The 61,678-nt window shown below is 40.5% G+C and overlaps 1 protein-coding gene across 3 annotated transcripts; it reads right to left on the reverse strand.

The window, feature by feature from the left end:
* Positions 1-8,874: 8,874 nt before the first annotated feature.
* LOC134860155 (polycomb group RING finger protein 3) lies at positions 8,875-59,319 on the reverse strand. Of its 3 annotated transcripts, XR_010165196.1 has the most exons (11): positions 59,210-59,319; positions 36,110-36,222; positions 31,237-31,354; positions 28,906-29,002; positions 25,877-25,932; positions 25,640-25,747; positions 19,869-19,957; positions 14,842-14,979; positions 12,343-12,423; positions 11,767-11,929; positions 8,875-11,551 (listed from the first exon to the last, which is right to left on the reverse strand). XR_010165196.1 is itself a non-coding variant. In XM_063877000.1 (10 exons), exons 2-10 carry the CDS (start codon positions 36,122-36,124, stop codon positions 11,882-11,884), a joined length of 750 nt encoding a protein of 249 aa, XP_063733070.1. In that variant the 5' UTR covers positions 36,125-36,222; positions 59,210-59,319; the 3' UTR covers positions 8,875-11,881. The 3 variants fall into 3 exon arrangements, 2 of the variants coding, with proteins under 2 accessions (XP_063733070.1, XP_063733071.1); XM_063877000.1 differs by having other exon boundaries at positions 8,875-11,929; XM_063877001.1 differs by lacking the exons at positions 36,110-36,222; positions 59,210-59,319 and adding an exon at positions 32,482-32,610 and having other exon boundaries at positions 8,875-11,929.
* Positions 59,320-61,678: the final 2,359 nt, after the last annotated feature.

The raw sequence follows: 61,678 nt of genomic DNA on the forward strand, positions 1-61,678 counted from the left end.
TGTGTGTGTGTGTGTGAGGAAGGTGGAGGTTGACAACTGTTGCCATGGGGACAGTTAACCCCGGGGCTCTGGGAGATGCTCCTCTGAGTGTCATGTCTCCGAGGTCATGACACCACCTGTGGTCTCAATCACACACGACACGCGTCACATTTTCTCATTGGCAGTTTTTAAATCGACACACACTCACATGTTTTCGAATTAAGTAACTTATGAGGCTTAAGCCAAACGTCTCTATTCATGGAGATGTGTCTCGGCCAATCAGAAAGCTGAGAAATGAATCCAGCGCAGAGGAGCCAAAAGCTGAGACTCGAGGACGGTTCTTATTGTGACTCAGTCTCCATAGACCTCCATGTGAGAGAGCCAAACTTTACAGCAGAAATAAACTTGTTAACAGCCTGGAACAAGACAAAATGGAACCAGTTTGCCATCTCTACTCAGTTTTTATGTTTAAAGAGGACATATCCTGCTCATTTTCAGGTTCATATTTGTAGTTAGTGCCGCTATGACATGTCTCCGTGCTTTAATGTTCAAAAAGCTCTTTATTTTTCTCATACTCTGGATCATAGGGCCTCTTTAATACAGGATTTATTTCTCCCCATTCTGTTCATTTGTTCTGTAATTGTGATGTTCTGATGTTTATCTGGGGAAAGGGAGACCTCTAGTGACTCCTAACCTAATGCTGATCTTATGCTATCAGTCTTGCCGTAGTTTGATGATGCGTGGTGAAGCAAATGGTCACATATTTTTCTCTTTTGACTTTGGTTGGCCAGAAAACATGTTTGCCAGTGAGTACGACTCATACAGTTATCTTCACATTGAGTATAAAGAGTACCAGTAATGAAAACCTTTATGAAAGTTCGTTCGAGATGTGTACTTTGATCGTATATGCTAAAGGCTAGCATCGTAATGGAATTTCCATATAAGCAATAAACGCATTTGTTGCTTTACGTTTTAAAGAGTCAATGCAACAATATTGTTCTTGAAGGACGTCTGTAACCGAATGAAATGCTGAGAGATGTATTCTTTAATCTGTTAGTTTTACAGTGCTTCCTGAGTAACGTTTGGAAAGGACACAAGCTGTTCAATCTTTCTTTGACTTGGGGAAACTGTTAGCTATCTGCCGAGATACAGCCTACACACACACACACACACACACACACACACACACACACACACACACACACACACTGAAGCGGGGACATAACAGCCATTTTACATTCACATGTGTGGCAGAAGAAAGTGATGTAATATGTGTGTTTTCCTCAGAAATCACATGGTTTACAACATTTTGAAAGTGGAATCACACACAGCTATCTTGTCATCCATGATAGAAGTGGATCAAAAACCTGGGAAGATGTTGACATATTTTCTAGTGTTTTTTTGTTGGTAATAAAAGCAAAGAAAATCAGGCTTTTGTTGAAAAGACAGCCTGAAAAAAACATGTATTTTAAACAGATAAAGGAATAAACATCAAGATATGAGATGAAATCAAATTTAAAGCATACCTTCAACGATTCAAACAACTAGGCTGACTGTCCTAATGCACTCAAAAGCTCCAATGACAGGTATAGTGTATTTATTATTCCACATGTGTTTTTTTGTACTACTTTGAAATAGCTTTGGGTAATTATTCTGCTGACTTTTTGCGTGCATTTGTCCTGAGCTTTAGGTGAATACTTAAATGGATTTACACATAAAAAATACGTTGTTTCTCTGCATCCAAAAGTCTCTTTCTCTTCTGGAGCTTTTTGTGTGTTGCCACCTCTGTGTCTGGGTTGATGAATTATTGACCTTTCCTTCCTGCCCTGCGCCACGCAGAGCAGCAATAACCCGGAGCCACAATATTGCCAAATCCATAAAGGGAAAGAATTGGGAGTAAATGAAAAGAGTTAAACAAGAAATACAGAATACTTTATTACAGACAGGAAGGTAGAACACCTCTGTGGTGCAATCTGTTCAACTCTAAAGGGTTAATGTTGTATCTAAATGCAATTTGAACTTAATTCCTGTCACAGGTTTCTCAATAACAGACATGCTAATTGTTAAAAACCCACCTGTTTGTACGCATGAACAATTATATGCATTTAAAAAAGCACTAATTGATGTTTTTCAAGAGGACATATTATGCTAAATTTCATATTACGCTCATTTTCCAATTGGTAAACTGGCCGGCTCTGTTGTGATTGGTCAACCACTTAGAGATGTCCCGCCCCTTAGCCTATCACGAACAATGTGTTGGAGTGCCAGCCAATAGAAGCGCGAGTTTTGCATTGTGATGTTCCGGAAGCAAAAGGAGTCCAATGGAGGCGTTTCAGGCAGGGGGGGGGGGGAATTTGAGCGTATTTTAGCCGTAGCAGACCATTTACATGCAATAAAGTCTATATGACACACTACAGGAAAGGGAAAACCACCAAAAAGCAGAATAGGGCCTTTTTATCTCGCTCTAGCAGTAGCCAGACACTTACACACACACACACACACACACACACACACACACACACACACACACACACACACACACACACACACACACACACACACACACACACACACACACACACACACACACACACACACACACACACACACACACACACACACACACACACACACACACTGTCAGAATCCGCTCTGAGGGTATCGTGCAGCACGGGCCGCTCGCGCTGTCAATCCGCCAAGAACTGTCGACACACATCAGGAAGATTGGGCGATGGAGGATGGAGCTCGTTTGATTCCTCCACTTACCTCCTGCTGGCATCCGACCGTCCGGGGAGTCACCCCGTACGAGAGGAAGCTCCTCATGCATGGTGCTGCTCCCGCTTCCCTTCAGCCGTCTGGATTTGGAGGGTGATTCTAAAGACAGTTGTGCCAATTAGTTTCACCCTAAAAAATATGGATCTGCACAGCGCTGTCTGCTTTTGTAGGTTTTAAAAGTTGTGCAAGGCTTCAGATCCAGGGTCACAAGTCAAATACTGCTTTTAAAAGTCCTCCAAGATCAGTCCTTTTAAGGGTTTATAATAAAAAGTGAAATTTGCTACAATATCTACCTAATATTGACACCTACAACTTTTCTTTGACTTGTGTCAATATTTGTATTCCCCTATATTTTATTTTATTGGATATTGTTGTTATTTTTGCATATTTTTACTTTAACTTATATTTTTATGAATATTTTGTATTTATTCATCTTTTTATTGCACTTTTTATTATAATTCTGATGTTTATATAAGTATTTCTATTCCCCTTTATTTTTTAAAACTTCTTATTGCACATTTGTGCTTTAACTTCTTATGATTTCATATATTTATTTTCTCTTTTTATTGTAGAGTTTTAATTTAAATGCTTATATTTATATAAATATTTTAGTTTTTTTGACATTTTGACTTTAATTTTTATAATTACTTTCATTTGATTTTATTTGTTTTTTTATTGTATTTTCAAAAGGAGCAACTGTCCCAAAACGTTCCCCCTGTGATCAACAAAGTATTCTGCTTCTGACACTTTTAAAAATAATCAAATCCATATATTTATTTATTACAAACACACGTGAAATATAAAAATATCAATCCTAGGCTGAACGGCAGAACCACAGCAGTCCCATTGCCAAGGCCTCCCCTCTTCTGCTGCTGGCCTGGAGCTTTAAGACCTTCCTTCTCCAGGTGTCTTGCACCTCGTTGCAGAAACGCAGCTCACCTGGGCAGAAGAGGGAACAGGAAACACATACGGTGGCCTCACGTTGTTGCAGATCCTTGACTCTGAATCACGGACTCTGTTAATGAGTCAGTAATATGGTTTCCCTCTTCTCATTTCACACATCTGAGCCCCCCCCGTCCACCATCCCCCCCGCCCACAGACTCTGACGGAAATAGCTGCAATCTAACCATCCTGAGAAAACAAACAGCCTCCTGAGAGTCATTCCTCCGCTAATAAACCCTGCTGCACCACAGGGGGGAGTACTACAGAGAAGTCATGTATCTATCATTCAAATGAAGTGTCCCCGGCACTGTGGAGAAGATGTGTGTGTTTGTTGGATGGTTTTTCATGATGTTGTGTCCCATTTATGTTCCTCCAGCTAATGTCGATGAAGGGAAATCTGTGAACTCCAGCTCGGAGTATGAGACCCTGATAACCGCAGCCTGAACGGTCACACTTGAAACCAGTTATGTGTGAAAATAATCCATTTACTTTAATCTGCTTTGAGCTGCAGATTGGCAGGATTCATCAAATGCAACTGATGTCAAAGAAAAAGCTGAGGGGGGGGTACCTCAAATACATGGAGGAGATATTTAAAGCTATAGAGTCTGAAAAAGTAAATTCAATTTGATGGAAGTGTAGTCAAGTGTTCTGATCACATGCTTCACCCGAGTCAGAAATATAATATATATGTTGTGCGATGCATGTTTTACACCCCAAAAAATGTAATTGTTGCTTAAATTAAAACCAAATTAAGTGCAAATGCCAGTTTTCCAGATTAACTTCAACACTTACTGCACAGCTTGTTCAAAATAACCTTATAGTTTTGAGCTTAATTGCTCTTGTGTATCTTTTATGAATGATAATGGGGGGGTTGTGAAGACCTCAAAAACTCAGAATTTGTCCCAAAAAAAAAGTGTATTGAGTTTGAATGATTGTTAAAATTAGAGACAAAAAACCCCCCCAGAAATGTGTAAAAAATAAAAATGCAAAAGAACATTAGGGTTTAATAATATGGGTCAAATGAGTTGAGAAACTCCCTCTGGAGAGAACAGGGATTTTGGCCTTTGCAGACCATTTACATGCACTAAAACCTCTATAACACACTACAGGAAAGAGAACCCCCTAAAAACCATACACATTCAGGCCCATGACTCACCACAGCTCCAGAGACACTTTTAAAGGCATTTATTGATGAAATACACACTTAGGTTTTGACAAAAGCTTCTGTAGTTTTGTACGTAAGAAATTCCCGCCCCATTCTCTGACCCAAAACTCATTGAATTCAAATGCGGCAATGGAAACCAGTTCATTACATGTGCAATAAATAACAATAATACAAAAAAAGGAGGCAAGGAAAAGGACACCTAAATAAGTGTCCGAGTTCATCTGGAAATAAAAAAACTAAGTCTGAGGAAATCGGGAGGAGGGGGGAGGAAACGAGAGAGAGACGAGTCTAAAATAACATCCAGTCGTTTAGTTTTTCGGGTGCGTTAGTGTCTGTTCTGAGATTCCCTGGTCACCCTCAGGACCAGAAGGCATTTAGTGACCTGAGGAACTGACTGGAAAAGAAACACTGAAGCCTGGAACCATCTGAGAACCGTGTATTGCACATCTGCCTGCAAATACAATAACCACACAGCCAGATCCACACTCTGTACTTTCTGTTGACCTAAAAAATAAAAGATGACAAGGATGCATGTTTGATGCAGAGACACACCTGAAATAATACATAATTCAAGTTGGAAATGTTGTCATTTAAGCCATTTTATGAGTCCAGTATCCACAAAACAAATCTCTTAAAAAACTGCAGAAGCCGTAAATAAATAACAATCAAAAGAAACTGGACAGATTTTTTTGTACGGCATTTGCTATGGCTCAGGGGGAAACGCCACTGCGAGGTTTTGACCAATATCCCAAATCCGAAATCTCAAATCAAGCACTCGTGCACTAAAGTCAAGACTTCAAATTAAAGGACTCTGCCGATCCTTTCGCCAGTAAACAATCTCAGGAAATGGAAACGTCTCAATCACGCCATGATTTGCCTCTTCAAACTGCGACACCTATGAGGACGGGATTCAGTGCACTTCAGAGCTCTTGAAAAACATTTAAGGGGAGTGTGTTTTATTCCATATATCCATCATTGAGCTTCTTGCAGCGTTTTGTTTATGCATGATTAGTTTGGAAACTGTTCACTAATTCATCCCAAATCAGCAGTATCAATCTCATACACTAGAGTCAAGGGGAGTGCCTTCGAAGAAAGGACTTTGCAAATCCTATCGCCTATCTCAGTAATGGGAAATGTCACAATCCTGAAGTGGTAAAACACTCCATAATGTAACCTGTATTTGCTCTAAGAGGACGGGATTCAGTGCATATGAGCTCCTCAGAGCCGAGCATCCTTTGACAATGACGTTGTGCCGATATATCCATTTGTGTTGCTCTCCTCTCCTGAGATTACTGAGCTCTACCAAGGACTTAAAAATAAGGGACAGTGTGAGCCGGGCAACAAAAGAAAGCGATCTCCCGCCAAGAGTGGACACTTATTACAGCCGAGTGAACCGTGAGGAGCCAGGAACGACTCTGCTGCTGCCTCCAGAGAAAGGAGGATCAATTGTTTACTCTTTCTTCCCCATCTAGGTGGAGGTGCACCGGCGTGAAAACCGCCTCGCAATCGAAAGTTCCACCATAACAAACGGGCTGACAGGTGTTCGAGGTCAAAGCGGAGGAGGTTAGACTCTGACAGCCTCCCCCCCACACGAAGACCTTTCTGCAGGAGCTGTATCTGCAGCCTCCTGTAAGCCTCTTAACTCGGCTGTCAGGGCGTAGCGGCACTGATGTCTCAATGCCAGGGCCGATAAAGAAAGCACCAACATCGATCCACTGCCAAGATGCAGCCGTGTTCTCTCTCACACACACACACACACACACACACACACACACACACACACACACACACACACACACACACACACACACACACACACACACACACACACACACACACACACACACACACACACACACACACACACACACACACACACACACACACACACACACACACACACACACACACACACACACACACACACACACACACACACACACACACAGCTGCAGAGAAGGTCGAGATAACTTTGGGAGTATCTAAGCAAGTCTCAGTCTGAATCTGAGGCACGCACAACACATGTGGGTTTCACTTTGAGGCAGGAAATTGCAGCTAGCACACCCGATTTCTCACCATTTTCCTTTTTATTTTTCACAGAATCAGCCACGTCACAGTCCATGTGCAAGCCCAGGCAAGACAGCACCAACAAATCCATGAAAAATAAGGGAATGAAAGAAAGGGAGCACCGATCTGAAACGCAAGAAAAAAAACGACCCAAGGACTCAGTGCAAAAAAAAAAAGGAGGTCTTTGCAAAACAGTGCTTTTGTGTCTCTGTCTCTGAATCTGTTTTGAACATTAGCACCAAAGGAAGCACCAGCGCCAGAGACATGTCTGACCGTCACAGATTTTTCCATCAGGTTCCCCATCACAGATCACAGGAGTCTTTGAACAATACTCAGAAAAAAAAACACCAGGAGGAAGAGAGAGGCTTTGTTCACACTGCAGCGTTTTGTGTAAAAAGAAGGACCTGCAGGCTCTAAAATAGATGTATACTTAACTTAATTTAATCTATATAGAGGCTTCTTATTGCTGTTTTTATTATCCTATGTGCCGATGTCTTATATGCATTGAGAAAAGCCTATGATGATGACATACTGATGTTTTGATGGGATTAAACTGCTGCCAAATAACGAAATGTGGTCAATGACAGACAACATCTGCACATTTAAGTCTTTCAAAAACCTATGTTATCACTGTAATCGTGATGATATCTGCAAATCAGGATAAGAACTTCAAAATATTGAGTAGAAATCCACAACAGCTGCAGCAGTGTGAACACAGCCACCTCAAACACAATATGGGTAAAAATAATGATAACACACACATGTAACCTTTGTTTGAATGCCAGTCCCTCACACAGTGTTTGCTCTGCACAATACAGAAGATGTTAAGGGTTAAAGGACATTTGAGTAGCACCATGTGTTGGGAATAAGCCTCTGCACATTTAAGAAATTTCATCATAAAAGGTGACATGTCGAGGAGATACAGACTGCTAAAACTGATAATTAACACCAGGACAAACTGCATGTTCCCCCCGGTAATACCAGATCACTGTGACTTAGAAATAACCCGTGAGTAAGTCTTTAAAAACACCCAGTCTGCACCTACAGAGACGTCCTGTAGTAAAGCACAGGAGTACGTCGTTTTATGGGGGTGTTGAACACAAAGCTGAGGCTCATTGTTTTTGGTTTCTGAGAGAAAATCTGCTTTATCTCGTTGTTACCCAGGTCAATAAACACATTCAATGTTGTGTCATCAAAAGCTGTTGTGTTTTCCCAGTAGAGAAAAAAAGGGGAGAAATCAAATTCTACTAATCAGATTTTCACCTTCATTCATTTGCATTTCAACCATGATTTTTTTTGTAGTGAATTAAAAACCAAAAACAATGAAGCCTCGACATATGGTACTGGATTCAGTGCCCAGATGAAGTAAAGGTTACTATGGGAGGAGATCACAGACTGCTGGAGGAGTTTTGGTTGAGCTGGTAGAGTTTACAGAACTGTAGGCAAAAAAAAAACCACGTCCTTTTATTTCACGTGTCAAAGGTCCTTATGAGGCAGGGTTCTTACACATGTCTCAGTATTTAAAGGATCCATTATAGCAGATAAACAATGGTGGATCAGATAACCAACGTTGCTGCAAGATCCCGATACAAAGCGGTCTCAATACTGGGAATGATAAGAGGATTTCCGACCAAAGTGTGTCAGACATTTCAAATTTGTTTTCAGATTTTTCCAGACCTTTTCCAGCCTCATGCATAGGAACCCTGCACATGAACACACAGACAACACGGTTTGTAGTGAAACGATGCAAAGGTAAATAAATGTTGTGTAGTTGCAGACAGTGAGGTAATACTACTTGAGGTCCGGCGTTCAGGGATCCAGTTGTGTTAAAAGACAGTTAATCAGTTTGCGACATTTTTTGTAGTTTGACAGAACAGTTGTTTGCTGTGTCACACAGTTACGCTCCTGAGGAACAATCCTCCTCAGGATAAGAAACACACATTAAAAAGCACCAAATGACCCAACGGGAGTCACTTTAATTAAGAATTTCATTATCAAAATGCTCAAAAAACCTCCCTGTGTGAAACCTGAAATTTACGAGTTCTTAAAAACACTCGGAAATGTGTGTGTAGTTGAGAAGTCAACTATATTGAACACTGGCTATCCTGCAGAAACAAAATCCAAGTTGTGAATCGATTCTAAACAATATCTGAAGCTCCGACTGGCAGTGAGAAGAAACTGAAAAATAAAGTCCTTTAAACTCATCATGTGATGCGAGTAATCTACTCATGTGTATCAAACCAGACCGTCTGTGATACTTCACACTCACTTTTCGCCCTCACCTTCTAAACCTTAATAGAGGAGTGCAGGAATGAGTCCTAAAGCCCAGAAATGAGTTAGCATGTTAGCACTTCCAGTCAGCTCGAACTGTGTTTGTTGTCATTGATCTGAAATAAGTCTGTGGTAAACACAAGCTAAAGATACAGCATAAAATACCTCACTGGTGAATTTACAAACAAAGGTTGCTCACAAAAAGGTGTCTAAATGAGACGAATAAGCGTTAGCCGCCTTTAGCTTAGCGGTGGTCGACGTGGAGCCATGTGACCATGCTGATGTTCCTCTGTAGCCCAACGTTAGCCACCTTTAGCTTAGAGGTGGTGGCGTGGAGTTATTTGACCGTGATGTAGTTCCTTTATAGCGTTAGCGTTCTACTTCTGCCGACTGCACTTATTCTTTAACAACTATTAAGTGGTGTTAATATGTGGCGGTTATCCTGCTGAACAAAACATGTGAGTATCATAAACGTTTGTTTGCCACAGATATTATTTCCTGCAGTATTCCAAAAACACCAATGGAAAAACCCCATTGGTTCTTGTCGAGGGAACCAGGAAGATGCTAACCTGGGTCAGAACCTGCGCCAATCTATTCACCTCCTGTGGGCGGAGGAATGTCCATATTTTACTCCAGAATTTGAATTCGGGGGGGGGGGGAGATGCTCTACTCAGCTGCAAGACAAGTGAGACTGCTATGCAAATTGCAAGTCCAAATTAAATGGAGATCTGACAGAAAAATGTAGCAGAATGAGATGCATGTTATAAAGGGTGCAAACATCTGCTGCTCGCTCCTCAAACAAAAGCGGTAAACATGTGGGTGTGTCACTATGAGACTGCAGAGACAGATATTAAAGCCTGCTTTTTGAAATGATTTCCGCCTGAATATTGTATGCTTTATGTCCTGCAGGCTTTTCTGTTTGTTAGTGTAGTGATATTGTTAAACATGTATTGGTCGATAATGACGTTGAAACAACCAAAAGAAAGAAGACGGTGGATGGCCGGTGAGATGAGGGGAAGCGTTCTTCCTAAAGTAATGCTGTGAGATCAATGTAACATACACACACATGGCAGAGGATCTGATATATCTGTTTTGTGTTGTCTTTCTCGGACAACATAGAGAAGCTTCTATATACTTTGATACTGATAGTGAGTCTGTCTTTAAAAATCCTAATTTATCGCCCCCGACATATAGATAGTACGGTGGCTAACGGGTGCTAACGCGCTACAACAAACATTTCCATTAGGACAGACGTGCTGCAGTTTGTAAAGCAATGCAAATATAGAAACACCAACTTGACAACAAATGTGCATAATTTACTTAAATGCTTCTTAAAAAAAAGTTGCAAGAAGCTTCAAAACCCAACAGAAACCAGGGGACACTAAAAAGGGACGCACACAGCTGGGACCGGAGCACTTGGTGGCGTTTTATAAAACTGGCCAACTGTCTCACAGCTGTACGTGTTTTATCAGTATAATTGAAATGAATAGGTTAGCTACATTAGCTAGCTAGCTTACAGCAGATCGACAATGATATCGGTAGGAACCATGTCATCATATCATTAAATAAGACGGTAAAATGTGTATTTAGCTTAGGTACCAGTGACCTTGACAGTTGGCCAACTTTATAATCCCAGAACGTCAACACCTGTCCCAGCTGTGTGCGTCACGTTTTAGTGTCCCCGTTTCCATTGTGTTTTGAGCTTCGTGCAGTTTAGTAAACGCCGCACATGTTTCGTCAGGTTGGGGAAGATGTTTCTTCATGTAGACTAGTGTTTTTATATTTGCATCATTTCTGAAAGTGAAGCGCGTTTCTACTAATGGACGCGCTTTGTGCCGTTAGCACGTTAGCACCCGTTAGCCACCGTAAGATAGCACTTCTGGGATCCACTCTGTTTTCTTCTAACAGTCTAAAGTCTCTCTTACTCTCTTCAGTCTCTCTTTCTCTGTAATGACATTTTATGTACAATATTGGTATATAGAACATAAATTACTACACAATTTTTTAAAGCCTATTCACAATTGACAATCATCAAGAACCCAAAAGCAAAAATTAGACAAAGCCGACGAAATGAGAAAAAAAAAAAAAAAAATCAGAGACAATTTACTTGAAACAGCCTGGTATATAACTCTTTCCATAATCTTTCTGTGCTCCCAAGATGTGTCGAGTGTATTGTTGAAGAAAGAAAGACAAAAAAAACACCTTTTTATATAAAAAAAAGACCCGTCCTCCTCCCGTCTCAGTCTCAGGAGGATGAAATCTGCATGGAGCTCAAAAAAGACGGTGATTCCCCCGACATCTTGTTTGCGTGTAAACAGAGCACCAGTAGTGTCTTGGTTCCATGTGTCTCTTCTGTACAAAAGTATAAATATATGCTTTACTCTCCATTTTGTTCACATATCTAGGATGTAGCGGACAAGAAAACAGGTTGTTTTAGTTCCTAAAAACACACCAGTGTTGCAGTATCTGTGCTGGAGGTTGCCAGTTTTTTTTTTTTGTAGTCGCCCCCACCACCCCCCACCCTATGCCCTTTAAATCCCGATTAGCTGGCTCGTGTTGACTTTTACCGTCGGGTGTTTGCTTGGTGTTGGATGATCGTCTTTGCATAAATTAAAAAGGTTTTCGGCACAGTCCGCGACCACCGGGATAGAAAAGACAAAACAACCGTTGTGTCCGTGTTGGCTACAGCAGATCCATCTTGGGTCTGTAATGGAGCAGGAGGGGGGATTTCTGCAGGGGGGGGAGAGACACAAACACAACCTCAGTGAGAGCTGTTTCAGATAAAACGCTTTATAGATTCTTCTCTAAACGCCTCCAACAAACAGCAGTTTATCAGTCGTATCAAAGCACGCCACGCTGGTCGGGCTCTGTGTTGCTGCTCTTGCTCAATATCTTGAGGGGTTTTTTTAAGCAAAAACCAGACACTTAAAGATATCCCCTTGGATTTTGAGCTAGACAAAACATCACATCATAAATAATGATCCAACTCTCAAGTTCTTGGATCTTCTTTGAAAAGATTTGGGAGAAAACGTGATTTATGAATACTGATTTCAAAGTTTTGGAAATGCCTTTAAACCAAAATACAAATACATGTTCTTAATATATAGACCCTTCACCTCACGTGTCCCTGAAGCACGACTTACCTTAAATCTCCATCTTGTCACAACAACAAATTTCAAAGTGTGGTCCTTTCCCAAAATTTCCTCGTTGCATAAAATGTCCAGCTGGGAAAAGACGGGAAAAAAGGGAAATGATCAAACTATTTGTGAGTGGTTACAACAAGACCAAACTATGCCTAACTCTGGGGGGAGGCCTCTGTAGTAAAACTTCCAGACTTGCAGTCGAAGCTTTTTCTGACAGGGATCAGGCCCCGGGCTCCTGAGCAGCAGCAGTCAGGCTTTTTTGGAGAACAGAGAAATTCAATAGTGAACACGACGCTACTGCTGCTGCCCCCCCCCCCCCACGAGGAAAACATTGATATTCTGCCCATCAATAATGTGGGCGAGCCAACACTGCCACAGCGCCACTTGTTGGCTCTGCCTGCAGGAACCGCAGCCGGGCTTTATCAGCACCAACAGAGCGGGGGAAACGGTCCAGGTCTGAGATCAGGAAGGGACGAAAATAATCCGGAGGACGAGCGGAGATTTCACCTTCAAAGTCAACTAATTTGTGTCAAAATGAAATACATTGAGGGAACACATCTAGGGATGCAGCCTCTTAGTCAACCTGTTATGTAATTGGATTATTTTTGATCAATAAATGTGTCTTTTTATGACTTATTTTCAAGACATCTTTGAGCACATTTTTGATATACACAAGACTGGAAGTGTCTCTTTTGGAGGATTCTTTGTGGCCCTTGAAAACTACAATATGTTATATTTTTGGGGCACTCCCTTATTTCAGCATCGTATATGTCCATATCTGCTGGTTTTGTCTTCTGTAAAGATCTTCACGTTATGACTGTTGTTTTTTTTTAAAGCAGCTAGATGAATAACTTGGGCTTTAAGAAATTACAAGGTGCATTTTTTCAGTGGTTTCTTACACTTTATATTTATTATCCTCATTTATATAAATATTATTTATACAAATTATAATTTTGTATTTATTTATAATTATTAGAGCTTTTTTATTATTTATTTATTTCATGTAAAAAAATTAAGATGTTTTCAGATCTCAGGAATGTCTTTTTAACTTGTTTTTTAGGTAAATTTGTTCCAATCGTCCATTGTGATTGGTCACCTGCTTAGTGATGTCACGTACAACGTGTTGGAGCTAGCCAATAGGAGCATGAGTGTTACATAGTGATGTCAGTATGTTCCTGAAGTAAACAAAGGAGTCCAATGGAGTTAAACTCTCTGAAGGCAGCAAGGATTTTAGCCTCTGCAGACCATTTACATGCACTAAAACGTATATAACACACAACAGGAAAGGGAAAACGCCCAAAAAGCAGAACAGGGCCTCTTTAAGGGTTTGATGGGTCCGGTGTTCCTCCTCTTCATTCATGCTTCACTTCCTGCAGACGTTTAGCTGTGTGACAGGAGGACAGCGGTGGCCTCACAAACACGGGGAATGATAAATAGTTTTCTGTTCTCTGACAAAGCACGGCGCTGTAAAGCTCGACTCGCTGCTGAAAACAACAACAGCTTTTTATAGAGAATAAACGGGACAACAATAGCTGGTGGGGGGGGGCGGGGAGGCCGACGATATGATGGAGGCTACCCACTCATCTCTGTGACAGCCGGGGAGAAACAGACAGGAAATAAAAAATAGACGACACGGAGGCGTTTAGGATAATTATTCACGGCATCTAAAAACCTATCTGTCAAATTATCGCCCACTCGTCCCCCTGCTGCCATGGAAGAGGCGATAAAAACAGAAATTACCACATTTAGATATCATAAGCGCTCATTTCCTGCTGGATATAACAAACACACAAAGGGCCGTGAGCGAGTCAGCGCTGAAAGTATAATTAACTGACCTTTGTGTGATTTCCTTCTGATTAGCTGAACCTAACGCCCAGCTGGTGACCCAAACAAGCCTCAATGAAACAGTAAGAATTAAAACGATTTGTTGTAAAATGTTAAATGAAAGAGATTCAAATAGCGTTGTTTTTTAAGCACAGCAATTAAGAAAATATATCCTTTCCTGCACACGTTAATACAATTAAAACTCATTATGTTCACTCTCAGTCCAAGCTTAGATCTTAAGACTAAAGATACATCAGAATTGGAGTTAATTGATATCTAAGCACTTTTAACTGATGTTTATTTTGCTGACAAAAATAAAATAAAACATTTCAAAAAAGAAAGACATTTTTTCATATATTAACATTTGTTTTATTTGGGGTTTTTTTGGCCGTATAATTTCCCAAAAATAATGAAAATAAAAGAATAATTGTCATATATTTTCTTTGCATTGAGACCTATTTAAGGATTTACTTGAAGGTCAAGGTAAAGGAACATTTAACTGGTGCCACTTATTAGTTTAAAGGTCATTAACATGCAGAGAACTGTAATTTATCAGGAAAAAAACAAACATTTTCTCCCATATTTGTGTCTTTTTCCTGTGATTTTTGTGGTTAAACAGTCACTAAAGCTATAATAAGCAACGACTTCGTGTCTCTTGTGTGTGGTTTTGTGTACCTCATTAAACGATGTCAGGTTGAGCTTTTTGGCGATGAACTTCTTGAGGTGCAGGACGGTCGCTTGTGCCGAGCAGCGGATCCACTTCCTCTTCAGACCTCGCAGTTTGCTGCTGTTGCACTCCAAGCAGATGCTGACCTGAGGGGGAGACACGAGCAGAGAGACACGCTGAGCATAACCCCGAGACCAAAAACACCACAGGGGAGTCAGTGAGAGGCAGGGAACATCCAGAAGACCGTTTACTATATATCAATACTTTACTCTTTGCCTGTGTAGTATTAAAGATCACCGACTGCAGTTGAATATTTCCATCAATTTCATATTTTTGTTTTAGGATATTTGCAGCTTTACACTAGCTTAGCTGTAGATCTTCAGCCTGTTTGACTGAAAATAACTGAAGTAGAGCTAAACATGAGAGATGGTTAGTACATTTCAATGTTAGAAAAGATGAAAAGATGATCAATAGATGCTTCAGTCAATAGGTCCAGCAGTGGCTCAGTCAGTAGGGGCTTGGACTGGGAATCAAATGGTCACCGGTTCAAGTCCCCGAACAGACTTGAAATATGGAAAGTGGACTGCTACTTGGAGAGGTCCCAGTTCACGTCCTAGGCCCTGCTGTGGTGCCCTTGAGCAAGGCACCGGACACTTCCAATCCCCCCTCCCCATTGCTCCCCGGGCGCTGCACGATAGCTGCCCACTGCTCTAGTCCAGCAGTGGCTCAGTCAGTAGGGGCTTGGACTGGGAATCGTAGGGTCGCCGGTTCAAGTCCCCAAACAGACATGAAATATGGAAAGTGGACTGCTACTTGGAGAGGTCCCAGTTCACCTCCTAGGCCCTGCTGTGGTGCCCTTGAGCAAGGCACCGGACACCTCCAATCCCCCCCTCCCCATTGCTCCCCGGGCGCTGCACAATAGCTTTTTTGACGTTATCGCTCAAACACAAAACATCCTCTAACTAAATTGAAATAAAGTTTTTTATACATAAAATCAAATTGCATTATTAAATATAACTCATCTCACCGTGTGAGAGCAGACAAATGTTGGCTTAACATCAGACAATCTTAAATATTTTGATAGATAAAGAGAATCTTTTCTTTTGGGAAAAAAATATTTCTGGACTTTAAAGCTATGGATTTAATGGGATAATTGGAAACAACCGTACGCAGAGACCCCCGGAAACTACTTATAAATACTGGTCTCTATGTTAAGTATATCTAGGATTGAACATTCTTTAAATTAAGAGTAGTGACTCACTCAAAAATGGTTTACATTGCGAACAAAATCATCATTTATGACGTTATTGTCCTTACACAAAACTAAAGACACTTAAAAATGAATTGAACTTATTAAATGAGTTTGTCTTTTTTTATAAAATCAACTTTTATTCCTAAATAATATTAATAACCCGTCAGTGCTTGAATCCCAATTGTGTGCAGCAGTCAGAAAAACAAAGAAATGTTGAAGTTATTTCAGATTTGAACAGGATAAACGCAAACAAATCTGGATTAACGGCAAATATTTTGGTAGATAAAGACTTGTGGTGAATTCAGGATAATAATGTATGTATACCTGATTTTAAAAAAGACTTTTAAAGCTATGGTTTTTGGGGAAACATTTGAAAAAAACGTTTGGATTAAGCTTCACACACTAGTCCACTGTCAAGGAGAGCTGCTCATTACCTCTTAACTTCATTAAAGCAGAGTGAGTTATTATTAAAGCTTAAAACAGCTGGTTAATTCAGCCGGAGAGTCCCGCTGGTCCCCCTGAAGCAGCATTTGTCTCTTTGTGTTTTGCTTTTTGTCTTCTTTCATGCGACCGAGCTTCACTGCTTTCCTCTGGGTTTTGGCAGAGGATGGTTGCAGGAGTCAGAAAGCATTACTGCCTCTGAGCTGCTGCCCACACACACCAGGAGGAGAACACACACACACACTTTGTATGTCTTTATTCAGTCACACACTCTCTCTGTGGAGACGGTAGAGCTAACATGCTCTCCGCTCACATCTCAAATAAACTCTGTAAGCAAAGAGCAGCGCGGCAATCTCTCCGGTGGCCTTCAAGGAGGCTGGTAATGTGAAATAGATGTGGTTTCATTACATTACATTAGTGACGTCTTCACACACGCACAGCACACACACACACACACACACACACAGAGATGATGCAATATGGAGGCCTATCAAGGAAACATCACATGTGCCTTTGTGGTGTCACGCAGAGAAAGAGAAGCACTTCTTCACGTCTCATTACAGAGGCATGAAGGCTGGGAGAGGCATGAGGCAATATGCAGACTAAAGTGTGTGTGTGTGTGTGTGTGTGTGTGTGTGTGTCAAATCGGGCTTTGAGGAATCGAGGATGGATACATAATTTAGAGGAGAGCTGCAATCTCACGTGTATCCAAAGTGGGGTCTTTAAGCACAAAATATCTGGATTCAATTCAGTTTACACCGGTTTTTTTTCATCACTTGGAGTTCTTTAGAGGTTCATAGATCCGGAGAGTGACCCTGATATGATGGGTGATGATCTCTTTACGTGAGAGAAAACATTCACAGGTAGATGACAGTACTGATTTTTGATATCCTAACTCAAGGAACTTTGGGAGTTTAGCCTTTACAGACCATTTACATGCACACAAACTAGTATAACACACAACAGGAAAGACAACCCTCTAAATAGGGCCTCTTTAAGTGTGTTTTGATGAACATCGGTATCATATTTATTGATTATCTATGCAATTACCCAAGATAATCAGAACAAGGCATTATTATATCGTCCCATGCCTTGTCCTGAGACAATAACGACCTCTGAAAGCCGTTTACGTCATGCTTCATGATAACGTAGGGTCTCTCTGATTGATTGTGACTCCACTGTTTCTCTTTTTGTTGTTTATACAGTGCATCACTGCTTTATCAGTTTTCTCTGGCACTGCTTCTCGCCCCAAGGTTAAACACTGAAAGGTCGTCCAGGAGTCAGCGGGGGATTGTTCTGGAGGTCGGCCAGGCGTACCGGTAGCCTTGATGTGCAGCAGGAGGGACTCTGGGACTACTTTCTCTCTCATCTTCATTTGATGGATGATTATTTTGGACCAACTGAAACCATCCTTCTTAATGGAGCATTTCCTCAAGCTCAAAAGACACACTTCTTCCCCAAAAAATAAGACACTGCAACACTAGTTTGGAGATAAAAATGTCAAATGTGAGGAATATGCAGCTGCAAACTATAGAGGCATCTAAAGATATTCCTCCCCTGGTTCCTAGGTGTAGGTTTATATATACGATCCTCTAAACTGATCTGCAAACCCGTATTTTCTTAGACAGACCTTAAAATGAACAACCAAATGTGAGGAGAACAGTGTTTGGTAATCACTTAAAGGGGTCCTTCTATGCTCTTTGGAGTTTCCCCTCTCCTGTAGTGTGTTGTATAGGTTCCTGTGCATGCAAATGGTCTTTAAAGGCTAGAAATAGAAGGGCCCCTTTAAGAATGTCCTTATCTCCATCTTACTGTATCGTGTCCTTTCCCCTCATCCTCCTCTCATATCAGCATCCTCATACTCATCTTTATTCCTCTAACTTTTTAATCCCACCCCATTACCCTGCACCTCCTCTCTCTCAGTCCTCTTACATTCCTCCTCCTCCTCCTCCTCCTCCTCTCGGTGACATTTGACATGCTTGCATTCAGCTCACACAGTCTGCAGCATTACTTATTCTGAACACATTCTGCACCGCTGCAGAATATCCGAAAGGTCGAGATCTCTACCCTCTTTGGGGCGACCCGCTCCCCCCACAGCTGCCGGATCGGAGGCTTGTTTTTTAAATCTGCATGTTGGGTTTCTGTCCTCACAACAACGACTAAAACCAATCTCCTTCAGCATGTAACAACGCAGCCAAGACGTTTAGTGTCTCCGTCTGGCACAATGACTCGCCGCGCATTATTGATATCATGTCTCAGGGTTTGCGAAGGAGCCAGAATACAAATGAATTTCCATTTTGTGTGGCGGAGCCGTACGAATCAAACACACAAAAGACTCCAGTAATTGTAAAAGCGCCCGGTGTCTCGCATAGGGGGCCACTTTTATAAGAAGGCATTAATTGATGTGCAGGCTTTTAAAAAAAGGCAATTGTTCCCACAATTATCAGCATCAGTGTTTTTGTCCTGCGGTGCTTTTGTTCCTGACAGACTGCTTTGTAACCCGCAATTATAACATCCAATTTGCTTCGTCTAATCTGGGCTAAAACACAAACTCACTGCCTGCTTTTATTAATAAATGGTCTATTGTTTGAGGGCTGGTACAAAAGCCTATAAAAACAACATGCTTCCACTTCCTTCTTGTTTTATCCAACCACGCAGATGTTTTTGGTTTCATAAATGTACATTTTTAGATATTGAAATCTGATACTTCTGTCTTTTTACCGTTTAAATTGTGTTTTTCTTCGTGTAAAACATACTATATGTTTTAGTTTGTTAAGGAAATTACAATTACAGGAGACACAGAAGCATCCTGATTAAGATCTATGAACCTTTTCACCAATTATATTATATTACAGTGCAGAAATATTCAATTAAAAAGGTAACATTTTAGTTGGAAACTCCTTCTAATTAGTCCCATAAAAGTGTTTTTATGTTAAAAATAAAGCATTGCATGGCAGAGGATGCAGCGCAGGATCCTTAAGTGGACTTTATTAAATATATATATTGGATATATTCGAGTAAACAGAAAGATAGGTGGTGTTATCTGTAATCCTTTATGTTTTATTATCTGTACTGTGGGTGGAGATGGTGGTTTGGAGGTTTTAAAAAATGACTTAAATTATTCGGGTACAAATATTAGCTCTCTGAACTCTGAGCACTCTGTCATTGTCAACCAGTTATATTAATTTAGGCAAAAGTTCAGCATGTTTCAACTTTATGCAACTTTATGAACAATTTTCTTCGAATTTAGGCAAAACAAGCCTCTAAGGAAGTCCAAAAGTCACTTTGTAAGAGAGGAAATGAGAAGCCAAGATCTCTGAGGATCAGCAGGTGAGGGCGTACCTGCTCGTCGCTCCGGTGATAGTCGTTGTCCTCCTCTGGTTTCTCCTCTCCCGGCTCCTTGTGGACCGTCTCCTCTGTTTTTGTGTCTCCTGCGCAGAAAGGGAGGAAGAGCGTTCAGCTGCCATGTTGTCAATTATAAACACCAATTAATATTTGCTCCTCTTAGAAGGACAGAGTGAGAAATCAACATCCACACGCACATATTAAAGCAGAAACGGATCACACACGTCTTAAATGTTGAGGTCAGTCCTGTGATGGATCAGTGTGTTCCTCTCATTAACGATAGTCACCAGCGTTGAGCTTAATGGACGTCCACAGTGTTTTAGAAAACAGGACTCGTTGGCAGTATTTTATCAGCCTGTGCTCTTCGGAGCATTAAAACCTCTCCTGCAGAGATCCATTTATAAAGTAATTACATGTCCGAGGGTGTCAAAGCGTCCTTTATGCGGCTTATCCGCCGTCTGAGCACGACTCGAATACAACTTCTAACCAGGAAAGAAACCTGGTCGTTCTCCGTGCTGATTCACCTACATGAGGTATGGCCGAGCTCTACCTTAATTCAGCTCCTCTTGTTTGCATGTTGTTGCTTTTTACTAAGAAAATGTTTTTTCCTCCAACAAAGAAGGAGGAGATCTCTCACACTGAGCAAAATCAGTTCAGGGTGATGCAAGAAAGTAAGGTGTTTATTAAAACATCACACACATGCCTTAGGATGGATTAAAGGAGCCAGTTTGAAGCAGCACACCTCAAATCTATGTGAAAACCATGAGGTAATAAGTGTTAGTTTGCCAGAGAACGATATGATTTAAATATGACACTGTAATATATATTTCCTACATGTGTTCCGTACTCTGAATAGGATCCCTTTTTTGTCTTATAGGTCAGATTTCTGTAGTCTTTTAGAAATAGTTTAAGCTCTTCTCATGCTGAATGACTTATGTTAAGGAACTAATCCAAACCCAAGACTTCAAAACATAATATGTAAGTGGAGCAAAGAGGAATATTTATTTAAATGGCACTTTTTGCAAAGTTCTATTTAAAAATATAGACCTTATTTCTGTAAATGTACTTAATCTCCACTCTAGCTCCTTTAACAATCCTTGGAAACATTTAACATGGTATTTCAATTTTTAAGAATTAAGAAAAGCTCAGTAAATAATCAGCAAATCAAATACAAGCAAGATTGTCTGGTTTGCACAGACACCTGATTCGTAGTGACAGTACCTCACATGTCTTATGTTTCATGACTATATTTGAACCCGTTATCATTATAAAAGTTATGTACATCATTGTAACCAAAGTTCATATCAACTGTCCACTATGGTAAACCTGGATCTGTGTGCACAAGAAAGAAGTCACATGAAAGACTGTGCCAGCGCTGGTAAAAGTGAATCCGAAGTGAGTATAAGAGTATTGGGTAAGGAATTCACTGTGGCTAATTTAGGGGTAATGATCTAGACCATACAAGTCCAATTTGCTTGACACCACACTGGCACGAAGGTATGCTCTGTAACCTTTAAAAGACACAAGAATTGGTGATCAAGGATTTAGAGGAAAACATGGGGGTGTGATGTGGTAGAGTGTGGATAGTGTGAAATGGATTGCGTCTCCCTCTGTACCATTTCCACGCGGCAAGGTACTGAGAGATGAGAGCAGGTTCTGAGGCCGCTGCATCTGTCTCCAGAGCCCTCCTGAATTGCTAAGATTTGGATTACTCCACCCAAAAAGCTGGAGAATTCATTGGGTCAAAAACAGATAGAACTTTGTGTGGTGTGTGTTGTGTGTGTTTGGAAGAAACTGAATGCCGAGTCTGGGACACAGGATGTACTTACAACCTGACTCTTGGAACAAAGGGTGGAAATGAGATGTGGAAGCGAGCAGACCAGGGATTGAAAGGAGAAGCGACATGAGTGGGGGATATATGTAAGAGAAAAGATCTGCTTTATCACAGCACCCCTCCATTGCCATAAGGTCAAGAAGCACATTGAGAATGAGTGTAGAGAGCGAGATTCTGGGTAGAGACAAACAAACACTGCCAGGGCAACGAAGGAGTGGCTTGTAAGAAGCATTTCAAGGCCTGGAGTGGCCTAGAGTTCCAGATCTCAACCCCATAGAAAATCTTTGGAGGATTGAAAGTCCGTGTTGCCCAGCGACAGCCCAAACATCACTGCTTTAGAGAGATCTGCATGGAGGAATGGGCCAAAATACCAGCAACAGTGTGTGAAAACCTTGTGAAGACTTACAGAAAACGTTTGACCTCTGTCATTGCCAACAAAGGGTATATAACAAAGTATTGAGATGAACTTTTGTTATTGACCAAATACTTATTTTCCACAATCATTTGAAATAAATCCTTTAAAAATCCTACAATGTGATTTTCTGGATTTTTTTTTCTCATGTTGTCTCTCATAGTTGAGGTATACCTATGATAAAAAATTACAGGCCTCTCTCATCTTTTTAAATGGGAGAACTTGCACAATTGGTGGCTGACTAAATACTTTTTTGCCCCACTGTATATTGTAAGTGTATGACTTATGAGAGAGTATTCAATCATTTTATTTTAATTTGTGTCCTTTTTTTGTCAAACTATTTAGAATATCAACCTTTTTTCCTGGTAAATGTACTTTAATCTCACTCCTGCCTCCTTTACTTTTCTCTTTGTTGAACATTTAATGGCCCTTATTTGCCAATTTTCAACGGACCTTAAAGAAAGCTCATTTTAACGTCTGTGTTTGCACAGACACCTGATGTAGTACAGTAACCTCATCATGTCTGTATGTGTTTCATGACTATATTTGACCCTTTATCCATTAATCAATTAAGTTTTTGGTACATCATTGTAACCATAAGTCTAAGTCTATGCTGTCTCACTCCCTGTCACACCTGGATTCTTGTGTGCACATTTAGATAGAAGTTGTGAAGAAGAAAGCTGTGTGCAGCAGCTGGTAGAAAGTTGTCCACGACAGGTGAACTTATAAAAGATATTGTTATGGATTTTCCTGTTGGCTGTAATATTAGGGCGGTATTGATTCCTTTAGACTCAGTTATCACAGTCAAAATTGTGGGACTGTGACACCACTACTGCACGGATAGGTATTGCTTTTCTGTAACCTTTTCTAAAAACAAAGAAATTGGGTCTATTTCTCCTGGATTCAGAGGTAATAACATTGTGTGTGTGTGTGTGTGTGTGTGTGTGTGTGTGTGTGTGTGTGTGTGTGTGTGTGTGTGTGTGTGTGTGTGTGTGTGTGTGTGTGAGAGAATGGGATTGCGTTCCCTCCCCTCTGTGACCATTTTCCATCGCGGCTAAGTGTCCACACTGCACTGAGTATTAGAGGAGAGGTCTGGGCTCGCTCGGGTGTCTCCAGAGTCCGCCTCGCTGATTGCTTATCAACAGATCTGGCTCTTATTGTCACGTCTCACCTTCAAACAAACGCTGGAGTATCTCTGCGAGTCTAAACACAGATGAAGAACGTGTGTGTGTGTGTGTGTGTGTGTGTTTGTTTGAAGAAACTGCATAATTGCTCGAGTCTGGGGGACACAGCGTTATGTCTCTTACAACGGTTCTGACTCATTTGGGATCTATCAAAGGCGTTCGCGATGACGATGTGAAGCGAGGCAGCTCTGGGATTGAAACGGAGCAAGGCGCTGTGTGTGGGAGGTTGTATTGTCATTAAAGAGAAAAGTGCACTCTGCTGTCTCATCACAGCACCGCGTCCTTCCATTTGCCTGCATTAAGTGCTCAAGAAAGCAGACAATTTAGAGAAATGAGTCTGTAGGAGAGCGAGACTTTCTTGTTGGGGAAAAACACCTGTTGTGTGTGCACTTAACAGTGGAATGAATGGAGTTTCCTTGTCAAAATAAGATCAGACTTGCAGTGTTACGGAAGCAATGCCTAACCCGAACCCTGTTTTATAAGCATTCATTACACTGCGTTTACGATTGGTCCATTTGGACCTTTCAGAGGTCTTTTATTTGTCAAATTATTTTTATTTAAAATGATTTTGTAATCTTTTTTTTTTATTGTTATTTTTTTTAATACTTTTTATTTACTTTTTTAATGTATTATTCTTTATTTTATTATTATATTGTTTTATTCTTTACTTCTAGTTTATCCTAGTTTTGCTTATTGAGACCCACCCCATCCACCCTGAATTCACTCAACTGGACTTTTATTTTTCGCTAAGGGACCGTTGCTAAGGAGAACAGACCGTTGCTAGGGAGGATCAAGCAGACAATTTGCAGTCAAATCCATGTGCAGAAAGAAGTCTGGTCCATGTAACCCTCCACCTAACCCAATTTATATGAAGATTTTGTCTGCAATAGACTTAAACTATTTGGACTTTCGCACAATTTCATGTATTTGATTATTTATTTTAATATACGTTGAATTGTTGTCGGTGATCTTCATTGCCAAAACTACACTGTAACTATTGGAAAAATGACAAATGAGGCTTTTGAATCTTTAAACCTTTGAAAGAGACAGCGCATCAACGAGGAGGAAGGCAAAGATGACGATGTAAAGAGTGTGATGTTATCTTTAGATCTATTTAAGGCTAGAGACGTTATTTGTTTGTATTTCAGAACACTGATGGAAACCATGGTGACATGCAATCCCTGCTTCTCAACCTGACTTACAGCGGCGAGGCACAGGAAGCCGGAGAGCAGTTCTACTTCCATTTGAGCCTTAATTACGAAAATCAGAGAGGGGGGATTAAGTGAGCGATTAGGCCTGCCGGTGTGACGGGCCTCTGGGCGCACATTTACAGACAGCAGCTGGAAGTGAGTCGCAACCCAGAAGCTGTCGTGCACAACCAGGAAGCCGGGGACTTGTTGTGATTGGCTAAGTGCCTCCCTCTCCACTGCCTAATGGAGTCTGCTGTGCTTCTTATGTTTATGATGTGGGGGCTTCAGTGTTTATATAGTGCAGGGACAGGAACTGGAAGATCCCAATGCAGATATGGACACAGTTTCCAGAAATTGGAGCAATTTTGGTGAATAGATGTAAAAATAGGCCGTTTTTAGCAAATAGACAGAAGTGTTTTGCAGCCTGTTGCTTCCCATCCGGTTTCATAATGGCCTATAGTCTTATATCTGGCGTGAAGACCTGGTATTTTATCGTAGACTTGAGACTCTTAGTGGCTCTGTTCATCGCTCGTACAAGAAATGGTGTTTCCTTTATTTTATGGTATGGGTCAGCACAGTTGCTTATGGCTCTAATTGACTCCCGACCCCTAAGGAAAAGCCAAAATGTGGTTTGTGGTATATTTTGAAGAAACGTCTGGACTCGGGTTAATGCTCTTTAAACATGAACTTGGGTTACAGACTTCAGAGCAAAGTAAATGTGCTTTTTCAACAGATTCCAATGATCAACACAGGTTTATATCCATTAAGACCTATACATAAATGAAAAACCCCAATAACCCTTTACTATAGAGAATTAACCCCACTTTAATGTGCCCACACTCAAATATAATGAGTACACATAATTGTGCATAATGCAAGTGTTTTACGTTTATCTCAGGCAAGTTCTAACGTGTTCATCTTCACCCTTTAGTGGATGCATTCCCTTTGCTTGTTGATCAGCTCAGTCCCCCTGATATTTGCAGAACTCATAATAAAAGGCAAACGACACCTTTTCTCCCGCTGTGGTTATGAACTACCTGAAGGTCAGCAGGAAATAATAGATCAAGCCGCTCTGACAGCAGATACTGGATTCACTTTTACATATTCAGACAGATCGTCGTGCTGGAGGCGAACACATCGGATCGTACCGTTGCGTTGATCTAGATGCGTCTTCATGTTGCAGAGGTCTCCTTTAATGTCTCCCGGCACCTCCATCCCCAACTTCTGATAAAAGTCCCGCTGCTTCTTTATCTCCGCTGCAGGAAGTAGGGAGGACGAGAGTATAAAAATGAGAGAGGTCAACAACTTTTAAAGTGGAGTTTTAAGGCTTTCAGTTGCATGTTTGTGTGTTGCATCTTAATAAACAACACATAAAGGACACTCACCCTCTTGAAGTCCCGGTACCAATTTGTAGACAATGTCTTGCATTGTTCTGTCATGGCTAGAAGAAAAAGAAAAGGGGTTAGTTACCTAAAAAATGACATTTTAGGCCAAGAATCGTGTGCATATTGAAGACAAACCACACGTGTTCAGCGGTGGTTTGGCCTTACTTTATCTGCATGTATACCAATATAAACCGAGAGTACGAATTAAAGAAAAAGTTGAATATGTGTTCCGGAGGTTTGACACCAAAACAAATAGAGAAAGACGATACAAAAACAAAAACAAACCTTGCATAATCCTCATTTGAGCGTAGACGTGCAGCTTTAATGAATGGCTATCATTAGTTTTAGTTTTAAAATAGAAATAAAACCAAAATCAGATAAGATGTACCGTGTTACAGCAGCAGACCCTAACCCTTATCCTATTTTAGAAGCATTTATTACATTGCCATTCTGATTGGTCAATTTGGACTTCTCCGAGGTCTTTTATAAAAGAGTATTTGTATTTATTTTATTTTATTTATCCATTTTATTTTACTTGTATTTGTTTTTTAACATTTTTTGTGTATCTGATTTTTATTTATTCTTTACTTTTTTATTATTATTATTATTATTATTATTATTATTATTATTATTATTATTATTATTATATTCATTATTATTATTATTATTATTATTATATTCATTATTATTATTATTATTATTATTATTATTATTATTATTATTATTATTTTATTCTTTACTTCCAGTTAATCCTAGTTTTAAAATATCATGCATGCTATCAATACTTAAAAAGGACAATGAATGATACTCCTATAAACTGAGAGTGAAAACTGACGTACACCTTAGCAAAAGACACCTGGCCAAAGCAGCAGCCATATTTAACAAAAACAGCCGTCCAATCAGAGTCACTGTAAGGTCTCCAAAACACAGAGGAACAGTGACCCCTGCTGGAAACCTCTGGAGGTTTAACACTTATTGAGAGTGTGCAAATGTGACAGAATAAATGTTCACATCAAGATAAACCTGTTAAAGTTATCATTTGAACACCATTCTCCTAAAACAGCATTAATCTAGCGGTTTGATTATAGTGGAGACCACAGTCCAACTGGTTTGTGCTTTTATTTGCCGCTGCCTGTATGTGTCATATAGGTATATACACTACTTTAAAGTCTTACGTTTTGGTCCTCTGTGTCCCTGTTTGATGGGCTAGTATGTTGTCTGTGTAGTGTTCTCAATAGTAACGTCAAAAAGGAGATCTCAATTAGATTTTTCCCAGGTTAAATAAAGGACTATCAAAATATGTGTCAAGGCAAACGTATTTCTATAAAGCAAGGGGGTTCAAAATGCCTAGTCAACTCAAATATTGTCCCATTTTAAATTTAAAAATGAACCTCGGACTTTACGGAAGAGATTAATCAAAAAATATATTTCATATTTGAAATATTCATCGTTAGTGGGTTGAATCAAAGGGGTAGAGGGCCTTTCCAGGGTATTAAAAACAATACGCATCTGTATTTATTTTTCTAAATGACCAATCATTTACCCGTGACTTCAATTTGTTTACTTACTAACTAACAGATGTATTAACTTACTCTCTTCCCTGAATGAAAGAATGCCAGGCTGGTTTTTGCAGGCATTTTAGAGTAAAGCTCATAGTTTTTGTGGTGGTTTTGTTATCATATGCACGTGAAACAAAAGGATTAAAATCAAGGAGACCGAACAAGCGTGTGGATTAGCTGACTCTCTGTGAGAGCCCTCTGATTCGGAGTTTAATCTCAAACATCGACTTTGATCATTCCTCCTGATGAGCAGATGGGTTTTATCCGTCATCTGTCGGGAGTTTGATGTTTCCCATCAACTCCAATTTGCTGCAAACACTGAGGCAAAAAAAACAACCAACAGCTGTTCCCAGAGCTAATGTGTCTGAAGTGAAGCATTTCCTGCAAACAATGAGTCTGCAGAAAGCAAAGTGTGCACGGTGATGTCTAAATTTGTTGGTACACTTTAAGTTTGAGTGGAGTATTTATTAGACGATAATGCACGAGCGCTGAGAGGAGGAGGAATAACAACATCCGTAAGAGAGGAGGATTAAATCTGGCACAGGGAAATAATAAAAACCAAAAGACTTTCCTTCTTAATTCAAACCTGAAGATAAATTAATTTTAAAGCATTTATTATTCAAAGTCTTTCATTTGATTGATTTGAATAAAAGTTTATCTGTGTGTGGAAATAAGAGACAACATTATTTTATTTAAAAGTAAATGTAACTCTTTTAATTATGAGTATTCATTACTTTTTTATAAACATTATTTCTTATTTATAACTTTTATATTATTATTTATAACTTTTATATTATTATTTATTTTTTTCTTTTTTTTCTTATTATTTCTTTTTTTTTTTTTTATTATTATTTCTTTTTTATTATTATTTACTTTTTTCTTTCTGTTTTATTATTATTATTGTATTTATTTATTATCATTATTAATATATATTTTAGCATTATTATTATTATTTCCTTTAGAATTATTTTTTGGGGTCTTTTTGCCTTTAATCCGATAGGACAGTGACAGGAAAGGCGGATCCGGAAAAGACCACGGGTCGGGAATCGAACCCGGGTCGCCGGCGTTCGGTGCAGATGCCCCAGCCAGTTGCGCCACGGCCGGGGCCTAGTTTTTATTATTAATATATATTTATGTTATATTATGATTATTATTTCATACTTATATTCCTTATAAATGACCCTTATTATTATGTTGATAATCTACCCCTTTAACACACACAGATACAGACCCCCCCCCCCCCCACACACACACACACTGACCACAGACGGGTTTCACTTCCTGCAGGAGAGTGGAAATAAAATGTGAGGCCGGCCGTTCTCTGCTCCTGTTTACCAGCAGAGCTCTGCTCCCATCCCCAGAGGCCGACTGAAGGAGCTCTGACAAACAGCAGCGAGTGTGTGTGTGTGTGTGTGTGTGTGTGTGTGTGTGTGTGTGTGTGTGTGCGTGTATATATGTGCTCTCACTCACCCGATGTACTGCAGTGGATGGCTCTGATGAATAACAATCCTACACGTGGGGCACGTGTTGTTTTCCTCCAGATACTTCACTAGGCAGCTTCTGCAGACTGGAGACACACACACACACACACACACACACACACACACACACACAGTTACTCTCCAAGCAACATATTTAGACATAAATCCATTGGCCTATCATGAAAATGTGCACAAAGTTAGTTTTTAACGACAAGTTTTTCACTTAATAGCTGATTTATAGTCAAATCTTTGCACCATGTATGTTGAGTTGTTGGAGGAGCATGGGATATAAGATTTTCATTGCCAACATATACGTTGTAAATGCTGTGCATATGACAAATAAAACCTTGAAACCTTGAAACCTGTGACAAACCCATAACCAGGATTATCTGCAGCTTGATATTCTAATAGAGTAAAATACAAAATCATGATGAGTTAAGGCATCATAATCACATTTTCAGCATCTCAAAATCAGCTGTAAACTCACTTTCAGCTGAAAAAAGTGAGCAAATCTTACTATTTTTAGCTCATAATTAGAGGAATTTTCCAGCTTTTTCAAAATGATTGAAGATGAATTCCATAAAGATGGTTGGATCAGCTGATATGCAAAAAGAAATGTCAGCTCTGAAGTGTCCAACACATTATATTGTATACATTTATGGTAATGTGTCTCCAATACCCAGTCTGTCCACCATTCCACCAGAGGGCACCGACGACTCACTTTTACAATGTGTCAGATTTATGTCACAATTATTTAATTTAAAGCACACTGCACATTGTAAAGCTCTATTAAAATACATTGTACACTTTCTTGAACCCGATGTGATGCACATTGTTTTATATAGTGTTTACTAATGTTTTTAATGTAGTTATGGTAAACAAAAGCGCCACCACTCAACAACTAAACACCTATTGCGTAATTAGGATTAGTATGAACATAATTTAGATTAATTATTTATTTGTGTTTGGTTTTTTTTCCAGTGTGACTTACCTATTTAATTAAATGACCTTTCACTTATGGAAACCTTCATGGTCATTAGAGATCAAACATCAAATCCATCTCTTTTATTTTAGTCTGAGTTTTATTTGTCTGTGTGTGATGGCAATCTCTTTGTCTGAAGCCTCTTCTTCAAAGTGATGAAGAATCAAAGCTGCTCTGATGTTTCCACAGAAGAAGAACAGCTCCCATCCGCAGTGGAAGCGCTCCCTCTGGTGGACAGACGCAGCACTACACCGTCTGGGTCTCATACAGGTTGTTCTTAAATAATACTTTAAGCTCGTTACCATTTAGATCTTATTTTGAAAAGTGCAACATAATTAAGGGTAGACTTTAACGCCGCTGATTTAACTTTCTCCAACACCTTTAATTGTTAATTATGTTCATTTTAAACGACTTCCATTAAAAAAGGCCCATGTGGTTGTTATAAGGCCTTTCATTTCACTCAGAACTGACACAACGTCAGCGTAGGATTTCATTTCTCTCTGCCTTTCAAGAAAGCTGCATTTGTTCCCAGATAATCAGCAATAAACTTGACTGATCGTGGGCAGACTTCACTGGTAAAACAGAATATAATCTCTACCCTGTTGAGGTTATCTGTGCAACAGTCACCAGATTTAATGTGCATTTCTTAGAGAGTGTTTTTAACAGCACTCTAAAAATGTTCCATTAAATCTGCTTTTTAAGCTTTAGACGTTTTATGCAAAGTGATATCTCATGGTTTTACTAGATAAAGCCATGACTATTTGATTGACAATACCCCAATGTGTGAATGAGAGTTGCCTATTCCCACTTTTTTATGAGCTAGTAAATCTGCGGATTACCTGCTGCTGAGTCTGTGTGTGTTCAGATTTAAAGATCTATATTAAACGGGCCCTTTTCGGCTCATTTTCAGGTTCATATGTGTATTTTGTGGCTCTACTGTGATACGTTTTCATGCTTTAATGTCAAAAAGAAGTCTTTGCACACCATTTACATGCACTTAAACCTGTATAAAACATTACAGGAAAGGGAGCTTCTTAAAAACGACCTTTATATGAACATTAAAAGTTGTGGTTTATGAGTGAGACTGCCAATCGTCCAATACATAAAGCTGCATGCTTCACACAGAGATCTATCTCTCTCTGGGATTCTTCCCTTTGGAGATAAATCCCGAAAGGCGACACCTTCAGAGCCAAGAACAACAAACACTGCCCATGTGTTGAATACACATGAGCAACAAAAGAGGAACCGAGGATAAGAGAAAGACAAACAGGAAGGGATCTGACAGATGAGAAGCAGAAGTGAAACAGGCAGACAGGAAGTTGGTGTGTGTGGACCTACAGGTGTGTAAGCACTCGGTGACGGTGGTGGCGTCGATCAGGTATCCATCACACAGACGACATGTGATGTGGGCGTTGATGTGACACAGCTTTATCTTCCTCGTCAGCATGTCGGGGTTCTGGGGGAGAAGAGGAACACATTTTATTATTTACGCTTAAACAGAAGTTAAAATGAACTCAAGTGGAATAAAACACATTCAAGATTAACTCAGCTGAGACAAAGCCACCCTGCAGCCACTGAAGAGCCTTAATGCTATTTAGCGTCATCTTTACGAGCATATTTACTAATGCCAACACTTTAGAAACACTCTTTTATTTGTGCCGTTTCAAACATTTTCCATCCAGAATTTGCACTTTTATCAAAACACCACGGAGGATGTAAGACATTAATAGTTATGTCTTCAATCTAAAGTCGTTTTGCCACAGAAGAACATGTAGCCAACCAAGTGCAACGTTCATTTACAACAAACACTCACAGATTCAATTGGAAATATTTACCATTTGTTCTTTATTTTTAGACATAAAGCCATTCAATTTAGAGGACAATTTCAGCTATCTACCTAGAAATGTTACCTTTTAATCTTATAATTTAACCATTTATCCAAATTCCTCAAGTATTTTAACTCTTTATCATTACTGTTAACTATTTAAACACTATTTTAAAACATTGGGACAACTGTAACCTTTATTAATCTGATTATACAGCCATTTATCCAATTACTTTTCATTATTTTGAAGATGTGGTTGTTTTTTAGCTTATATTTTTAATATTTCTCATTTACAATTTCTCTGCTTGCTTGCTTCACACGCTCACACACCCGCTGTGTTATACATTCCTCTATAAATTCAACATTCTGGTTACAAATCCCTGCACATTTCACTAAGACACAACAATATCTCTATCACTAATAAAAGGCAGGTAAAATACAGGCGACTTTAATGACCATTATTGCTACTTTTTACTTTTTAGATGAGCAACATGTAGCTGCAGGATCTCCATCAGATAAGCTGACGTGGTGAATCACATTTCAGAGTAGTGAATCAAAACGATTGTGAAAGCAGTGATTTGCTCAGCTGAGGTGTGTTGAGAAAACTGAATGACTAACTGTGGTTTCACTGTCTGCTGTCGGCTCAGAAATACTCATCGACAGCATATATGGTTTTTGGCTTCCTTATTTCTGATCCTGGTTTTACTCAATGACACACACAATAGTAAAATCAAACCAAAATACACCTGGTTACTCACCTTCACTCAGACCTCTTTTAAAAAGGTATTACAGGTGCAGTTCCCTTGCTCTCAAATAATATGTTTAATTTTGACAGTGAGTGGCCCCTGTTTGCCGAGCATCTAATCACCATGCACACAGCTATAAATGCTAACTGTAGCGTGATAGCATTTGAATGTAGCATCTCATGAGAATATGTGTTGACTAGGGCTGAACGATTAATTGCGTTCTGCGATAATATCGCGATAGGACAAAACGAGATTTTCCAACCGCAAAGGCTGCGATTTGACTGGTCACGTGATCTGGTTACGTGACTTGCGAGCGAGCCGAGCGAGCCGAGCAGGCAGGGAAAGAAGTCCACGCTGCGCTTGAACCTGTTGCACAATGGCCTCGGGCTCGTCAGAAGAGTGCACGCTAGAAGTTTGGTACCAAAGAGGGGCGGCACCAATGGTGTCAGTTGTGTGGAATTATGTTGGCTTTAAAAAGGAAGATGCTGCGCACCGTCAGGTATTGTGCAGAACGTGCCTCGCTACTGTTGCTACCTCACGAGGTTCACGATTGTAATCACGATTGATTTATTGCTTGTGTTCAGTGCTTGTGTTCGTTCAGCCCTAGTTGACTCTAATAAGAAAAGTATCCCTCCTCTTTGTATGTCAATGTAAAAAGACCCAAGAGGTTAAATTAACCTCAGACTTAAAGCAGCAGAATATCGGGCTTTCTACTTTCTCTTTCATGCTGTGTTCTTATCTTGTCGTGGCTTGCAGTTAAAGATGCTTTATCTCCAAGACATACAAACACACAACCACTACTTAGCTGTTAGCTAACATTAGCAGTGAAGATAAAATGTAGACATGTTTCTTTAAAATAAAGAACTTTTAATTGAATAAAGTTGCTCAAAAAGCTAATTGAGAGGGAAATAATAGGAAAATAAGCACTACATTCATATATGTGTAAAAATCTGTAATATCAACTTACTTTGATTGTTTTTTCCATTACTAACAAGCTAGATGAACCTTCATATAGTGTATCACTCAATCACTATCGACACCTTACATTTTATACAGGTAGATCTCATGTCAGAAGTCAACAGTATGTATTATTATGGCTCTTATATCCTGCTGTGGACAGGATGACGGACAGGCGTTCTTATTGGCTGGAAACATACAGAGAATGTCTGTTCATAAACTATAACTCTAAAACAAGAAACTCAAAGGGAATGTCAGCGCTGCTGTTCTTATAGTGAGCTTTCGCTTTTGATGCTCGACAGAGAAACCCTGAGGAGACGGTGTGGTCTCTTCCTGCTCCGACTCCTGGAGCTCTCATCGAGTCATTTGTGTCCTGCTTCACTGTGATCATATCTGAGGTTGTTCTCTAGCCTACCTGCTGTTGACCTGACATCCTCTGCTTCCTCAATCCATTAAAACCAACCCACAGATGCTGTGTTGAGAAGCAATGACTCGCAGAAATGAAAAGGGCGGGAAGCGCTGTTAACGTTACAAAGCGCAAATTCCTCCGACGCTACATTAGCTTAGCATCGTTATTGTTAGCGGTAGCGAAAAGGTAACAACCCGCTCTTTAAACCAATAATAAAAGGGTGGCTTCTTTTTGACACAATCATAGTTGTGTGTGTATGAAGTGTAGAAATATAACCCGGACATTTAGCTTGTATTAGCATAGTGCTGCGGACTAACCCGGGGGCAGCACTTCCGTTACTAGCGCAGTGAACAGTCGTTATGCTATCTGTGTTTTTTTTGCTACCATCTTTATTTAAAACTTAACAGTTCTGTTTTTTCTGTTGGGATTTTCCTGTTCTGTATGTACACATATAACAAAGTGCTTCTGTTAAATGGAATAAGTGTTACAAAAAGAGGTTTTTCCGTGTACAATTCATTCGTATCCTGTAAGAAATCAGATTAAATGCCTTTCTTTCTGAAATGTTTTGGGTCTTAAAGTGTTCTGGTTTTTCATGTTGTTTGTAAGGTGACATATCTTTTAAGTTTAATAACAAAACGATTAAAGCAGGGTTTTGATTCGGGCTATTTTGTATTTGTGTGTGTTATATTTAAAATATAGTTGTCAGTGTTATCAATCACATCACACACCAAACACACGAATGATTAGTTAATCTGGACCTAATACCCGAGTTACAATTGATAAAGTTTTGCATATCTTTCAAAAATACAATTAAATGTTCACAGAAAAAAAAAGGTCTCTATTGAGTGTTAAAAGTCTCCAGCGTTCCGCCCTCAACTTTTAGAACGTTGTAAGGGAACCATTCGGTAGGCTACATATGGTGCACTTTACCCTACTTTGCACTGGGATGCATCTCTGCACTTAAATAGAAGATGTAAGTAAGCAAACTGACACAGCATTTGTTTGATAGCCTCCCAGCTCCTCAACCAACCTGCTTTAACTGTAAGATGCATTGCACTTTATGTACAGCTGCTTCTGTCTTTGTTTAGTTTCTTGCAGAGTTGAAGAGGCGCTGCCCTGTAGTGTGCTGACTAACCAGCAGACACAAAATCATTAGAAGTGAAATTACAGCCGGCTGCTGCTCTGATAATGTCTGGTTGTGTCTGAGAGTCAGACAGCTGATATCATCATTAGAGGCTCCAGTAGTTCTGAAGGAGAGAGTCTCCACCCTCTGAGATACAAGTGAAAGAAACCATATAATCCAATAAATAATTTGCTTTTGGAGGCAGACGAGAGGCTCCGATGGCAGCCTTTGAGGACTACAAAAACGTCAGATTGATGAAGTTCATTCCCGTATATTATCAATAATTCATAAACTCAGGGTTTTGTCATTCTGCAAGATTTTAAAGCACATATACTTATGTGTAGCTTGATAACTGTGCTTCTTTTGATTCTATAATGATCATATATTGAATAATTTGGGGTTTTAAATGTATGTTTAAGCAAAAAAAAGCACCACCACATTTTCAGGCCAATATGTTCATCATTTTTCTAAATGTTTTTTTATGTTTCCGACATGTTCGCAACCAAACAATCTGTTTTTTGATAGCATAATCATTATATAAATAAAAAAAGGAACATAATCGCTCATAAAAAGTCAAAATCTACAAATATTATATTCAAAGTTAAACCTTTGCGTTGTCAACTTAATTAAAATGTCTAAATTACATGTTACTCTTCACACAAGTCTGGTCAAAAACAACCAAATAAATACATTTATTTTTGTCATTCTGCAAGAATAAAGCAAATGTTCCCCATGTAGCTTGATAATCATTGCTTCTTTTAGGTCTCTAATGATAATTTATTGAATAATTTGGGGTTTTAAATGTATGTTTAGGCAAAAAAAGCACCACAAAATGAATTGACATTTTCTAAATCAAACAATGAGTCTGTTTTTTGATAGAATAATCATTATATACATTTAAAAAAGGAACATAATTGCTCATAAAAAGTCAAAATCAACAAATATTATATTCAAAGTTAAACCTTTGTGTTATCAACTTAATAAAAATGTCTAACAGCAGGCACCAATACGAAACTATAGACCGTATTGACGCAACAGCTCTTGATAACTGGTCTAACTTTAGTGTCTGAGGCTACAGAAAGACAGCAGGAGGTCTCAGGGGTTTTAAGAGCACTTATTAACAGGAAACCATGCGGTGTGGTTTTTCTTACCCCTAACACCGCCATGCGTTGGCTGTGGGGGGGGTTGCAGCGGCCACGTCTCTTCCTGCGGTTGTGCGGCCGACAGTGTTAGCTCCTCATCATGGAGAGACTCTCATTGGAGCCTGGAACAGAGACACAGAAGACGGGGACAAAGCTGTTAGAGGGAGACGTGTTCAGAAATCACAATGACGTTCAAATCTGAAATTCAAGCTGTGTGCCGAGCGATATTGAAATGTTTTTTGGAAGGAATTCTGTCTATAACCAGGTCAGGAACTTATTATTTACACTTGCTGTTTTTCCCAGAGTTAGAAAAAGAAGAACCATAGCACTTTCAGGTCTGTCCGTTAAAACCTCAGCTAGACAAAAATGACCTAACTGACCCAGTACCGAACATTTTGAACTTCTCCAGACAAACGATACCTGCATAATACCCAGCTCTTCCGCCAGCAGCTGGTTAGGTTAACCTAGCGCACAATCTGGAATGGGTCCGTACAAACTAACACATTGAAATGAACAACCATAGGATGTTTTACGAGGGTGATGCACCAAGTTGTTTCTTGGACAGGGGAAGTTGCCAACAAAAGGCTGAAACATAAGACATAATATCTCACATAAAACCCAATAAAATGGTAAATTGTCAGTTTTGTACAATTTAAATATGTAAGAAAAAGTGGATTCATTTGAGCGCTTTGGATGTGCTTCTATAGGCAGATTTTATTACCTTTTCCTGTCAATTCCTTACTTATTAAGATACAAGTCGTCTCATTTAACTCCCGATAAAAAAGAGATCAATGATTTCCAAACACTCGTGACCACTGTGTTTGATAAAAATCCAAAAAGTAAAAGAATAAACCTACTAAGAGTCAAAGTGCTGTAGAAACTCAAAGGAATAACTCCCGCACTGAACCACCCCCACTGTTTGATTCAGGAGCCAAATGCAGAGCTATGAATGCTGGGAAACAGAACAAATAATAGAAGAGGGTCTCATGTCGAAACTGCACAGTGTGTCTCTAGGTTGTCCTCCACCGAGGGCACAGACTTCAGGCTGCCACCACTTGTGTGATTCATGGCGTAATTGTAGGAGTCCGACCACTCACACGGGGGGGGGGGGGAACACCTACCACTGTTTCATCCTCCTCCAAACACACACACACTCTCACACAAACAAACATACACCAAGTCTACCAGCCTGCCTCTGTCTGCTCATCAGACCGTGAAATTAGCCCAGTTAGTCGACAGAGATGAAATGTGGCGAGGTCTGCTGACACACACACACACAGTACTGATGAGGACACACACTGTACTGCTGACGACACACACACACACACACACAGTACTGCTGACGACACACACACAGTACTGATGAGGACACACACTGTACTGCTGACGACACACACACACACAAAGTACTGATGAGGACACACACACACACACAAACAGACTGTACTGATAAGGACACACACACTGTAATACTGTGGACACACCAATGTACTGCTGAGGACACACGCACAGTAATAGTCACACACACACGCACAGTAATAGTGACACACACACACACACACAGTACTGCTGTCTATTAGAGAGGCATTCACCCAGATGTTTTCCTCATGACGCAGCTGTCTGTGTGATGTAAGGTTTTATTTTGTGCCATGTCGGGGTCGACTTAAGGTCACATTCACTCTGAGGAAACTGAGCAGTGCGTTTCCTCTTTTCTGTGTGTTTGCCTCGACAGGTGTGGCAACAAAACCTGTCTGCATCAACATCATGAATCACCCCCATGTTGAGGGATGAGAGGATGGGGGGACAGATGTTGACGTCTGCTTTCTTTGTGCTTGAAAAGCTCAACAAGTATAAAAGGGGAAGCTTCCAGATCAACAGGAGGGGAAATACCTCATTAGGACGAGCAGAAGGGTCATTTTGATTACTGCAAATAAACCAGCTCAGTGGTGGACCTCAGGGCGCCATGTTTGGCCCTGTGGGGATTCTACCAGATGTTGCATTGTTGGAGGAGCTGGGGACTTGAGATTTTCATTGCCAAAACTACACTATCGATATTGTGCACATGATAATAAAGCCTTTGAATCCTTGATTAGCTTCACACAAGCCACGACACCAAAACCAGCCAAGAGCGTAAATTAGAGGAGCCTTTTTTGTATCTCGAGGCACCATTTTTTAGGTGTTTTGATGTTGCATTGTTTGATGCGCCTGGAACTGAAGATTCTCATTGCCACACTACGGTGCAGCTATTGTGCAACAAAAATAACCCCTTTAAATCTTGAATCTCACTTCCTCTTTCCACACTTCTGGCTCTCTTGAGCAAACCTGTAACGTTTTGTAATGCAGTGACAAAATATGAACGTAATAGCTTTAGTGGTAGTTCTGGCTACACAGGTGTGTGTTTCCACCAATGGACAATCGGGGTTCGTTCAATTTAATGACCACTTCCCTGTAAATATCACCATAGCAATCAGAAACAGAGGATGAGACCAGATAGGAAACATATTTTCCTAATTGAGGTTTTTCAAGAATAGTATTGTATGAGGGCGCTAACTTCACTTCCCGCCAAAATTAGAGCCCTACCCACTTTCTGTTGAAAATCATCAGAGCGAAGTGGAAAATAATGGTTCCTTCACGTCTTAAAGCTGCTGAGTCATATATTGCACCTCAAACAAGAAACCAATCCAGAGTTTCTTTACTTCCTCTCCAGAAAAAAGGAGAGTAAAAGAAAGGATCAGAAATCTCAGTCTCAGTGTCAGCCTGCTGACTACCACTCGTCCACCGGCAGACCCACCGGACATCCATCCCCTATTTATTCCCTGTAAGCTGTCTCTGCCGAATGACCAGACATCTGACCCCATCTTCACATCTCTGGACTCATTAAACCCTTTCTGACCAACAGAGGTATTGTTTCCTGGCATCACTTTAACATTTTACGGGGAAAATTCATATTTGTGTTGCGTTACGGAAAACAGAAGGCAAATAAATATATGTAAAAGATGTTGCATGAAAGGAAAGCAGCGTCTGAGTTCAGCTGAGTTCAGAGCCGCTGCTGCATTCAGGTCATCTGAGGACAGCAGGGAAGAGAGCAATGAGCTGCATTAAAGAGGCAGCCGGCACCCACTGAGACACACTGCATGCTCTCACAGATAGATAGATATTAGAGACATGCTGAGAGTCAAATGGCTTTTAGACACATGCCATTTAACTGTCAGTTAATCAGCCATCATTTCCTGCATGTCTCAACGGTCAGCGGTCTAATAAAGACAATAATTCAATAAAAAAGCTGGGTTTCTTCTGTTCTTCTGTTGCCTCTGACATCCATTTAGAAGGATGCTATCGCTCTGCAAACAGGAGCTTATTTACACTTTTTAATTGGTTTTATCATCTAGGGTCATAAAATATGAAGCAGGGCTGTACGTGCTCATGTGGGTGGTTTATCTACGCCACTTAGCAGGTATTAACCCGACATAATTAGGTGATAGTAAACATTCAAGAGGGTTTTTGTGTTTATTGCTCATGGCTGATTTATGTTACCTGCTATAAATGACAGATATTCATCTTGGAGCCAGAAGTACAGAGATATTCTCCCAAATATAGCAAAGTACTGCACAATACTGGTACAGGGGTGCAGTATAATACATATTGTAGCCTAATGTTTAAAGAGTGTTTGCTGATAGTGGAACACTTATAAAATACACACGGGATGTTCAAGTGTTAGGAGATGAAGTCCGTTTTAAAAGATCTACAGAAATACGAAACACCTGGGATGCAAGTAACATCACATTTTGACTAATTGCCTTATCATTTGGTCTTAACAATATCTGACAGTCGTACAAAAAGTCCAAGAAGACATCTTTAAATGTAACGTTAACAAACCCGATGAAGAACTTAATTGACAAACTCGTAGAAGACTAAGAAAAACAGAAAATATCCACAACTGAGAAGCAGAGTTTACTTTTGAAATGACTTTAATGTATTATTCAAAACCAAATCAATCCAATTCATTTCTGCCAGTTGGCCAATGACGAGACTCATTATTGCCTGCCTAAAAAACCTTTGATCCATAATTAGTCAATTATCTGCCTTCATTAGGAAACAATATCTACTCCTGGCTCCAAAAGACAAGGGAAGCAACTGATGTGTGTACTGTAGTGCAGAGATCTGTAGTGATTCACACCGAGTGTATCATCACCACTCATCCTCCCACTGAAACCTGTTAAACAGCAACTGTTTCCCACTAACATTGACCCACCAGCACACTGATTCACACTACAAACCAGTCACTCTGGTTTTATTCATCATCTTCTAAATCCACAACATAATATCATACACAGCCTCTCTATGTCCTCATGTGTGGGATCCTGAGTCACAGCTCTGCCTATTAAAGCAAACTAATGACTTGTTGCTCGATGTGAAGCCTGCAGAACATAATGTCTGAAAATAATTACTGATGAGTGTCCTGTGTTGTATTTTTAATGACTGCAAGAAAACAGGTGTATGTCAGTATGTAGTGTCTCTCCTGGGACATGTCTCCATGCTTTAATGTTCAAAAAGCTCTTTATGTTTCTCATACTGCCTGTGCTGCAGCACCTCTTTTCACCCTCTGTCTGAAACCAGAGCCCAGTCTGCTCTGATTGGTTAGCTGGCCGGCTCTGTTGTGATTGCTCAACGCTTAGAGATGTCCCCCCCCCCGCCCCCACCCTTAGCCTATCACGTACAATGTGTCGGAGCGCTAGCCAATAGAAGCGCGAGTGTTACGTAGTGATGTCACCTATGTTCCGGAATTAAACAAAGGAATCTAATGGAGGCGTTTCAGGATGTTGCAGAGAAACTCCTTCTGGAGGTAACACAGGGATTTTAGCCTTTGCAGACCATTTACATGCACCCAAAACCTATATAACACACAACGGGAAAGGGAAGACCCATAAAGAAACACTGAATAATAGGGCCTTTTAACCCCAAGAACGCTGCGAATCGATGGGTAACTTGAAGCAAAGTGGATATAAAAATATGAATGCATTACACATTTCTGGGTAAAAATTATGAGGAGAAATAGAACAAAACAAATTCACACTCTTATTCATCGTAAAATACTGATATCAGTTTGGTACTTTGAAAACAATACATGTGCTTCCAGCTGTCTGGCTTCCGGGTGTCTGCAGCACAACCTCTGAGCCGCTGATATAATGTAAGCGGAGCCTTAACCAACGCTGACACACTGATGGAAGCCCGCTGGATGCCGCTAAGGCTGAAGATTAACAACATTTGCAGTCAATCATGGGCTCAACAACTGTCTCAGTAGCTGATACGTACACAACACACACACTCTCACACACACTCTGGCATCACAAAGAGCCCCTGTTGGCCTGCCTGTGGGTGTTGGAGTGTTTGGCCTCGGTATGAATCGGCTGCCAGCTGGAGTGACGGACACTGAAGGCTGCATGGGTGGACGGAGCCGGGAGGAGAGGCCTCTGCTTGTTGTGGGAGCTTTGGCTTTCCTTCAAAAAACACACACACAAACACAAACACACACACACACACACACACACGCCTAAGCCTCACACTAAGCACGCAAGAATTTAAGCATGCTTAGTGGTAAAACACAAGAGGTGGAAGTACTCAGATCTTGTACTTGAGTAGAAGTACTCAGATCTTGTACTTGAGTAGAAGTACTCAGATCATGTACTCGAGTAAAGTAGAAGTACTCAGGTCTTAAACTTGAGTAAAGTAGAAGTACTCAGATCTTGTACTTGAGTAAAAGTAGAAGTACTCAGATCTTGTACTTGAGTAAAGTAGAAGTACTCAGGTCTTGTACTTGAGTAAAAGTAGAAGTACTCAGGTCTTGTACTTGAGTAAAAGTAGAAGTACTCAGATCTTGTACTCGAGTAAAAGTAGAAGTACTCAGATCTTGTACTTGAGTAAAGTAGAAGTACTCAGGTCTTGTACTTGAGTAAAGTAGAAGTACCAGAGTGTAGGAATACTCTGTCACAGTGAAAGTATTCTAAATGTTCCTCCAGTGAAAGTAGAAAGTACTCTCCTCTAAATGTACTTAAAGTAGCGACAGTAAAAGTAGTCATTGTCTGATTGGTCCATTTCAGAATAATATCTCTGATATGTTTTATAATGATTGATCATTAAAGTGTTCTCAGAGCTGGTAAAGGTGCAGCTAGTTTGAATGGCTTTGTATACTGCAGGGTAGCTGCTGGATTTACTCCAGGTGAACTAAAGTCTGATTTAAGGGCTGATTATATTTACCATCATTAATCCTAATCTGCCTAGCAACTAAAGGTATTAAATACATTCAGTGGAGGAAGTAAAGTAGAAGTAGTTGAAATTGTACAATAAAGGCCTGCATCGGTGGGGACGAGAGGCCTCTGCTTGTTGTGGGAGCTTTGGCTTCACTTCAAAACACACACACACACACACACACACACACACACACACACACACACACACACACACACACACACACACACACACACACACACACACACACACACACACACACACACACACACACACACACACACACACACACACACACAAACACACAAAGCACTAAGCATGCAAGAATGTAAGCATGCTCTTGCCCAACTGTAAGAATTCACACATCACACACACACACACACACACACACACTCACACACACACACACACACACACACACACACACAGTTATTGTCTCCTCTTAATTCTGTTTGATGGCTCTCAATCCTGCAGCCAGGATCCGGAGCCCGGGGGGAAATCAGGCAGACAAAAGCCGTGATGCAAAGAGAAGCAGACTGCAGCCGGCCAGGAGGCTGAGCACGCCGCCAAGAAGCAGCAACATTTGAATAATTGAGCTTTGAGTTGAAGGTTGTGAAGGCCAGGAGTGTAGTTAGTGAAGCTAATGTGTGATACACCTCGCAGGTCACACACACACACACACACACACACACACACACACACACACACACACACACACACACACACACACACACACACACACACACACACACACACACACACACACACACACACACACACACACACACACACACACACACACACACACACACACACACACACACACACACACACACACACACACACACAGTACTGCTGTCTATTAGAGAGAGGACGGGATGTTTCTGCCAAGTTTGGATTTACATTTTGTGTAATATAATTGCAGTCAGTAACAGACATGTGGGAATCATTTGACGAAGGTTTCTGTACGAGAAGCAAAGGCAGGATCTGTCTTTTCCTTACTTTAGCTAGGAGTGTATCAGAGTGGACGAGGAACAGACGGTACATCGAGTATTAAGAAAGTCTTTCCCAGAGGTAAGGACAAAGATTGAGGCATCGTCTCACACTGACAAACCAGAGAGTCTCCAGACAAAAACATGGATTTGTTGTATTGAGTTCACACAGTCAGGTAACCCACCATCGAACCCATCGATTGGAGGCGGCGATGGGATTCATAATCAGTGTTTGCAGAGTTAGAACACACTGTTCCTTGAGTTTGGATTCCTACTGTCGGATAAATGCAACATAAACTTGAAGAATGCAAAGAGAGTCACCATCGTAGTGACTAACGAAGTAGGACCAGACCCATAGAGTGGCGCGGGAATGAGTCCCACATGGAAATGAGTTAGCCTTTTACCACTTCGTCCCAAAGTCACAGTTTTTTCAAGCTTGTTTTTGGTTAAATGCGTGAAATAAGTTCTGTGGTTAACTCAATCTGAGGAGTTATTCGGGTTTCGTTTTACGACAGAATACGTCAGTAAATACCTAAATACTTTGTGAATGTCTGAAGCTTTTCCGTGTCATAAAAAGTGACATCATGAGACGACTGAACGTCATTACACCGGACATTAGCCACCTTTAGCTTAGCAATGGTGTATGGTGGTGGTCTAATTGCTTTTTGTAGAGGGAAAACTTTCTACACTAAATTCTGGATCAGCCTACATATATACATCATCACTGTAGCACTCCATTAACAATCTGTGTGTGTCTCCTGTGTGTGGAGGTCAAACAATACATCCTAGAGGGGGAGCTGGGCAGATTTCAGCAGTAGAACTGAGTAGAAGACAGCACTTAAAAAAGGGATGGTGTTTCCCAGCGGAGCCACAACAACACAAACACTCATGACGCTGTAAGGAACTTTGGATGTACGTTTCCACTATATGGCACGTGCTGTTGCATGGCTAAATGGGCTTGTTAAGCAGCTCCTTCAAGTTCTTAAAACACAGGAGCATGGGATGTCCTACTGTGCCGCCAAAGACACAAACACAGCCTTAACATCAGAGAAGGTATCAAAGAGGAAACTGACTCTCAGAGGCTCAGGACCACTGGCCACCCCGACGGCATGAAGACAAACGAGATGAGCTTCAAATGAGGAAGAGAGGCTCTGAAGAAATCTGTTGAATCCCGCTGTGTCTTTTCCATTTCTCTGTCCCTATCTGATAAAGAAATACATTGAGTCCTGATAATTACATCTACTTATATCAGCTCATTCAAATGACTCGATAGAGAGATTTTGATTCCCGTTTGAGTTCAACCTGATGGTTATGTTCTCCTGCAAACCAGAGGATATGTGGCTCTTTAACAGCCAAATTAAATGATAAACGAACTCCATTATCGAGTCTTAATAAACTGTCAGTGGGGGAAGAGTTCACACAGGTCTATTAGCGCTACAGATGCACCGATTGACATTTTCTTGGCCGATTTCTGACATATTTATGAGTCTGACCTGCCCATTAAGACGCTTTCTCATTTCTGTGGAACTGCTTCATTTTGTATGTCAGTATTTTTACTGCAAGGTCTTTACTGGCCTGATTGTGATCACACTTGACATGACACTGTGGAAGGGTGTTGCAATGGGGATCCAAATCATCAGATTCACAAGTTATATTTCACTCTGTTTAACATTGGAGATGGGGCATTTTGTCTGGAAAAACTAAAAGAATATCCATGGGATCGCCCCCTCAAGTCCAAACAACATCCATTTTATTACGAAACTACCACTCAAGGCTCATGAACACATCGAAGGTGGAAGACCGACTTCTAAAGCCAGGAAATGGGACCATCCCAGGAGTGTCAATGCACCATTGGCCTTGACAAAAGGTCTGCACAACTATACCAATGAAATCCGGGTTCTCTGTGGGTTCATCACTACGAGCATCACCGTTCACCTTCTTACGTTGTCTCCAAGCTGATAAAAAGTAAATATATTTGCTGTTGTTTCTTATTAAAGAGTGATAGCACACTTTCTCTTCCTGGAGTTGGTTATTGTTTGCACTTTGACTCCTCTGCCGTTTAATTCCTAAGAAACAAGTGTTGTGTTCAGGGGAAACACTAAACCCACAGGGACTGGGTTGTTTTTTATGTAAGACGTTCTACAAGCCGGGTGTTTACACAGCAAGTGAAACGGCTCCCACAGACCTTCTCCAGACTACATTAACACCGTTTCACATTATCTAGAAAATCCTTTTTATCATGTACATTCAGAAAACGAAGGCCCTTTTTACACAAGGGGTGGTCTGATTTTAAGTAGACATCATGCTAATAAGCTCTGCACAGCTCTTGATAACAGCAGGGCCCTGAATCAACCCCACTGACAACAGTTTCCCCACCGCAAACACTGATAACTCCTGAACCTGAACACACTTTGCTCCGAGGCTTTGGGGATTCATGATGCTGATCAACTCTAAGAAACCTGGACGATTAGCATAGCTTGGCTTCATTAGCACTCGCTCAATTTGCAATCCAGCAGACAGCGCTGATACCAACAAAAAGTCAATTTGAATTAAGCTGTGACGGTTGCTCCCAGAGTGAAGGCAAACAAGGGGATAACAAGCGGAGCAGCAGCTGTAATAGTTTCATTTATTATATTCATAGGGCATGGTGTGTTGGCGAGGGGGCTGAAAATGCAATTTCTCCACTGTCGCACAATTAAATAAAGCTGTCAAGATAGCACCGAGTTCTCCCCAAAACACACGGCTGTGCAAACCTCCAGGATATTCATTATCGCAGATATTAAAAGCAGCCGGATTGCACTGAACTATTGAAAAGTGGAAGAGTTATTATGAATTCCCTGTCTTACAGTTCAGTATTTATCTTTGCATGGCAGATGGGTTGATAGCAGTGACTAAAAACCAGCTTTAAAAAGAGGGATAAACCTGAGTCAACTACATTATCGAACTCCGTGCAGGGTTTCGTGACGGGTGGATTAAATAAAAGACCGTCAGAGGACTTAAAGTGTCTGTTGTTTTTCTCACAAACATGTCAAATACTCTCTTTCCTCTTCCCCGTCGCAGAGTGAACCTGGCTCTGGTACAACAGTGTAATCTAGGCTTCATGCTGTCAAGATGCAAAGCAGCTCTTCTCGATCCCAGATAATCATATCGGACCACCAGCAGCCGGCCAAATGGTGTTTTATTTTGGCGGGGACAAAGGCATTTCACACATTAAAGGTTAACTGGTTTCTGTTTTGTTTTGGAAGGCTCTCGTCTCGAGGGTTAGGGTGATATATATTTTTGACACTACCTGCTGTAGGAAAGTAGTCAATTTACACTTAATGCACTTGTGTAAGTTCAGCTTCAAAGATAGGGATAATATGAAAATACATAGTTAAATATTACAACAAGGACTGAATGATTCAGTTTGTGTGTCAAATACTGCGAACATTGACCCATTGACAAGGCTAATTAATGCATAATAACACAGAAATGTCCTTATTTGTGAAAACACATGTGCATAATGGAGCATAATCGCCTGATTGTTTCCATGGCTTCATGCTTGTCATGCAGGAAACTGGTAAAATAAAGCTAATTGTTGTTGCTTTGACTAAAGACCAAGGAGATTTGCATTCCCAAGACAGTTTCTGAACAGGATCCATTTACTCACTCGTCACATCATGTTGTCTGGAGCAGTTTTACAGAGCTCATCTGAAGCAGTTTGCTAACACTTTTTAAAGCATCTGAATAAAGCAGGATGCCCTTGTAGTTGCATTGAGGTGACAAGTGCAAGAAGGGAGCCGTCTCCAATGAGAGAGCAACAGGAAACCGGAAAGTAAGGGGAGGCAGTAAACCATTTATTGTATATAAAACAAACCATAGCTTCCTTACTCAGTAAAACAACCGGGACGTATCTAAATGGCAGCCATGATAAGAGATGGTACAATCCACTCGATGCAAAGAGAAGGAGCGTCTCTGCTCCCTTTCTTATCTCCTTTATCAGGGGTATAATGGAGCATCCATCAACAAAAGCAGGGAGATATACCGGCTCACAATTCCTCAGCAGCCTTTAATGCGACGCACAATTAGTCCATCAATAACATCCACCATCACTGCTCACAGAACATTATGGATACAACATCTCATCCTGTTTTTGTTGGGTAACCTCACTTGAATTGTACAGTACTGAGTTTGTCGACTTTCCTACACGTTTCTTTTCATTATGAATTCTCCCTCACATATTTCCTCATGAGGTTTTTGATTGAGGTCAAGAAGAAGCCTTTAGGAAATGACATAGGACATGATTTAAATTGGAATTGATCGTTTAATTTGTGCACCGCCTCCCATTTCCCGTTCTTTAAGACGAGACGCTCTTCCCTGCCAACGTCAGAAGAATTATAACATTTTAACGAGGTATATTATTAGGCGTATGAAAGCTCAGGGTAAACAAGCTGTGGCGCTACAGCAAAGGCCACATATTTAATGACAGAGGTGAATTTATTTTAAACTCTAATCTAGAAACGTAATGAATAATTTATAGAGCGGAAGCAAAAGGATCTGCAGACAGCTCAATCCGGTGCTGATGCATGGGGAAACATCTTTAAAACGCACTGTAGGTTAGAAATCACGATGACGTTTGCTTGATGATCAAGAAATGGACATGCTTAACCAGTAGAAATCAATCTACTGGGACCAGTGGGACAGCGGCCAAGTTCATTGATTTCAAGTGCCGTCAAAACCCTCCTAATTTGAAAGGCATTCAATGCAAATGTTCATTGTTCTGTAGCTGAATATCTCTGAGTCAGGATGATTTGTAGAGCAATCCCCCCCAATGACAACAAATAACGATGTGTTGACAGCAGGGACATTAGTCAAGACACAGTGTTAGTGCTCAGCCTCTAAACTGTGGATTGTTTGGTTCATTTTTACAGAATATAAACTGTCTGCCTCACTTTGATTTATTCAGGTTTGTTCTTATCCTTCTGCCACGCTCAAAATAATCCGTCTGTGAAAGCATGATTTAGGACTGCAACAAGCAAGGGTTATCTTCCATCAGATAAACAAGTGTAGAGTTTAGTTTCAAAGGCCATACTCTTGTGATTTAATGAGCTAAATTATGAGGAAATGTCATAAATAAAGGCATTATATTGCAGCCCCGAGTGAGATTTTTACGACTGCTGAAAGCCAATAATAAAACCGCTCCAGTAAATTAAGGTTAATTTGCAGCTAGACCTTTAATCTACAGCTGCATCGTAAACTGAGCTGCGATGATACGTCCAATCAGAGTCTTTCTGATGAATCCTTTAGTTTTAATGCAAAAATTACAGAAAATGTTCTTTCCAGTTTCTCAAATGTGGAGTTTTTCTGTATTATCTTGTATTGTGATGATAATTAGCCTAAAGACTGACACAAGAAGGCCTTTAAAGACACCACCTTGTACTTTGAGGAACTAGGATGACCTTTTTCCACTGCTTTATCTCATTCTATAGACTGAACGATTCATAGACGATTAAGAAAATAATCTGCAGATCTGCTAAAGACAAAAGAAATATAAATTGCACAATGTAAAAAAAAGTTGTGATCCTATTGGAGAAATGTCAATGAACAACTAGATTTTGACACGCATTTCGTCCCCAAAATACCTTACATTTTAAGCTGTGGTTCCAGTGACATAGCTTCGATGTTGAGGGGTTTTTCTTACGTCACTTCAGTGTCAAAATTCAGCCTGCCTGTCTAAAGCTCAGATGTCACTTCTTCTAAATGAACTCCGTGTTGACAGCGAGTCTGCTACCTGCCACCTATCCCGACAATGCTGTATTTACCCAGGGAGGGTTCGCTGAGCCTGTATTTTCTCTGCTTTATATTACACGTTACACCCAGTAAAACCACAGACACCTACAGCCTGCGGTTTAGCAGCGCCACTTCTTTGACTGGGAGTTCATATGCAGAGTACTACGGTCAAGGGCTTGGATCAATAAGCTCTGGGCCATTTACGCCGCAGCCTCCATACCCAGTATTTATGCATTTCAAATGAAGGCCTCATCAAGTCTTAAGATCTTTACTTCCTGTTGTGAAGAAGACGCTTCCCTTCATTTCCTGTAGACCTTTGATTTCCCAGCAGCAAGGACAGGATCGGATGACAGCCACTGGTAGAGATAATGTTGAATTACCACTATGCAGTAAGAATAGCCTTAACGGAATAACCTAAAATACAACTCACTAACACTTTCACTATCAATCCCTGATTCATCCATTTTTTATGTAAATTAGACATTTTGAAAGGGTTTTTCGGGCGAATTATTACGTGTTTTTGCTTGCCAACGGTCCACGGGACTAATATATGACTTAAAACGGGGAAACTGGAGCAAATGTTTCACGATTAAGGGACTTTCATGATGTTGATTGAACTAATGACCCATTTCAGCTCTCCAGTAAATTGATTCATGTGTTTTGCCTCAAAAAGCTTCCATTTAAGTTTCTTGAGACCCCCAAAAATACAGCCATATTTAGCTTCATTTGCAGGCCCTATTCTACAAAGAACTGAAATAAATCTGTCTTTTACAACTGGTGTTCAATCGTGTTCTTATCTTCTTATCAAATAAACGTTCGACCGCACTGTGAAGTCGTCTTAGCTTTTCTTGGTATGACGTGTGAGTTTCAACATGACATTTCCTCTGTACCTTTTCACATATGGTAGCTTTCACTCTTCATGGTAGCCCAATTACTCTGTTTATTTAAATCAACCCGGCAAATCATCTCACTTCCTCATGAGAAAAATATACCAGGTTGTAAAAAGCGCTTCTTATTTGAACCAGTTTTATTTATTCTGTAATATGGATCACAGATAGTCGGATCTTATAGCATTCATTTCTAAAAGGCTAAATGGACATGTCATACACCAAGGGAAATACCTGAAGTCAGTCGTCTTTTCCTGAAGCTCTTGGCCTACTGACCTCCATGATACTGACACCGGAGGACCAGAAGGGAATTGGGGGAGGGGGGGAATGTCCTGCACACCAGTGAGATCAGGCTGGAGGGTCAATTAAAGGTCACTTTAAGGAGCACAGAGGCAGAATGTAGAGGAGGAAACCCCCATTCAACTTCACCATCGATTCATACGTTGACAGCTTTTATGATTGAATACGAAATCGGTCTGAGTTCCTACGCAGGTCTTTAGTTTGCATTTCTGTGACTCAAATGTTCTCCGGAGAGTCCCATTTTTCTGACATTTAGTTATTTAGTTGTTATTCCTAATTTGGTGTTGTAATTTACGTTATCAACATGTATAAGGAGCATTGCATTTTTGTGCTCGAGTGTTTGACCAACACGTTTGTTTCGGGTTACTTTGACACCACATGACTTCATGCCCTATCAAACAATGTCAACAAAAGTGAAACTAAATCCTGGATCTGCTCTAAAATACCAGGTATTCTTCCTTGGTGGATGATACACCCTTCCACCAAGTTTCAGAAAAGTTGGACCAGTAGGGTTTCCATAATCCTGCTGACAGACAACCCAAAAACCTGACCTAATTGGTTGAGATAATTATATAACAATTAAAAAAGGACAGAATTTTACAAAGCAGCAATTACATGTTCGATTGCTTCCTTGATAAATGACTTAAATGATGACCAATTGTCAGCGTATTTTCTAATAGGACAAATATAACGATCAGCTTTCAACACTAACCCCCTCCAGTGAAGGAAATCTGTTGGAGGATCGACATTGGGTAAAAACGTGTACAGATCGACATTTTCAACATCTACACCTCAACGCTAAAGTCTGTTGAATTTTACACTGAAAGAAATGATTCCCTTTTTTTAGGCCTAAGAGTCAACAGATCCAAACTGCGGTGAAGAAGCCACTGGCTGAAGCACGGAGGATGCAATGAGCCGGGACGTGGGCTTCGGGTTAACAGCCCGGCGCTGCTGTTGTGCTTTTCCAGCTTTAACCACAAACTGTACGTGGTGTGGGGGAGGGGGGGGTCACATTTAGGGTCGCAAGGGGCGGAACATTTCCGGTAAATTTCCGGTAAATTTCCATGGGAAGTTAAACTGGGGAATTTTGGAAATATTCCATATTGGAAACTTTCGATGGGAATAATGGGAGTTATGGGAATTTATGGGAACTAACTGGGAATTGATGCAATGGCATGAACAGATATATAAATAGTTAGGCTAGCTTAACAACTGGAATGATCTTCAAAACAGCATCACATCTTTCTAAGAGTGCCTCATGGATGGTAAATGAAGTGACGCTAGCTATGGCTTACTAAGCATCTAAGGTATCGGCTATCTATCTGCTAGATGAATGCATCTGTCTGATATTTGCAATTTAAACATAACATAAGTATATTACCCCAAAATATCATCTAACCTTACTTCACTTTGTGTACTCCACAGGCTCAAATGTGTGGCTTCAATAGTCTTGTGCTTTGGGCTCAAAAGTGTGGTCCAGTCTTCTAGAAATCATATGTGCATGTGATGGAGGAATGCACGGTGCCTGTAGGGGGTGAGGTCTCGATAGCCATGCAGTAAGCAGAGTGCTTTGTGCATGTGATTGAGGAATGGCATGGATATACTTGAATGGCATCTGTTTGTTTTAGTAAAGATGATGCTAAAATATACTTTCCCCGACTACATTTAAGTTCCCTATGAAGAGCCAACCTTCAATTTGGAAAATTCCCAGTTTCTATTCCCGTTTATTCCCTTAAATTCCCAGTTTATTCCCTTAAATTCCCAGTTTATTCCCTTAAATTCCCAGTTTATTCCCTTAAATTCCCGTTAATTCCCTTAAATTCCCAGTTTATTCCCTTAAATTCACGTTAATTCCCTTAAATTCACGTTAATTCCCTTAAATTCCCATGGAAAGTTTCCATCTTTTAAAATTCCTGGAATTTTGCAACCCTAGTCACATTCAGACCAAGAGATGACAGCTATTAAAAGTGTATCGAACAGGCTGGGATAAAGCACAAGGCCAGCAAGTGATTAATTCCTCATTTGGGCCACAGGCGTTCATTTGCAGAGGCTTTCTGGGCTCGTTAACACGATAGAGATGCTAAATAGTTCTGTCATTTGAGCGTCAGACCTGCGCTGACCCTCGACCAGGTTTCATCAAACAGCTGACAGAGCACTAAATAAAAGATGACCTGTGGATATTGTCCGTTTGATCCTTTCATAATGATTAATCCAGAATGGCAAACCAGGTGAAGATGTGTGTGGCCATACAGAAATGGTGGAGCGTTGAGGGAAAATGAACACCTCTTACTCGAGTCTTCATTACAGTGAGAATAAACTATGTTTTAGGTTTCCTGTGAATCACTCGAGTAAGCACCGGGACGAAAATGTATATGTATCTACACTAAGAAAGCAGAAACTGTAAGCAACGTAGGAGGGAATTCAGTCTAACCTTTTTATATCATAATATCTTCAGCACAGGAAGTGATCATTTCACATTTAGTGATTTCCTGCTTCACAGGCTTGGCAGTGAAATCCCAGATCCTGGGCATGCAGAGTTTGTATTGGTGGAGAACAACTTGTGGGTGGAATAGTGGCTAAATATCAGAAACCTGGCCAATAAGAAGTCAGAAACCCAACATTTAAAAGCTCATATATGCATTAAACGACATCCTACTGGCTTTAACTCTCCACACTGCTCAGGAACTTATGAGGGCTAACGCAAACAAAGGGACGAGGTTTGTTGCTACCAAACAGAATTTCAACATTAATTAAGTACAAGCCATGAACTAGCTTTTAGCACAACAAGCTAATATAGAAATCAAATGGGTTTACAGGACGGTCAAACTAAATACAAATTCAATCACGCACATTCCTTTAATTTGTCGCATTACCTCCAAACAGCATTTAGTTCCTGGTCACATTATGTGTTGAGAAACCTAAAAATAATTCCTATTTGTTTAAAAGTATGCCACTTGAAATGAATTGCATCCATACACATTCAGCCGTGCGTTCTCCCATCACATGTAAAGATCATTTACCAGCTGACATCACCTGAAAGCCAAAGAGAAATCCATCCAGAGCAGCTTTCTGTTCCCAACACTTAACCTACACCGTCTCCATTAAACTGTCTGCGCCTCACAAGTGAGTCTGGAAGCCGCCCAGCTCCTTTTTACTATCCCATCAGCGCACCGCCTCACAAACAATAATGATAATACATACGAGTTTTGAGAGATTTTTTGAAGGATTCCAGAGTGTCGGCCTTTCGGATGTGACTGGGAAGAGAGTTGCAGAGGGTGGGGGAGGCTGCAGCGAAGGCCCTGTCACCCCAGGTCCAGAGCTTTGTCCTGACGGGCTGCAGTAGATTAGCGTCAGCAGACCTGAGGCAACGGGTAGGGGTGTGTTGTTGGATGAGGTCACTGAGGTAGGCGGGTTTATGGCTTTGTAGGTGAGAAGTAATATTTTGAAGTCAATCCGGTGTTTGATGGGGAGGCAGTGGAGGTCGTGGAGGGTAGGGGTGATGTGATCAGAGCGTCGGGTGGAGGTGAGGAAGCGGGCAGCAGAGTTTTGGACATATTGCAGTTTATTTAGGACGCATGCAGGTGAGCAAAATAGAATGCTGTTGCAGTAATCGAGTCGGGGTGTTATGAAGGCATGGATGAGAGTCTCAGCAGCGGTGGATGAGAGGGAGGGTCTGATGCGGGCGATGTTTTTGAGGTGGAAGAAGGCGGTTTTTGCGACCTGGTCGACGTGAGGGAGGAACGTGAGAGCAGGGTCGAGGATGACACCAAGGTTACGGACGCGAGTTGAGGGGTTGACAATGGAGCCGTCAGTGTTCAGAGAGAAGTCCTGGGAGGAGCGGGTTAGTGAGTTTGGGCCAATAATGATTTGTCGCAGTTTAGTTACAGAAAACGTAATAAGAGTGACTTCTATGCTTCAGAAAAACCTTGTTCCACCTCAGGAATAAAAGCAGACAGGACATCAAACTTAGAGAAAGCGGTCTTATGAAACCTAAATCTGTCCCTGTGTGTCAGCTGGTGTTTCTAATGTCAACATAAAAAGCAAACCATTTAAATTCACACAACCTGTTGACGGCCGCTTACTCGAGATGTTGACATAAGACAGATACAATCAGTGAAAGCACAAGCCGTGAATCCGAGCCAGCGTGGCCCCACCTGACCCCAGGATATTAATGTGCGCTGATTTAATGCGTCCTCCTCGGCTCTGAGCGCTGCTTCCTACTCTTCTCTGTGTTCTGGCTGCAAAGAGAAGGTTTCATTCACACTGCCAACATCTAATTTAGACAGATGGGGGGTTCTAAGTCCTCTTGTCCAAATAGTGAATCAGGAAAATTAATCAGCACTATTGGATTTAGAGGAGTTTGGTCTTTATACTGTACTACAGTAAGGCTGAGAAAGTCTCCTTTTGTAACTGCTTCCTCAACTTGTAGTGTAATTACTTTCTGAGTGAAGAACAACAACAGAATTTCATGAGACTGAAAAGGTTCTGCCCTGTGTTTTATTACAAAGACTTTTATGTTCAAAGCCACAACTGATCTAGACTTCTCTGATCAGTGTGTGGTTTTAGAGACTTGGAGACATTAAGACTTATTGCATGATTGGTTGTAAACTATGCTATCCAGCGAGCTAGAGCGCTAGCAAGCTTCTTTATTCCTCCTGGTATTTTGTTCTAAAGATTGTAGATTGTTTTAATGAAGGTATCAAAAAAGGAGGAATTGCCAACTGGGTTTTAGGCTCAAAGGAATCTGCTCTCGGCAAGAGCTGAGAGACAGTTGGGAAAAACAGCGTCTAGAATCAGCGGTTAATCAGGAAAGTATTGGATGTTATGTCCTTTGGTGGACTGTGATTGAACATTTCCTGGGCCTACTTTACATCCCTTTAAGAATAACGCAATCAAGACTGCTTGTCGATAGTCAACGGTGCAAGTGTGCATCGTCAAAGTCAAACAGAGTCACAGCTGATGCAAAGTCTGCCCAACTCTAATTCTAAAGTTGATTGATTTGTGGTTTAATATTTGGTTTCTTATCTTATATGATGATGTGGTCAGGACTTCAATATTGCTGCAGGATAAAAGGCCTCCCCCTTAATTAACTTCAATAAAACCAATGTATTGACACACTAGAAGTACTAAGGGTTGTCAGGTAAAGAACTTAAACATGGCTCAACTTTGGCTATACAATACACACACTCATGTAGACTGCAGGAGTGTGCTGAGTGTGAATAATAATAATAAACCCATGGAGATTTAATTCAGACCCAAAAATGCAGCTTTTTAACTCCATTTACTGTCCAATTCTTCCTGTTAGTCCTAAATGGTTTTTCCGACGTACAAAAGAGTGTAGATACCCAAAGGTTTCTACCCCTCAAGAGTTCTAACAGGATGTAAATCATACTGAACTGTCCGGTCCAATTACCACTTTGACTTCACATCGTTGCTGAATACTGAAACTGTAATTTAGTTTTCTTTTCCTACAGAAGTCATTTCTCATTTCTCAGCCAATATTCAAAGAGACTGAGCTGAGGAAGAGAAACTGGGAGCCATGCTGAGGATTTAAGAAGCTTCCTTAAACTGCAGCGTGATTTGTAGGAAGGGATTCTGCACAGTTACTCAGTAGCTAATTTAGCAAGCGAGACCATTTCCTGCCACAAGAAAAAGACTAATGCATCTTTCCAGAGTATAAAATCTCTATTTTTTCATTATCAAGCAGTTCACCCCCCATATAGGCTATATCCTAGCTGCCCAGTGGGACCATTAACAGAGCGTGGACACAGGTTTTGGGCTAATAGGTCAAAATAAATGTCCTTTTTCCTAATGTGTGGGCATTGTACACAATAAATCTTGCCATAGCACTTAAAAAACGTATTAGATGTTCTTTAATTTCAGGTCAGAGGTCAGCTGTGCAGGATAAAGCAGCAGGTCATTTAGGGTTTCCCTGCAGAGTCAGCAGAAACCTGACATGCTGGGCCAGTGTGTGCAGCGTTATGCAACAGCCATATCATGTGTGATCTGTTGAACACGAGCCAAGTTACATTCAGCTGGCCAAGAACCATCATCCAGGGCAGGGAGGACCTTCAGTGGGCTTTGAATGGAGCCTAGCAGCATGAGGTTTAGCTTTAAAGCTGCAACAAAGGTTCACTATTGATTAATAACACCATTATTTTCTGGAGTTTTCATTATAAATGTCAGGAAAATGTCCATCCTTGTTGCTGTAAGTCCACATGGATGTCTTTAAATGTCTGTTTTCACTCCAAACAACAATGATTTCATTTTCAACAAGTTTGAAAACAGATAACAGCAGGAAATATCTGTTTCTAGATACATCTGTTGGTCAATAAAACGTTGGAAAATAGCAGAAAATTACAAAGATGTCTTCCCAGTGTCTCAAAGTCCAAGGGGATGTCTTTAAATGTGTGGTTTTGTAAGTCCAAAAACAAAGATTACAACTTTAGGAGGTTAGAAAACAGATAAAAGCTGGGAAATCTGTTTCTAGATTAACTGTTTTGTCTATAAAATTGCAGAAATAGAGAAAAATGACTGAAATTGAAATACATGTCCAAGGTGAAGTCTTTAGATATCTTGCTTTACTTCAATATGATTAAAACTAAACGAAAACAGGAAATCCTCACACTTGAGAGGTGAAAAACAGATGTTTTCTGACATATTTGCAAAACAAATACCCCCAAATGTATCCATTACGCCTTGAGACTCATTTCCTGTCCATCAACATATCCTTGCGGTTCATGAAAGGCGGCATCTTATCATACAAACAAAACTCTACGCTTACATTGGCTGAGACAGAAAGAAACATCCTCTCACTTCTCATTGATGCTCTGAAGATTGAGATTCTGGTTTCAAGCTGGTACACTTTTACAAAGGAAACCCAAAGAAAAAAAGCATAATCAAAAGAGGAGTGAGTCAGATCTCCATCCTCTCTGATGATGTAAAGCATCAGAGTGTTAAAACACAAGCATGCTGGGTGTAGTTTAGTGGCAGCATGTTGCAGGACTTGAGGCTATTGAAGCTCACTAAAACAATTACACACTTTGAACCCAATAAAGTAACCGATTAGCAGGATATTCAGGCTCATATTTCCTTCTTTCCACACTCCTGTTCGATGCTGCCAACGTGCAGCATGAGGGCAGCTTTATTGTCAACACTCTGTCCTAGCTTGAACTCAACACTCCGGCTCAGTGTGACGGTCTGAATGCCAACAGTGCATTCAGCATCAATTTTATGATCTTCATTTGGTTGAAAAGTCAAAGATATTAGACATCGAGGTTACACGTCAGAGCCGATTCATCACCGATTCAAGAGACTGTATGAAAATGTGAAGCAAGTCTCAAATACACCTTGAAATGAAAGCCATTCAAGTAACGTCTGTTCTATGAAACCATGGGAATAAAAGGTGCTGGGGGAATATTTACAGTAGAAATGTGTGGGGGTTTTTTTTAGCAAATAGTGTCAGTAAACGAAAAAAGACAATCAGGTGAGAATGGAGACGTGTGAAAGACAAACGAAGGGTCTAGCATCCCTAACAGTTCAATAGCTTGGATAAAAGCTCTTTTAAAATTACACCTCGTGCCTCATTGAGACCAAGATCTGTGATTATGCAAATGTTTTTCATCTCAAAACTTTTACGCACAGGATGTTCCCTCTCCGTTTGTGCATCACATCACACTTCAAACTCACCAACATGAGCACAGAGAAAGTTTCCTTCTCCGCCAGATCAATGTGACAACAGCGTCAGAGCAAAGAGACTCAACTACACATACATGACTTATAAAGAGATTATTTAAGTGTTGCCACAATGCGTATAAATAGTCTCCCCCCCATTAAGCCCGGTTTAAAGCCAAGACATCTTTTGACCTGCTAATCACCCAGCCATGCTTCCCATGATGCAAGAGTTGGGAAAACCCCTGCATCTAAACCCTGGTACTGTGATAAGATCATTCAGATGCATCTTCTACCCCCCAAAAACACTGCTCAGATTTAAGCCAGGGTTAAACCAGGTTTACACCTAAAACACCTTCATCTTCTGACCTGCTAAACGAACCGGCCATGTGTCGAGGAAACCCCAGAATTTAAACCGTGGTGCTGATAAAGCGTGTTATAAGTAACATGTAATAAGATAGTTCAGATGCATCCTCAACCCCCCCAAAGAACTACAAGCCAGGGTTAAACCTAGGACCTGCATCTTTTGACCTGCTAATCACCGCAGCCATGCTTCCTGTGTTGCAAAAAGTTGAGGAAACCCCAGAACCTATCCCCTGGTTCTGTCCTGATAAGGTAACTCAGATGCATCTTCTCTAACCCCCCCAAAGAAACTGCACAGACTTGTTGGCTGCTCTATGCATGCCTTTCCCCCCCACAATGTCACACAGGCTCCTCGCTGCAGCAGCAGTCTGGCGAGGGGCGACATCCACCCTGAAGAAGAACAAATGCACCAACTTTCTGTCTTGATTTAATCCCAACCTCATGTAGATCCTACACACACACAAACACACACTGAACTTTGGACGGCAGCAGGAAGAGCCTTAATGGTGGACCATGGGGAAGAATTGGTGAGAGAAACAGTGTTGTATTTAAACCTGCCGAGACAGGCAGGGAGAGAGGCGGGGATTGAGCCTCTTCCCCGGGCCGGATAACCGTGTGCACCCCGGCTTTCCTAGCATTTAACCCGGCTTCACATGCACGTTTTCCCCCCTTGAAACACCCCCATCCCCGGTGTGCAACTGCAGGGCCCGGCGCCGCCATACACAAGCACATAGACACATAAAACAACACGTATAGCACCAGGCGGAAAGAGACATGCGAAAAATGAGGAGGTGGGGGGGCACAAACCGGGACCGTAAGCCGGTTTCAGACCCACTGAGGACCGGACTATGAACAGAACAAGAACAGTAAGGAGAACTAACCTGTTTGGGAGCAGCACGGTCCGCTGGATATTGGGTTGAATCCGAGTTAAATCCACTATCAGTACAACAAAGAGGCGAAAATGACCGAGCGGCCGCGGAACAGGCCGAACAGCACTCAGTGGTGGAGTGGTGCGCATGCGCAGGAGCAAAGCCGGAGGTGGCGGAGGGGGGTGGGGTGGATGAGTGCAAGTGATTTCATTATTTATACCCTTTATTTTAGAAATGATATATGTACGTATTAAACAATATATACATACAACACATGGACATCAATATAGTTGTAATATCAAATATATCAACTTTAAAGTTGATTAAAATGTCCTTAAAGCTAACTCATCTTTTTCTTTCTAAATAAAGAAATGTACAGATAGTGATAAAAACTAAAATATTTAAAGTTAAATATTTATCAAATACACATTTGGTTGTGTTTGCCTTCTTGTTTTTACTAGTTAATAGTGGTGCCATATTGTTGTTGTTAATTGTCAGTCCATTTAATCAATTTATTCTTTCATCCCCAAAATAATATTGAAAAAAAAACAATAGTTCTATCAAAAAGTTTGTGTAAAAATGTCCTTACAAATAACTCATCTTATTTTCCATTTATTCAATAATATCAGACATTGTAAACAAGCAACACATGGAGGGGACATCAGGGCTACACATATACAGAGTAAAATAAAGGGCAATAGTGATCAAAACAAACGGTAACATTACAGGTTAAATATTAATGAAATACACATTTGGTTTTGATCGCCTTCTTATTTTTACAATTTCTGAATAGTGGTTCCATATGGTTGGAATTCTAAGTAAAAATGTGCAAAATTTGGTTTAGAGTCAGTCCATTTATTCCTTTGAATGTGACATTTTCAAATAATTTGTGTGTACACCCCACCATACGGACATCCTCCAAAACTCCAGAAATACACTAAGTTACCAACTTCCAAAGAAACGTACATTTACGCTTTCCAGATCCTTTTGAATTCACAGAAAGAGGGCACTGTAAATACCAACAGTTCAATTTATTACTGTCGATACACAAAATGGATTCAGCAGTGCTTTTGCCCAGAGATGCTTTAATTGTAATATTAATTACAAGCCTTGGGACGGTAGTACGGAAGAGGATTAGGGACAAATCTGAACCACTTTTGGATCCAACCAAAAGTACATTTATTTGAGGGTTTTCCCCAAATTGTTTAAATTATTATTGAGTCCAAATTTTGAGTTGCTCTGACTTTTTTCTCATAATTCATATTTTTTCTTGATTCTTTTCTTGGAAAATGTCGCTTTTGGTTGGATCTCAAAACCAATTTAGCATGTGGCCCTCATCCTCTTCTGCATGGCTGTCTAGAAATAAAGCTAAACATGACTTCTGTTATGTTAAGAGGTTTGGTGTTAGGTAAAGATTTACTGTGGTTAAACTATAAGAGTGTGAGTGGAAAGTTTTCCTGACAGGAAATAATGATGTTGAAACACAAAGAACCCAGAATATCTGTTTTAGCAAAGCCACAGGCCAACATCTGCTGACCGTCCATCGATGAGTCAGACTCCCGCTGCGGCAGATGTGTTTTTGTTCGAGAGTTGAAATTAAAATCTTCCAGCACAACACAGCTTCTTTTTCTCAGTGCAGGATGCATACGCACAGTAACTCAATTTAAAGCTTCCGGCTGTGGTTAGATTAATTTAATCAAGACTGAGTTACTTCCAAGAGCCGGTGAGCTTCGTATAAAGAGGTTACAGAGCGAGGGACTTTGAGTAAAGTGTGGTTTTTAAGGTTTAGACAGTGTCACTTAAAGCTGTAGAAAATAGTGATTACTTTTCAAACACTGAAACAAATGTACTTCCAAAGGGGGCATGAGCTTCATAAGACTTCCTCTCAGTCATCAAGTATATGCTTTATTAAATATTAAAGGAGTTAAAAAAGGAACAGCATGAGATGAATGAGTAATATGCAACATTTCTGAGATCAAATGTCAGGTTATATATTTCATCATTGTGTGCTTACAAAATGACATTGTTTGAACTTGCTATGTTTATAAAAAATACCATATTTAATTATATTATTGGTCATTTTGACTCCAACTTCTTATTTTGTTGCTCTATTTATTTTATTTATCTATTATTTATTTCATTTTAAAATGAACCAACTCTCACAAAAGCAAATTTTCCCCCAGAAAAATTAAGTATTCTGACTCTCGAACAGAAAGCATTTCCGTTAAAAGTCAAGTTACGATGCTTTCGGAAGCTCTTCGGACCTCTTCACTTTTTTTCACTATATGCTATGGTGGCAATCATGACAAATGTATTAAAAAGCAAAAACTGAAATATAAAATTGACTTCAGTATTTGGAAGTTTAGATCATGGTGCCTTTTATTTGTCCTGATCATGTTAGGGATGTTTCCATACTTTGCTTGGATCCAACCTGTGGAAAATGAACAGATTAGCCTGTGATTTAGAAACGGACATACGCAC

This window comes from Eleginops maclovinus, chromosome 23 (assembly GCF_036324505.1).
Source record: "Eleginops maclovinus isolate JMC-PN-2008 ecotype Puerto Natales chromosome 23, JC_Emac_rtc_rv5, whole genome shotgun sequence".
NCBI classification, from domain to species: domain Eukaryota; kingdom Metazoa; phylum Chordata; class Actinopteri; order Perciformes; family Eleginopidae; genus Eleginops; species Eleginops maclovinus.

What these genes read in the sequence shown, in the direction of transcription:
- LOC134860155 (XM_063877000.1), bottom strand. An exon ending in CACCGAGTGCTTACACACCT is followed by an intron (nt 29,003 to 31,236) that starts GTAGGTCCACAC and finishes GTGTGTCTCCAG; the next exon opens with TCTGCAGAAGCTGCCTAGTG. An exon ending in GGTACCGGGACTTCAAGAGG is followed by an intron (nt 25,748 to 25,876) that starts GTGAGTGTCCTT and finishes TACTTCCTGCAG; the next exon opens with CGGAGATAAAGAAGCAGCGG.